At 40.3% G+C, this 72,089-nt stretch overlaps 1 protein-coding gene across 1 annotated transcript; it reads left to right on the forward strand.

Moving 5' to 3' along the window:
- Nucleotides 1–24,676: 24,676 nt before the first annotated feature.
- On the forward strand, nucleotides 24,677–45,887 carry MED30 (mediator complex subunit 30). Its single transcript, XM_059392953.1, has 4 exons — nucleotides 24,677–25,013; nucleotides 33,504–33,662; nucleotides 35,619–35,723; nucleotides 45,501–45,887. Exons 1-4 carry the CDS (start codon nucleotides 24,837–24,839, stop codon nucleotides 45,594–45,596), a joined length of 537 nt encoding a protein of 178 aa, XP_059248936.1. The 5' UTR covers nucleotides 24,677–24,836; the 3' UTR covers nucleotides 45,597–45,887.
- Nucleotides 45,888–72,089: the final 26,202 nt, after the last annotated feature.

Here is a 72,089-nt window from a genome sequence, read left to right on the forward strand (position 1 = left end):
GGATATATGCGGGACCACACCTGATAGGTTCTACAAGTTGTGTAACAAGTCAACATCTTAATGATACTATCAATAATTTTCATATCATAAAAACATCTATTCAAATCTATTTGCAACTTTCATTTAAACTAAATCTACCAAGCCAATCTTTGGTAGCCTACCAAACCCTTTTGTCATTTATTTGACAGAAATTTGTTATCTTTGTCTTAGGAGCTCGAAGATTTTGTTAGAAGTAAAGAAGGGAACAATTTCAAAAAAGGTAAGCTGAGTTTACTTACCTACCTGGCTTTTTACAATTTTTAAAAAATATTTTTAGTAGCTCTTGACTGGCTTTTTATTTTTCATGAAATATAATATACTAGAATATAATGGAATAGAACACACCAGAGTTTCATCATAAGGATGTTTGGCAAAAGCCACATATTGCACTAACTGCAATGAATGGGGATAGAGAGGGATGTGATGAATACATGAGTTGGTTAGGATCGGGTCATTTGATGTTCTGTTCCTGGTATATGACGATTGATTCGAATACCTGGCTTTTTTTTTTTTTTTAAGTAAGTTTGGCTACAAAGATGTGGACATTCCTCAAAAAATTAAAAAATAGAGCTACACTACGACACAGCGATTGCTCTAAAGATACAGATGTAGTGAAAAGAAGGACCATATGTACCCCAATGTTCACAGCAGCAATGTCCACAACAGCCAAACTGTGGAAAGAGCCAAGATGCTCTTCAACAGACGAATGGATAAAGAAGATGTGGTCCATATACACAGTGGAATATTATGCTTCCATCAGAAAGGATGAACACCCAACTTTTGCATCAACATGGATGGGACTGGAGGAGATTATGCTGAGTGAAATAAGTCAAACAGAGAAAGTCAATTATCGTATGGTTTCACTTACTTGTGGAACATCAGAAATAGCATGGAAGACATTAGGAGAAGGGAAAAATAGAGGAGGAGAAATCAGAGTGGGAGATGAACCATGAGAGACTATGGACTCTGGAAAACAAACAGAAGGTTTTAGAAGCAAGGGGAATGAGAGGATGGGTAAGCCTGGTGATGGGTATTAAGGAGGGCATGGATCACATGGAGTTCTGGGTGTTATACGCAGACAAGGAATCATGGAACACTACATCAAAAACTAATGATGTACTGTATGGTGACTAACACAAGACAATTTAAAAAAAAAAAAGATGTTCTTAGTTTTAAGTAGGGACTAACACTATTCTTGTACATGTCATCTATCACATACAACAGCTCCTCAGCAACTGTGTGGTAGAAATTAGTGATCAGACCGTCAAACCTACTTGGATGGGCTTTAAAAAAAAAGAAGTGATGTTCAATTGAGGGTTTCGGAAGGGAGACGGTGGGGGTTAGGTGAGCCTGATGGTGGGTACTAAGGAGGGCACTATTGCATGGAGCACTGGTTATGGTGGATAAACAATGAATCTTGGAACACTGAAAAAATAAAATAAAATTAAAAAAAAAAAAAGAAGTGAAAAAAAAAAAAAAGTCAAGCAAGAATTTAAAAACCAAAAGAACTGATGTTTCCTCCCCCTTCCCTACTGGCTAACATTAGCGTGTGAGAAGGAAGAAACCTACAAAAAAGAGTATCTCAGAAGCTGGCCAAATACACTGATCTAGAGGAAAAAATCTTTTTACATGCAAAAGAGCACTGAGAGTTTAGTTGGATTATTATACTTAAAACTTACAAATTACACCAATGTATAGAGGACTAAAGATATAATAATGCCATGTAGGGACTCCCTGAGACCTGAAAATTATTTCAAGGGTTCTTCTGGGATAACAAGAGTAAGAAAGGCTGCTCTGAGGTCTCCCTCAACCTCCCTCCTTTCTGCCACATATAACTTCCAAATCAGGGCGAACATTTCTAAAAACTAAAATTTTTTTTTAATGACTTGGGAACAATTGTCTTGATTCTTAGCTGAAATAACAAACATCATTCCTTCTTAACTATATTAGAGCTTAGTCTCAGACCCAAACCACTAAATCAAATACTGGGAAGATAAGAAATATGAATGGTTAAAATGGACAGTTCTCTAGTGAAAGAGACCAAAATATACTCAGGAGAAAGATCTTGGAATAAAATTAAAGTCTAAACTTGGAAAAATAATTTTGGAGGGTTGCCATGGCTGATTTAGAGGCAAGCAAATTAAACTTAGTGAAATTCAAATTAATTTCACAGATGGTATCCAATTCTGGCGTGGCTGGCAGGGATCCAGGTTATATTGGAAACATAAAGAAAAAGCAAAAATCTTATTTCAATTTTCTTTGGGGATGTGAGATGCCTGATCTTTATAATTGTGTGTTTATATGTATGTTTGTGTGTGTTTGTGCATATGAGTATATGTGTTTTTGTGTGTATCTAGTCAATATGAGACAAAAATTAACGAAGGGAAAAAAAAGTAACCCAGTCTACTAGATGGGTAGGAAATACATTCTCAGACACATGCCAAGGGAAATACCAAGTAAATATTTATTGGGTCTAGTTTTCAGAACTGCCAGATACATCTTGTTATGACATTGAAAAAAACCTTGTTATGACATTGAAAAAAGCCTTGAACCTTACTCGAGGGGCAGGATTATATACTAGTGGTGTATATATTATAGCTAAAGTCTTGAGCCCATACTTCTTATATAAAAATGTTTAAAAACGCAGTCACTTGAAAAAATAGATAATGTCTTATATTTAATATGCAATATTTTATGTATACACATTTTACTATCTGAGGATATTATTTATCAATAGTTATGTATATGGAGAGTATTCACCTTCTGAAAGGTTCTTGTCCTCTGAGACACTCCATTCTTTTTAGATATTAGCAAGCATGTCCATGTCTGTTATGAGACCTTCTTGGTCACCCAGCATTCTAAAGTTTGGAGGACCCCACCCGATATTATTTCAAACATATAAAAACACATTCATATCACATGTTAAGTATGACTTCCCTAAAATTTTTTGGAATTTTTTAAGTAATTTTTATAAATCTGAGTTTTCTTAAAGATTATTTTGTTCTTATGATTTAAACTTATTGTGTTAACATTTAGGTAGAGTTGGATTGAACTGTGCCTAACTATTTCACATGATATTACATCCTACAGAAACTTATTTATACTTTTATTGATTCTAATTTTCCAGGAATAACTTTTTTTCTCACTTTTAAGCTTACAATTTTTTTTTTTCCAGATCTTAAAAAAAAGCCTTGGGTAAACTCACAGACTAGTCTAGATGCTAAGCCTACTGGAGGCTAATAGATAAAACTGCTGTTTAGATACCGCTAATAATGCAGTCTTCTCATTGTACTTGGTAGAAAACCAAGTTTTGTATTATGACCTATAATGCTCTCTGTGAATTTTTCTATGTCTTCTCTGGTCCCACTTCATGCACTATTCCCTTTTTACTGTGTCCAAGTCATACTGGCAATCTTTTTGTTCTAAAGACCCTTCATGCATTGAAAAGAAAAAGCATAGTAGTTTGAGAAGGGCTTTAGGGTTTTCATCTTTATTCCCATAAGATAAGGAAGACCTGACCAGGCTGTAGGGAGACAGCAAGTAACTTTGGAAACAACGACAATTAGTAAATAAGAAAGGGCCTCTGTCTTTTTTTTTTTTTTTTTTAATCTTTGAACTACTGCCTAGCTTCATACCTGGATAACACATGGTAAGAGACCTGAAATAAACTTTTCTGGAAGGACAGTGGGATGCAGTGGGTGCGTTGATATGCATTGATAGTTCTCTTTTTTAAAAAAGAGAATTTCAGCAAGCTTGAAGGATGTGTTGGAGAACATGGCCATTGATGAGAGGGAAACAGGTAGACTACTGTAGTGGGGTTTCTTATCTCTTATGCTGAAGAGTTTAGACTCCATCTTATACTTCAGAATATTTCCAAAAGAGAAGAGGTGAAATTCTTATCTTGGAAAAGTAACTCTAGTAATACAGTGTAGAATGACTGAAAATAGGGGAAAAAGGAAGTCAAGCGGGCCACTTTGAAGCGTGTTGTTCCAGCCTACACAAAGACAGGATGCACTAGCCTACAGCAGCAGCCATAGATGCGGAAAAGTGGTGACATGATTTGACAGATATGGACGGGGGTTGTTTAAAGAGAGCAAAGAAAGGGTGGCTTCCAAGTTCCTTGCTTACACGATTAGGCAGATGTTAACCACGTGAATCATGGATGGATGGATGAAGGAGAATGAGTTCTGAGTAAACCACAGGACATCGTAGATACAACACACCTGGGCTTTACTTCACAGACAAGAAGAGAAGAAGGAAATAAGGAACAATCACTATTCAGATGGAGACTAGGAAGATCAAGTTCAGTTTCACCAACATTTGCTGAACCTACTATACTCTTGGCACCATAATAAATGTGGTACCATAATGAGTTATGCCTGAGTACTAATACATAGATTATATTTTAAAGAAAACGTAAAAGATCTTATGAATCAGTAAGTCATTAAGTTCAGATTCACCATTCCAAGTATACTATTCCCAGAGTATAAATTCTGGACTTCCAGAATAAACACAACAATCAAGGGGAACATGAAGAAGAAAGTGCACAAAGTCCATGCACACCAAACAACTAGATTTCAATCATACATATCGTTTCCCAGAGTTCGCCTTTTATTGATATTTATTTTCTCTCGATCCAATTAGGGGTTTAGCCTGTAATTTTGGAGCAATTTTACATTTTATGCAGCTGAGCTTCACAGAAACCATTAATAAAATGTAGGAAGGACAATACTCAATGAATCTCTTAGGTATTAACTTGATTACTAGAATTAAGTTGGCTAGCTCCGTTCTGTTTAACATATAATGCTGATGTAACTTCGAACAGCTTGCATTTCACAGCTCGTTAATTAAAGTTTGTCGTTGTTAAAATTGTAATTGCATAATGCCGTGACTGCGGGTCTTTTAAAAATCAAATTATTATTTACCCAAGTGACACTGATTTTTAATGTGTGTGTGTATGTGTGTGTAGGGGTGTGTGTGTGTATGTGTGTGTGCGCACACACTTGTAGGCATGTTTTAACCATACAATACCGAAGACTTTTTGTTCTTCATTAATATGTTTTTGAAAAAATGTATTTGCTATAGCTATTTAATTTTGGTGACAGACTTGTGTGTTCTGTCCCCAGATGTTCCCCTAATTTACTTTTCGTCACTTCTAACAAGCATAGCTATAGGGTTCTTGCTTATCTTAAGTATCACATGTTTTCAAATGTATCTACCTTTTGATCGACTTATCGATTGATCCAGATAGAAAGACAGATAGATAGATAAATCTTCCTTAAAAAGAGTCAACACCTTAAACTATGTGAAGTGGGATAACTATAGAATGGCAGGGGAAGATGAATTCAAACACTTCCCATAGTTTCATGCTTTATCCAAAGCAATTGTGAAAATGTGCACCTTTTCCTATGTTTAGACCTGAAAAATAGTCTTAAAAATGCATTTATTTGGGGTGCCTGCGTGGCTCAGAGGGTTAAAGCCTCTGCCTTCGGCTTAGGTCATGATCCCAGGGTTCTGGGACTGAGTCCTGCATTGAGCTGGGCTCTCTGCTCAGTGGACATCCTGCTTCCCCCCTCTCTGCCTGCCTCTCTGCCTACTTGCGATATCTGTCAGATAAATAAATGACATCTTTTAAAAAAAATTTTTTAAATGCATTTATTTAACTAGCTTTACCTTTACCTTTCTTATTTAGTTGACTTTTCCACTTAGTTGGCTTTTTACAGAAATGTGCTTGTAAGTAAACTTTGCTTCCTTAAGATTCTCTATGAATGCTTGAAACACACCAGTATATATTATCATTTAGAGTCAACCTGATCAAAACTTTGTAGAACTCAAAGGCTTTCATGAAGAAATGCAAGCACATCAATACAGGAATTTCTCAACATTAGAAGAATCTTGTCTATTTTATTCCCCAATATATACCTTGGACATAACAAAAGGCCTGGCTCCTAGAAGGCACTTGAAAACTGTGTTGATTTAAATAAATGAAGGGTGCGTGAGTGAGTGAATGAATGAATGAGTGAGTGAATGAATGAATGAGTGAATGAATGAATGAATGAATGAGCTGCACAAGTGAAACTGACCCCGGATTCAAAACATGAGAGTGGAGGAAGGGAGAGTAGGCAGATGCTGAATTAGACCTATGGAAGGCATGACATTTGGCCAAAATGAAGAGATTAAGTGTTGAGATGTTAAGTAATTTGCCCAGGGCCCTACAGCTAGTGAGTATTTCTTATGTGACTCTGCACATTCTTTCATGGGTGAAGGGACTTAAGAAAAGGCTTGGAACTCTTGCTTTTATGAGAGAGACCTTAGGAGAAAAGTTGGAAAGAGAGGTACGAGGCTGACAATGAAGACTTTCTAGTAGTTAATGGTGTCCTTCTAGCTAGAAATCGCCATAGACCTGGACGGCGGATTCTTACAACGGGGCCAGCAGCTTAGGGATGCACCGAGAAAGGCTGGAGTTTTATTTGCATGGCCCCATCTGCAAGTTGAGAATCATAATTTTGAACCAATGGATGCTTCAAACTCACTCTGCTTTGTCATCAGTGCTTTAATAAAAATGAAGACTAGGAAATAGAAGTCCAAAATCAAATGATTTGGGTTCTATGAACATCTTAAATAGTTCACTTTCTTATCGCCTGAAAGTTACCTAGTTAACCCATGCTGACATGAACTGTAACATTCTGTTCTTATCCCTTTTCTGTCTCAAACTGAAAGCACTGTGTTGGTTTCCTTGACTCTGCGTGTCAGTGCTCAAGTAAAGTGGGACAATGCCCTTAGGTCCCCCACTCAGAGGTACTGCTTCGGGACTCCTTTGTCCTTTCTTATCCACTGGCATTGCAGCCAGTCTTACGTTTGCTTTTCACATCTTGGAGTGTCTTCCAAGGGATCCTGATGCCGTTTGGGTTTTCAGGTTGGATTCCCCATACTTGCGCAAGAGACACGAGTCAGGAGCTTCTCTCAAAGATCAGCTTCTCTTCCCACCAACGATCTCAAAATCTAAGAAATTTGAAAAATATTTCTATATCTCAAAAGACCAATGACTTTTAAACTAGGTTGTCTGATATTTAAGTGGTACTCATCCCCAAAAGTTTTATTTCATCAGCTACCTGCTGACCATCTGTTCTCTTGTGTTTGCACGTTCATCTGTCCTGGGGAAGTAAGAAGTTCTGATGAGTAATGTCTTCAGACAACTGAAATGTATTTCCTAAAGTATTAAAACACTTACTTGAATTACATGTAACTTAATTATTTCTCTACCTTAATAGAAGATATTGAAAATAATTTAATCTTTTGGGCAACTCAGGAGCATGATTTGATATTTCACTACTAGTAATGATATATAAGAGATTTTATTAGATTTGAGTCAGGAAACCTATATTTCCAATCTGGTTCTACCACCTATGGCTCTATAACCTTAGATAAGTTACTTAATTGCTTTGAGGTATCAATTTCTTTACCTGCAAAATGGGTCACAGCCCTGTACAACTCATGATTGTTGTGACAGTTGGAAGAAATAATGTGAAAGACTACAATTCACGATTCCCTATTACTATATGCTTACTTGGTAATATACTATTTATTGATATAATTTGCTTTCATAGAGAGATAGTCCATTTAAAATACTGTGTTTACCAACTGGGATGATACCTTTTTAAATAACCAAGTAACACAACGTAGTGAGCTAAGGACAGAATGATTAGATGGAAACCTTGAGTTCTGGCATCAGTTCTACCAATAAGTAGCTAATAACTTCCTGGCCTTAGTTTTCCCACCTTGAGAAATAAGACACTGAACAAGCTAACCCTTTCCAGCCTTTCTTTTCTTCTCAGTAAAATCCAGAATTTTTATTATGCCCTTATGTCAGATGCCAACATCATTTTAATTTTTTTTTTCATCTTCCCTTACATCAACCAAAAGTTTTGGCAACTGGAAGACAAAGGCCAGATGCACCTGTCTATCTGCGAAGGGTGTCAATCTTCCCTCCTCTTTGCTCTGGAGGAGCTGTCCAGCCTCACATCTAAGAGCAGCCCTTCCTTGGGGTATAACCTCTGTCCCCTTTCTGCTTTTGTCAGCATTTCTCCACATTGTCTCCTGCATCATCACTTCTTCCTCTTCATTGGATCACTTCCAGGAGCACCCAAACAATCATCTGGCAATTTCTCCCATCTTACTAAATTAAAAAAAAAAAAAATGAGACAAAAATTCTTGACCCTGTACCTGTTTCTAGCTACCCCCCGTTTCTCTGCCTCTCTTTTAGGGGGAAATTCTTAAATAGTCTTCTCTACACTCACTGTCTACAGTTCCTCTCTCCCAGTTAACTCTAAAATATTTTTGCAACCAGTCTTTTGGCCCTTTTGCTCTCATAAAACTGTTTTTAATGTGGTCATGACCTCCAGTGACCTCCACATTGTTATTCCTCAACTTACTTGACCTGTTAGCCACAGCTGATGTATTGATTGCTCCCTGCTCTGAAATATTTTTTTAAAGATTTTATTTATTTGAAAGAGAGAAAGTGAGTGAGAGAGAGAGCATGAGTAGGGGGAAGGGGAGGAAGCAGACTCCCTGCTGAGCAGAGAGCCCGATGCAGGGTTCGATCCCAGGACCCTGCGATCATGACCTGAGCTGAAGGCAGACCCTTCACTGATGAGCCACCGAAGTGCCCCCCTGAAATATTTTCTTAATTTGAGTTCCTCCTACCTCACCAACCCATACCTTCCCTATCTTTTATTCCTATTGTCCTTCATCTCCTGGATCTCTTAATTTTATAGCGCTGCAAGGATCCCTTGTAATCTTGACGATATTCATGGTATTAACTATTACCCATATTCTGACAACTCACAATCATGTCTCTAGCCCAACCTGTCCCCTAAACTCTGGATTCACATGTAAAACTATATTCTTATTCTTTTGCAACATACCCTTCTCAAGGCCTGCTCCCCCCCAGTTCAGGACAGCCACATTGTTCCTGGTGCTCTGGTCGCCAGTTGGCATTCATCGTTGACTTCCTCTTTTCTCTCATTCCACTCAGCGAACCCTGTTGGCTCTGTCTTCAAAATGTATCTAGAGTGTGACCACTTCTCTCCTCTTCCCCTGTCACTACCCTGGCCCAATCCTTTAGGATCTTGTCTCTGAATTACTTTCATTGTCTCTACTATTTTGTTCCTTTGATCTTGGTCTCCGAGAGTCCATTCTACTCAGAGAAACCTGTTAAAACAAAAGACCATCTCCCTCCACTGCTCAAGCCAATCCTCCACTCCCATGTCTTCCTCAGAGACAGCACTCCATGTGACGTAGCGACCTCAGTCTCCCTGTCCCCCCAACCCCCTTGCTTGCAGTGAGCTGGCCCCACTAACCTACAGCCTACTTGCAGTGCCTTGAATGTGCCAGGTATCTCCTTTTTCAGGGCCGCCCTACACAGGGCCCTCAAACCATTGCTCTGTAAGAAAGATAACAAACCATCAAAGACTCTCAAGCTGTCTAGCCTGCTGTACTCAGATAACCCAGAGCCGGATCCTGCATCTCTTTCAGGTTTGGGCATGAGGATTATCTACTATGTGAGGTATTCTCTGTCTTATTTAAAACAGCACTATCTCCTTTCTCTGACTTGTTTTTCTCCACAGCCCTTATCACCACTGGCATAGTATATATTTCACATTTCTGTTTGTTATTTTATTAATTTATTAGTCTATCATCTCCCCCCCCACCCCGCCAACTAGAAGACTGAAGTTCATGTGGCCAGCAATGCTTTTCTTCTCTTTTCTTTTCTTTCTTTAGTTCTTTTTTTTTCCTTTCTTTTATTTTTTTAATTTTCTTCACTACTTTAGCCTCAGGACTTAGAACAGTGTCTGGCACATGCTAGCTACTAAATAAATGTTGTCGAAATGAACACTGACTGAGTCATACGGAAAAAAAAAAAGCCCTACCCTTTCCAGAAATAACCAAGTCCAAAGACATAAACAGAACTATAATGTTATAGATAGAAAAGAATTCATGAGTAACACCCCTGTGTTTTTTTAACTCTGAAAGATATTAAGAAATGTTGAGAAACTTCTTAGGAGTGTATAAAACTTCTCCGATTTTAGTATGTACCTCCATTAGTCCTCATCTCTTCTTTTGTGAAGCAGAGCAAGAGAAAAAAATCTTGTAAGTGAAAGCAGACAATTGATCATACAAGACAGAGAACAGGCTGTTAATGAGTTTCAAGTTGTTACAATGTATGTGTTAAGGTACAACCAAAGGTGCTATTAGATCTTTTAAATTCGATATGATTTTGAACTGTCATCGTTATTTCACTGATTCACTTGATCTCACTAAACACTTTCCCAAGGACTCAATTCATTTCAACAAGCATGTATTGAAGGCTTTTGTGAGCAAATACCTGGAGTGTACTTTTTGATAAAGAAGAGAACTATCTAGAGAAATGAGACTGGGCTTCCCTTTGTAATGCAAATAGAATTCTTCTTCAGTCCCCGGTTTTTGTGCAAATCTGGAAACATTCTGCATAGGTGTAATACTTTGGGGAGGGATCATCAGCCTCCTAAGTCAATAAAAGTAAACAGCGCCTATGCCAAAATAATATGGAGAGGCAGAGAGACACTGGCATAGAATTCGAGCCCAAGAAGTAAAGCGATAAAGGAGGACCTGGGTGCCCAGCTCCACAGCTTATGAACTATGTGACAGTGCACGTGGTGTTTAACCTTCCCGAGACCCACATGGTGTTATAAGAAAGTGATGAATCTCTAACTTCTACCCCTGAAATTAATAATAAAACTGTATATTAGCTAACTTGAATTTAAATAAAATACAATAAAATAAAATAATTATGCAGTAGGTAGAGTTCTGCTTCCCAGCAAGATGGTATAACTCCTTCCCAGGCAATCCTCCCACTCATAACAACAACAGACCCTAGAAGAGAATCCAAAGGATTTTGAAGAGTAAACAAAAGCAGGCAGATTCTGCAGGGAAGTAGAAATTTGTAGGAGCAACCAGCAATGGGGGTAAGTTTTGTGTTTTCCTGTGTTTTTTTGCCCCACAGCTGGGCTGCAGCTACAGACCTCTTCTGTGGCACAGGAAGCTATGAGAGAAGCGCTGCCATCTTTCTGGATGGAAGAGCCAAGGGAAGAGCCTGGGCAACCACAGCTGCCCCTGGAAAGTGAGAAGGAAAATCCCAGAAGGAAAAAGTAAAAGGAGTAAACCTCCTAGTTCTTTGTATGAAAACTTAAAAAGGTTCCATTTGCTGTCTTAACCATATACAAGTGACAGATTTAAAACAACACAACAAAAGTGTAAAGAGTTGAACTAAGATTTATCGCACTGCCCACAGAAAATAATAAAATGTTATAACTTATGTCATGCCTGGTTAATAATGTAAAAAAAAAAAAAAGGAAACATCAATAAAATTCCTCAAAGAGTATAATAGAATGCAGAGTCTATGCAACAAAATTTTCAGAATGAGCATGATAGAAAATTACTTAAAATATGAAGAACCAGAAAAATAGACATAAACAGAACTATAATGTTATAGATAGAAAAGAATTCATGAGTAATCCTCAATGACCTAAAATTCTACATCAAATGTAAATATTTAAAAATGATATCAAGCAATGGACTTGAATCCAAAATATATAAAGAACTCTTTATATAGCTTGACAGTTTACAAATGGACAAAAGATTTGACAGATGTTTCACTGAAGACTATATACAAATGAATAATAAGCACATGGAAAAAAGTGTTCATCATTTGTCATCAAGAGAAAAAAATTAAAACAAAGGTATACCTTTAAACACCCTTCAAAACAGCTAGAATCAAAAACACTGGCAATACCAAGTATTGGGAGCAATGCGTCCTCATAAATTGCTGGGAATGTAAACGGTACAAACACTTTGGAGAACAGTTTAGCAGACTTGAAAAGTTAAACATAGACCATCTATAACCCAGTGTCCATCATCTATAATCCTATTCCATATGAAAACATATGTCCACATAAAGGCTTGTTCATAAACGTTCATAGTAATTTGTCATTTGTAAAATTCTAAAACTGGAAATAACCCAAATGTCCATCAGCACTGAATAAACAAGATATGGTATAATCCTACAATGGAATGGTATTCAACAGCCAGAAGGTACTTAATATATGGTAGTAATCTTGAAAGCCATGGAATGACTTCCAAAATTATCATATCAAAAAAAAAAAAGAATTCAGGCAATAAAAGTGTATATATTGTATGTTTGCATTTCTGTAAGTCTCTAAAGTGTAAAAGTCTCTAAAATGTAAATTTGCTTATAATGCTAGAAACAGGTCAGTGGTCCCACGGCACAAGGAATGAAGTGACACGAGAACGACAAGGGGCACAAACATACTTTTGGATGTGCTAGAAATGCTCGGTAGCCTGACTGCAGTCATACTTCAGGAGTATAAAAGTACATGTCGACAGTCATCAAATTGTATACTTTACATATGTATCTTTTATTGTATATAAATTTTATTCTAATAAGGAGGAAAACTAAAATAATAAAGACCACTTGTTTTTTTTTAAAAAGATAGGTGTCTACTCTCAAAGATTTTTATAATCTAGATCTGGAGATGAGTACAGATGAAACAATAAAATCAAAATTAAGGCAGAATAGGACCAAACAGTAGAGCTACGGATGTAATTTTTTGAATTTAATGCTAGTCAATCTAAAATCTAATTTTTAGATGAATAAGCAGGGCCCATTTACCATTTAATGACTTTGTTCACGCAAAGTTAATCCTGAATCTGATTATTAGTACTCAAAGCACAAAGCAAGTATTAGTTGTCTGAGTTTTAATTGAAAAACATTTCAGACCTATGTTTGAAAGGGGACCTTAAAACTTCCCCAGTCCTTACTCCAGAGTTCTGCACCTGAGGGCCTTTACTTCTCAATTATCAGAACAATGAAGATAGAAAGCACAGCTTCTTCTCCTGAAAAGGCATTATTGTTAATAAAAGTAAGTCTACAACTTCAACACACCCTGCATCTAAATCTTTGGGTGAAAGGGACTTTGTTGGGACGCCTGGGTGGCTCAGTTGGTTAAGCAGCTGCCTTCAGCTCAGGTCATCATCCCAGCGTCCTGGGATCGAGTCCCACATCGAGCTCCTTGCTCTGCAGGGAGCCTGCTTCTTCCTCTGACTCTGCCTGCCACTCTGTCTGCCTGTGCTCACTCTCGCTCGCTCTCTCTCTGACAAATAAATAAATAAAATCTTTAAAAAAAAGAAAGAAAGAAAGAAAGAAAGGGACTTTGTTTTAGGTGGTCAAGTATTGACTAAATTTTCCTAACAAGTCTGGTACTACGCGAGGCACTTTGGGGAAGAAGGAGATAGGAGAAAGGCTAGAGCCACTGTCCCTGCCTTCACCAATGCAAACATTAACCCCGCACACATAAAACAACTAAGGAATAACAGATAATATAATAATAAATGTCAAGTGTGCTTGTAGTGGTCAAACTATAAATGCAAAAGATTAGAAAAGAAATAAACAATGAGACAGATAAAGAAGTGGAGGACTTGAGACAGGTATATGGGAATGAGCAGAAATGAGGGAACTGTTTATTACCATTCATTCATTCATTCAATGAACAATGAAAATCTACAATGTCGTAGGCACTGCACTAAGTGCTAAGAACACATTGGTGAACAAAAATGCGCGTAATCCCTACCCGACATATTGCTTCCAGACTAATGGAAAGAGCTATTGTCAAATAAATAAACACACAAATAAAAGCATAATTGAAAAGTATGACTAACGCTAGGAGAGAATGGAACATGAAGTGCTAAGAACAAAACAGGGATAATATTTCAGATGGGAAGGTCCAAGGAAGTGACATTTCACCTGAGACTTAATTGACGGGAAGTGGCCGGGAAATTAACAGAGTTTGAAAACGAGTAGGACGAAGTAGAGCAACTCATACAGAGAGAGGAATCGGTATGAAAACACAGAGGAGGGAAAGAACTTGGTACCTTGGAAAAGCTTCCAGGACAATATGACAATGGGCAGCGCATGGCTGGAGGAGAGGCAAGAGCTGAGAAAAGGCAGGATATGAACAAGACAGGCAGGACCCCTTGGCCATGGTCAAGATTCCAGATTTTATGTGCAAATTTGTAACCAACTGGTGTAAAACAGCATTCCCTCTGAGCTCAAATAAATTAGTGTAGATAGACGGCACCCTAGGTTATATGTTCTGGAAAGGCAAGCTCCCTCCACTCATTCCTCCTAAAACCACTGAGCTTCTCTGTCTCTGCTTCTCTTGGGGTTCACTTCTCTAGCTCCCAACCACCCTGTTCCCTTTGACTGTCACCTGATTCACTCTTTACCTGTTGAAAGTCCCAAGAAAGACTACCTGACTGACACAATTCATTACTTTCAGCTTGTCTGGGCAGAGAGTTTTAGAAAAGGCTGTATGATTCATTGCTGGACAGCTTATGAATTGGTTGCCTTGGGGTCACACGTGCACCCCCAATCCAGTGAGCTGTGACCAGTGATTATATGGTACAGAAGTGATTCCCGGAGACTGTCACGGAAGTAGGAAGAGCAGTTTCCTTTAGGAAGGGCCATAAGCGTGGCAAGAGCTGTGATTGATCTGCTCCCTACAGTGAGAAACAAGGCTGCTCCACTAGAGTAGGAACAAAAAAATGGGAAGCCTTGAAAAGTCAAAGACATGGAAAGTTTTTAACAGCAGTGAAATCATGTGAAGAAATAAACAAAAATTGACATGATAAAAGCAGTTTCAGAGAGACAGAAAGTTTATCTTAATTTTCTGCTTCTTCTCCCATTAGACCAGCCATTGAAATTTAAAGGTCACAGAATATTGCCTTTCTTTTAAACTCTCGGATCAAATGTGATAAGAAATATATACAGAACTCAGAGGGATGAGGATACCACACCGGTCTTCTTATTGATGAAGACAGAACATAGAATATGGCTTAGCTTTGCCTTCCCCTAGAGTTGCCTGCCAGTCCCAGACCTGGTGGGGGCATCGCCTGAGGGAGAAGACAAGGCACCGCTCTGTGGCAGGGCTAACCTAAGACCAAGGGAGAGAAAGAGAGATTTTTGAGTCGGGTCTCATCACACAATCACCTCTCTGACCTTGGGAAGGTGTGAGTGAGAGGTGGGAGCTGTTTGTCATAACCAGTACATTCTGAAAATTTGGCGAGTGGCAAGTAAGTTCTTTCCCTCAACATCATCTCCCTCCTGAACACTTAGGGTTCCTCATCCCCGATTTTTCTGTTTTGTCTTCTGCTAACATACGTGATGCCGTCCTCCCCCTCCTGACCATCATTTGTTATCCCTTTCAAAAATATGCTCAAAATTCAATCTGTGTAGGATGTCCCCCTAAGAGAAATGTCTTGACTTAGCAGACTTTTATTGTTTACCTCAGAATGTGTGTAAATAATTTACAACACAGGTCATTTCCACTTTATATCATCACCCTAACTCAACAAAATCAGTTATAAGATGATGCTCTCTGAAGCAATGACATTTTTTTTTCTAACAGATGGTCTACTCTTTTCGATCAGAGGTTCTCAAGAGGATGAGATGAGAGGAAGGAGAAAATTTTATCAGCATACAAATATATATTTATATATGGCATGAGGCGAGGGGAGGCTAAAGCAGAGGCTAAGGGAACGAGAGAGAATGGATACCGTCTGAAATAGTTTTCCAGGCATCAGCCCATTAGCTACCGAAGCAGGAGATTTTGCATGGCTTGGAGCAGGAGAAGTAGGGGTAATATTGACATTTTTGAACAAGTATCCAATCATTCTAATGTATTAAAAAGTCTGAAGACTACTCTTTAGGGCATTAACAAAGATGCAGAAGATATTTCCACGTAGGGCTCTATGAAAAAGTTTGGAAAAAAAAAAAAAACTTCAAGAGAAGTTTTAGCAGAGTAGGGGATTGGAAATTCTGGCATTGGTTTTATTTGCTTTTTTCTGCCTCGCTTACCACCCATTTTGAAGGGTCAGTAATCACAAAGGTAATGATTGTAAAAATTGTAATAATTTTGATTAGCTGGTTTGATGACTATAAAACCTGAAAAGTTGGAATTTTCTAGCACAATGCAGGTACATCTATTCCTGGGACATGTGTTGTGAGAATCAATCACAAACAATATGCAAATTCCTGTATAGCCAGATTCCTTTCATCGTATACTATGTTTCTTTAATTAAAGTCTCGTGTTTTCATTAATGGTATTTACAGATGTCTCCCAATCCTGGCTAAGTGTTTCTGAATACTGGTCTTTGATGCCTAAATAGTCCAAAACAGTTTACCAGGGACTACAAATTCTCCAGACTTGGGGGAGGAACCGTTCTTAAATGTGAAGTTGTGATTTAATTCATGCATTTCTTAAGTATGGTATTCTAAGTGAGCATTTGTGAAGCAAAGGAAACCTTTACTAATGAACCTTCAGGGACCAGTTAGCGCAGTTTGTTAAATTGGAATACTAATTAGATGTAGGCAATAGTCTAAATCAACCTAAATGCTTGTTAGTTTGACCAATTATAGGTGCCCAATAAGTGTTTGCTTAAATCCAATAATCTGTGTCCAGAGGGAATATCCCTGACATGCATGGCTGAATTGAAAAATATAGGCCATTAGTCATGAATAAATTGTGCATAAACTAGGGCATTTCAACATAGCTCCTGGAAGGCCAAGGTCATGTCAGTAATGGTTTACGCACATCCCATTCCTCTGCGAGGTCCTGTGCAATTATATTTCCAAATGTACCTACGTTATCCTGAAGCATTTGCATGCTTGTGCAATATACTGAAAACTACAAGAGTCTTAGAGGGACAAACCTGGATTATAAGGCAAAGACCACCCAGCTCTTTAAAGACAAAGTAAGACTGGTACCCATGGCACCGACTTGAGAGAAGTCTTTCTTCCATTATGTCCCACTACATCTTTCTGTAGTCTTTATTTCTCCCTTTCCTACCCCAAAAATCCCACACTGCTTTCCACTCAGTGTCTTCTCAAATATTGACTTTTTTTAGGTTCAGACTAACAGCTGTGGCCTATAGCCTTTAATTCAACCACCACAGTGTTCTAACTTCACCAACCCAACCCAGAACGGTTCTCACCTCCCAGATGCCGGAAAACGGAAAGGCCAGTGTTTTCCATGACAGCATGAACAAAGCTAGCTCCAAAGCCACAATTACACAAGAGCCCAGGGCATGGCTGGGGATGGTAGACAGACTAGGTCAGAAGGGACTCCAGTTTGCCTTTGGGGTCTTTTAAAACAGACGTGGTAAATCACTGTGTTAGGAGAACCTACTCCTAGGAGAACCTACTCAGTTGCATGTGACAGAAAACCCCCAAACAGGAGCTTATAGAGCAGCCATGATAACTACACCCCAGCTATTGAAAGAAGGAACTGGAGGGTCTCCTTTCTCCCACAGATTTATTGAAACATAATTAGTTTACAAAAATTGCACATAATTAGTGTCTCCATTTGGTGAGTTTGGACCTGTGTAAACACTCATTTTACCATCACTACAATCAAGGCAATAAGTGTATCGATCACCCCCCAAAAAGCTCCCTTTGTCCCTTTGGGGTTTTTTGTTGGCATGGCGGGGGGGACAAGGGCACTTAACATAAGATCAATCCTCTTGAGGAACCTCGGTGGCACAGTCGTTAAGCGTCTGCCTTTGGCACAGGTCATGGTCCCAGGGATCATGGGACGGAGTCCCGCATTGGGCTCCCTGCTCAGTGGGAAGCCTGTTTCTCCCTCTCCCACTCCCTCTGCTTGTGTACCCTCTCTTGCTGTCTCTCTCTCTCTCATAAAAAATTCTTTAAAAAAATCAATCCTCTTTAAAAATTTCTAGGTGCACAATACCTCACTGCTAACTCTAGGCATTATATTGTACAGCAGATCTCCGGAACTTACCCATCTTGTATAACCCTAACCGTTATCCATTAAACAACTCCCCACATTCCCCCTCCCCCATCCCCAAGAACCAACATTCTATTGTCTATTTCTATACATTTGACTATTCATTCTACTATACATCAGACTATTTTAGATGCGTCATATAAAAAAGAATCATGCAGTATTTGACTCTCTGTGACTTACTTCACTTAGCATAATGTCTTCCAGGTCCCTCACAAATGATAGGATTCCTTGTTTATTAAAGAATGAATACATACACACACCCCACACACATTTTCTTTATCCATTCATCTGTTGATGGATATTTGGGTTATTTCCATATCTTGGTTATTGTGAACAATGTTGTAGTGAACACGGGAGTGTAGATAACTCTTTGAAACCCTGATTTCTTCTTTTTTTAATAGGGTAAATATGGGGGTACTGATTTATATGTTTTAACATGTAAATAAATTGAATCAAACACTTCTAATGACAAATACATAAAGTAAATGAGTGCAGCTACTCAGGTTGACTTCTGGTTAATTACTCCTGCCATCTGGGCCCAGCAGTGAGTCACACCTCTGTAACTCCTTCCAACTATGAGATGTTGTACACTATCAATCCCAGACACAGATTTAAGATTTCAATCCTTTTGGGTGTATGCTCAGAAGTGCTGGATAATATGGTAGTACTATTTTTAATTTTTCGAGGAACCTCCATAACCTTCTCTATGGCAAAATTTTACATTCCCACCAACGGTGCACAAGGGTTCACTTTTATCCACAACCTTGCTAGTGCTAGTTATCTCTTATCTTTTTGACAACAGCCATGCTAACAGGTATGAGAGATATCTCAGCATGCTTTTGAGTTGCATTTCCCTGATGATCAGTGATGCTGAGCATCTTTTCATGTGTCAGTTAGCCATTTGTGTTTTCTTGGGGAAAAAATGTCTATTTAGATCCTCTACCCATATTTTAATGGATTGTTTGTCTTTTTGTTATTGAGTTACATGAGTTCCTTATATATTTTGGACACTAAACCCTTACCTGATACATGGTTTGCAGAAATTTTCTCCCATCCTATAGGTTTCCTCTCCATTTTGTTGATTGTTTCTTTTGCTGTACAGAGGCCTCCCTTATTTTAAAGATAACTGCCCTTTGTCTCATATTACTCATATCTTGGCCCATTGGCTAGAACCTACTGAAGTGGCTTTGCCAACATGCAAAGAAGACCGAGATACACGTTTACTATGGGTGGCTTTCTAAAATAGCAGAAAACCAGATGCTCTTTCGCAAAAAATGAAGGCAGAGCAAAGACCAGCCAAAAATTATGGTCTCTGTTTCACTCTCTCACTATCTATGGGACTTTGGGCAAAAAAATTTCTCTGATGAATATTCTCATTCTTTAAATTAAGGTAATACTTTCTTTGTGTGAATTATTTTGCTTTGCCTCTTGGCAGCATCTGACATGGCTCGCCATGAGGTCCTTCCTGAAACCATCCATACTTCCTGAGACTTCCACGGCGTGACACTGTCTTGATTCTCCTCCAGTCTCCCTGGCTATTCTCCACTGTAGTTGCTATTGTTGCCTCCTCTCCCTCTGTCTCTTAGTGTTCCTATTGGCTCTGTCCTGGGGCAACTTCATGCCTCATTTTCTGCTTTATCCTTCCTTCTCATGGTCCCACATGGTGAAAGAAAGTATAACACACACTCATTGAATATTTACTAGATGCCAGGAACTGTAAGCACTTTATACATAGAATCTACCTTAGTCCTATCAACAACCCCAAAAGTAGATGCTGCAGTTTTTCCCATGTTTTACATGGAAGTTGATGGGATTTATCCACACTTGGATTGTGCTGGGTGTACATTTTAGTACAGGATATCTATTTTTTGAGCTTACAACTACATCCTACCTATCAAAACAAAACAAAACACCATATTCCATGTATATACTCACTTGCTTACTGCACAGCTCTGCTTGGCCACCTTGCAAGCATTTCAAACTCAGGATGGCCCAGAGTAAACTCACAGTTCCTTCAACAATGATTTATTGAGCACTTACTGTGTGTCAGGTGCTGCTCTGGGTGCTGGATCTACCAATATAACCTAAACAGTCTCTGACTTCATGAAATTTACTGTCTAGCTAGGGGGACAAAGAATAAAATGAGCAGCATCTGTTATGATCAGCACTGTAAAGAAAAATGAAGCAGAGTAAGTAGATGGAGAGAGTTGGAGAGGGCCATGTGGTAGGAAGAATAATTGCCCCACAAAGATGTTGACCTCACCCACTAAACTCTAGAAGTGGCAAATATGTTTCACCATATGGGAAAAGGGATTTTGCAGATGTGATTAAGGTTAAGGACCTTTTGATGGGTAGATTATCCAAGATTATGTAAACGGACCTAGTAAAATTGCAGGGGCCATTAAAAGTAAAAGAGGAAGACAGAATCATGAGTCAGAGAAATGTGACAATGACCATGGAAGAAGAGTCAGGAGAGCTTCAAAGTGTGAGAAGGACTCAACCCACTATTGTTGGCCTTGAAGATGGAGGAAAGAGCCAGGACAAGGAATGTAGCAGTCCATAGAGGTTAGAAATGGCCTTTGTTTATAAGAAGCAGAAAATGGGGGCATCAGTCATACATCCACGAAGAACTAAATTCTGACAACTTGAATGAATAGAAAATAGCCTCTCCCCCAGAGTCTCCAGAAAGAAACACAGCCTTGTCAGTACCTTGATGCTAGCCTGGCAAACCTGTGCCTGCTGACCTATAGAACAAGCTAATAAGTGTGTGTGTGTGTGTGTGTGTGTGTGTGTGTGTGTGTGGTTAAGACTTTATTTATTTGACAGAGAGAGCACAGAGGGAGAGGGAGTGGGAGAAACAGGCTCCCTGCAGAGCAGAGAACCCAAAGCGGGGCTCAGTCCCAGGACCCTGAGATCATGAACTGATCTGAAGGTAGAAGCTTAACTGACCGAGCCACCCACACACCCAAATTTGTGTTGTTTTAAGCCACTAAATTCTGGTGATTTGTTATGCAGGCTATTTTAAGTAGAGTGATCAGGGAAAACTGCTCTAAGCAGAGCCCTGCGAGAACCCCGGGCGAGGGGAGGGAGAGCTTACTGGGCCAAAACGAATGACCTGGAGTGAGACGACCTTAGAATATATGAGGAACAGCAAAGAGACCGATGTGTTTGGAATAAAGGGAAAGAAGCAGGAACTGAGACGGCAGGAGAGGCCAGGGTTCAGCACATGTGAAGCTCTGCGGGCCACAGAGATTTGGATTATATTCTAAGCATGATGGGAAGGCGCTTTGGCAGAGGAGGCACACAGGCTGACTTCTACCTTTAAAAAGCCGCCTGTGGGTATTGTCATGACAGTGTACTGATAGAGCAAGAGGAGAAGCAAGGAAGTTCACTGAGGGAGCATTTTTTTTATTGCTATTCAACAATCTAAATAGGAGAAGAAGACAGCTTGGACTCAAGTGGAAGAGGAAAAGGCATGAGAAGTGATCGCATTGAGGATATACATGAAAGTTCGAGTCCACCGTAGTTTCTGATGTCGAGGAAGAAGAGTGGGAAAGAGAAGTCAGAGGAGAAACTGAGCACATGGTGGTGCCAGCTACTGAGATGCAACTAATCACAGAAGAAAGTGGGGGGGGATCATGAGCTTGCCTTTGGACATGTTGGGTTCTGGATGCTAATTAGCTGTTCAAGTCACAATGTCAGATAACTGTTAGGTACCAGCGTCTGAAGACAGGGGAAGGGAGGGAAAACTGGGAAGAAATCAGAGAGGGAGAAAAACCATGAGAGACCCCTAAGTATAAGAAACAAACTGAGAGCTGCTAGAGGGGAGGTGAGTGGGAGGGATGGGGTAACTGGGGTCATTAAGGAGGGCACGTGATGTGATGAGCACTGGGTGTTACACAACTGATAAATGATTGAACACTACATCTGAAACTAATGATGTACAATATATTGGCTAATTGAATTTAAATAATTAAAAAATGAAGTTCAGGGGCAATTTGGGCTAGAGGCATGTGGTATACAGAATAATGCCCTCCACCCTGAAGATGTTGATGTCCTGGTCCTCAGAACCTGTGAGTATCTTATAGTACATGCCAAGGGGGGATTAAAGTAGCTGAACAGCTTATTTTAAAACAAAAAGATATCCTGGACTATCTGCGTGGGTCCAATGTAATCAAAAGTGTTCATAAGGGATGGCTGAGTGGCTCAGTGTGTTAAGCATCTGCCCTCAGCTCAGGTCATAACTTTGGAGTCCTGGGACAGAGCCCCACATCAGGCTCCCTGGTCAGAGGGGAGCCTGCTTTTTCCTCTCCCTCTGCACACCCCTCCCCCCACGCTCTCTGTCACTCTCTTTTTCAAATAAAAAATAAAATCTTAAAAAAAAAAAAAAAAGGCATTCTTAAATAGGATGAGAGGCAGAGGACTCAGAACCAGAGAGAAAGCATCATAATAGATTTGACTGACCAGTACTGGCTTTGAAGAACATGGAATGGACCACAAGACAAGGAATGCTGGAAGTCTCTAGAAGCTGAAAAAGAAAAAGAAACAAATTCCTCCTGATAACCTCCAGAAAGGAACACAGAGCTGATAACGCCTAGATTTTAGCACCATGAGACTCATTTCTGACTTCTGATCTTACAGAACTGTAATAGACTTTGATTTTTTTTTAATATTTCATTTATTTTTCTTACACAGAGAGAGAGAGAGAGACCACAAGGGGAAGTAGCAGAGGGAAAGGGAGAAACAGACTCCTTGCCGAGCAGGGAGCCAGATGTGGGACTGGACCTAGGACCCCTGGCTCACGACCTACGCCGAAGGCAGACACTTAACTGACTGAGCCACTTAGGCACCCTGAGCTTTGATGTTTCAAGTCACTAAGTTCACAGCAGGTAATTTGTTAGAGCAGCAATAGGAAACTAATATAAGTCATAATTTCACTGAAACATTTTTTTTCTGCAGTGTACCCTATTGGTAAACGGCATAAACATCACCCGCCTGTTCAAGGCAGAAACATGTTATCTTTAATTCTTTCCTCACTTTCACATCCCAGTCCAGCCAACATCAAGTTCTCTAGATCCTATGTATAAACATTTACTCAAAGTTACCCACTGTACTATTTCTCTAATACAGCTCATCATCATCAACACCATCTTTCTTTGGGAGGGAAGAAGGAGACAGAACATACCACCACTCTCCATTTAGCAAGCCAGAGTAAGCCTTCCAGACTGAGTACTTCTGGTAATTATCACTCTCTCCTGAAACTCTTCGATGGCTTGCTGTCTCACGCAGTATAAAGCCCAGGCTGTTTGACACGTCTTAGGACATCCTCCAAAGGTTTGCCTTGGTCCCCAGCCTTGGACCAAGGCTTCCTGACACTCAACCTCACACTAAGCTTCAGACCCTAGAAAGCATTTGGAGGCCTCCTCACTTGCCACTGACCTTCCTTGTCCCATGATCACCTCATGGAAAAGGCTCCAGTGTTCAACGTCCTTCCCCATTCACCATCAGGGCCCAACTTACTCCCTTTAGATTGTTCCTGATCTACTAAATTGTTAGCACCTTGGTATGAGACCTTGAACATTTGCTTCAAAATACTCATCATAGTAATGAGTGCTGTGCTCCTCTGAAAACAAGGCTTTGCCTTACTTGTCCACTACTGCTATCTCCACTCCCAGCATACAGCATACAGCATATTTGCCAAATAATATTTGTCAAGTAACAATTGCTCACTCAGGAGCTGAAAATCACTATCTTTAAAATCTCGACAACGGTTCTTGTGTAATTTTTATAACCATTTCTTTTATAAAGTCCTAGTACTAATAGAATGTTCAGATACTTTTTTAAATGCAATCCTTTTGAGTCTATCACCATTTTTCACATTCTGGACTTGCCCCCTATTCCCACTTTGGAAATGGGAAGTAAAAGATAGGTGGGAGAATGAGTTTATTTTAATTTTTCTTACATTTATGTCACTCAACATGGAGCTACTGAGCACCTTTTATATGCCAATCACTAAGCGGGAAGTGAATAAAATACGCAGAGTCTCTTTCTACGGAATTTGCATTCTAGTATGTGTGTAAGGCGAAGGGAAATCAGAAAGTAAACAAACAGAAAACTATATAGAACGTGGACAGTAATAAGTACCAAAGTCAGAAAAGTAGGTAGGCAGGCGGGTGCGTGTGGGTGTGTGTTTGCATTCATTCTACCCATTGGGTGATCGGGAAAACTATTCCAATAAACCGACCCTTAAGCGGCGACCAACAGCAAACGAGGAGTCCCTGTTGGGTCACAGGGAAGCAGGGAAGGCGAGGAATTTCGTTTTTTAAATTTAAATCGCAGCTTTACCAATTCCAAGCTGTATGCAACTAAACAAGTCAAACTAGCCCCTCTGAGTCGGCTTCCTGGCTGTAAAAGGATAATAATAGCGCAGACCTCACAGGCTTGTTACGAGGGCCAGCTCAGCCCGCAGACTAGCACAGCACGAGAGCTCGCTCAGGAATTCCAAGCACAGTCTGAGACTCTTGGAAAGCTCTCCGGGAAAGCCCAACCGCCTCACCGCACGGGCACCGCCCCCTGGTACAAGTGCTGGCGGGGATTGGCTACTCTACTCCTCCGTCCCGCCCCCACGGGGGCGTCCGGTCCAATCGCGGCCAGCTTGGTGCCGAGGTACGTTCCCAGGGGCCGCCAAGTGGGCGGTCCCCGTGACGTTAGGATGACGCGTTACGTCACGGTGGGCGGAAGTCCCGGCCGCTGTTTTGAAATCAGGCCGCCGGAGTCTTAGAAGCTCCTTTCATCGGGGAGGCCGGCGGCAGCCCAGCGCCCGGCGAGACCCCTGACGCTTACTTTCAGGCTGCGCTGGCCGAAGGCCGCAGCGTCGCCATGTCCACCCCTCCGCTGGCGGCGTCGGGGATGGCGCCGGGGCCCTTCGGCGGACCGCAGGCTCAGCAGGCCGCCCGGGAGGTCAACACGGCCTCGCTCTGCCGAATCGGGCAGGAGACGGTGCAGGACATCGTGTACCGCACCATGGAGATCTTCCAGCTCCTCAGGAACATGCAGGTGGGAAGGAAGGCGCGCGTTCCTGGCGGTGCGTGGAGAGAGCGGGATGCTTCTTGCAGTAAAGGGGCGCTGGTTCGGTGGTTCCGTGGGGCCCCTGGGCGTCCGCGGGGCTGTTCTGGGCAAGCCTTCATTATAGGATCGCCCCCATTTGCGTTCCGAAGTGTTCCCCAGTGACGCGCCTGTCCCCACGATTCTGTGATGCCAAGGTGTTTTCCAGAGAGGACTTCTCCAAGACGGAGGCCTCATTCTCTACATTCGCCCGGATTCTCTAGCTCCTAGGCAAACTCTTGTACCTTTCAGGGTCAAGGTGGGTTTCTCACCGTTTAACCTCATTAGACTGCCTTAGCTTTCATCTTGTTCTCAAGCAAAATAGTTTCTGAGGGTCTCAGGATTCCGAAGAATTTAGATTCTGCTAATTTTTTTCTGCTAACATTTTTATTTCGGTATAGATGACATACAATTAAATATATTTACGTAGTTTTGACATATGTATATACTTAGGAATCATCAACCACCACCACCACCCCAAAAAGTTTCCGCGTGCCCCTTGGAAATCTTTACTTCTGGCCCTTCCATCCGCAGACAACTTCCGATTTGCTTTCTGGCACCATAAGTTCGTTTGTACTTTCTAGAGTTTTGTATAAGTAGAATCACACACTATGTAGTTTTTTGTCTTTTGTTTTTTGTTTTGTTTTGTTTTTTGGGTCTGGCTCTTTTGACACAGCATGCATCATTAGTTCATTCCTTTTGATTGCTGAATAGTGTGCCACTGTGTGACTATGTCACAGTTTCTGTAACTGTTCATCTGTCGATAGGCATTTGGGCTGTGTCCCAACTTTGCAGCCATTATAAATAATGCTACGAACGTCTGCCTAACAAATGTTTGTGTGAACACGTTTCATTTCTCTAGAGTGGACAGAAGCCTAGGAGTGGAACTCTTGGGTCATATGGCAAATAACTAACATTTTAAAGAACTTTTCCAAAGTGGTCGCACCATTCTGCATTCCCACCAGCAGTGTTTGAGGGGTCCACTTACTCCTTATCTTGACAACACTTGGTAGCAAATGTCTTTCTGCTTTGCAGATTCCATCTCCCAGTCTGTGGGTTCTCATTCCGTTCACATGGCCTTTTGAAGAAAAGACATTCTAAATTTTGATGGAATTGAATCTATCAATTTGTTCTTCTACAGATTTAACTTTTGGTGTTGTACCTAAAAAATCATTGCCTCACCCAAAGTGACAAACTTCTTCAATTTTTTTCTTCCGGATGTTTATAGTTTTAGCTCTATAATGCGCATTGACTTTATTTTCTTATAGATCCATTTGGATATCCACTTGTTCCAACACCATTTTGCTTATCTTATTACTTATCTTACTACTACATGATATGGATATCCTTCTTGTGTTATGAGGGTTCTGCCAGAGAGAGGTGCAGTGCAGTGACTTGTCCAAAGCTACTCAGTGACGGGATAAATTTGAAACCAGGTCTTCAGATGCTTACAACTCTGATTTCAGTGGGAGCACTGTAAAAGTAATTCGGGTGCGTTCAAATCTTAACCATGTAAATATGCCGTTGTGAAACACAATACAAAGGGGATCCAAAAGAAGATATGAAATCTTTAGCAGTCATTTTTAAAATTAATAGATTAATATCTAAAAATGACTCAAGTAGGATTAAATGATTTTTCAGAATTTAGTAGATATTTATTTTTACCCTGCTATATGCAAAGAACTGAATTAGGACTAGTAGATCTTACCGATAACATTTATCAAGTACTTTCCTTGGGCAGGCACACTGTTTTAAGAATGGTTCTAAAAAGTCTTTTTATCCTCAATTTTACAGCTGAGGAAACGGCTTAAAGAGAGAACTGAAGAGGAAGAAATAAGAGAGAGAGACAAACCATATAGACTGTTGACTCTAGGAAAAAAACTGAGGGTTGCTGAAAGGGAGGTGTGTGGGGGGATGGAGTAACTCAGTTGGTGAGCATTTAGGAGGGCATGTGATGTGATGAGCACTGGGTGTTATAAGCACCTAATGAATCATTGAACGTTATATCAAAAACTAATGATGTATTCTGTCTTGGCTAACTGAATTTAAATGTTTTTTCTATTTAAATTTACCAATACACATATAACTGGTGGTTCTTCCTACTCTCTCTCTCTCTCTTTTTTTTGGTTTAAAGATTTTATTTATTTATTTGACAGAGGTCACAAGTAGGCAGAGAGTCAGACAGAGAAAGAGGGAAGCAGGCTCCCTGCTGAGCAGAGAGCCCGATTCGGAGCTCCACCCCAGGACCCTGGGACTGACCTGAGCCTAAGGCAGAGGCTTTAACCCACTGAGTCACCCAGGCACCCCCTTCCTACTCTCTTTTTAATACTAACTTGCTGTCCAACACTTTGTATGATTAACAGAGATACAATAATATTATAATATTATATATAATATATATTTAATATATATTAAATTCATATATTTGTATATTACACATATATAATATGTATATATTATATATAATATATATAAATTTATAAAAGAATCAAACTCTTTCAACAAAGTATTATCAATAACTTGATTACATGTGCACATATATTCAAAATCAACTTGTAATGGACTATGGTAGTTACTTCTTTGGGCCTCTTAACATTGTGAATTCTGTGGTTTAACTCACATAAGACCATTTGAGGCATGTCTTTATTGGCTGAAAAAAGAACAACAGTGTGAGCCTTCATTCCTTAATACATTTTTAAACTATTAAAAATTTTTAAATAATCTTCTATATTACTCATCCAGAAGGATGAAGTGCCATAAATGCAAACCACTGAGATTATTTCTAAGTGTTTGTTTTAGAGAAAATGGTTCTTTATTTATTAGGTCTCCATGAACCTCTTGAGAATTTGATGAAAAGTAATAGATTCTCTTCTGAGAAGAATGCCCATGTATATATTCTGAGTAAAATTTGAGGGGGGACAATTTTGAGAGTGAATTTTATTCAAGGATTGCTAGGTTCTGGGTTAAGATTCCCTGAATAAGAAAATACTGCTTTGGTTTTGTTATCCTTTAAATCTTAAAAAAAAAAAATTAATATATAATCAGAATTCAGAAATTAACAGAGCAAACATTACAGTGAACTTTATCCCTCCCATCCCTGTCTGCTGGCTGTCTAACCCCTTTCTACAGGCAAAGAATGTTAGTGCTTTTTATTATTTACTATTCTTATGTATCCCTTCAGATATTCTATGCACACTTAAGCAAAAGTACATGTTTGTTCTTTCGTTTTTTTCCCCTCTTTGCACCAATAATAGTGTATTATACACAACACTTTGCACCTTCCTTTTTTTTCATTTTGGTATATTTTGTCGTTCATTCCTATTTGTCCAGAATATATTTCTTTTTCCTTTTAAGGTATATATACAGTAATACACTGAATGGAAATACTGCAATTTATTCAACCAGTTCTCTAGGCATTTGGATTGCTTTTAATCTCTCACTATTAGACTGCAGTGAATAACCTCCTACATAAGTGTGCAACTATACCTGTAGGATAAATTCTTAGAAACAGCTTTGTGCTTCTGTAATTAGGTAAATTTCGATGAACTGTCCTCCATGGGGGATGTACCACCTTCTGCTACCATGTCCTAACCAAGACCAACAACTAGGCTCTGACTAATAGTTATATTTTTGGACCTCGGATCATGTGATAGATGAAAATCTACTTTCCATTTCTTCTAGTTTGAGTGAGTTTGAGCATCTCTTCATATATTAATGAATCATTTATATTTTCTTTTCTGCTAGCTGCTTGTTCATATCTATATAGATAGATAGATCAATCTTTGTAAGATTTGGCTATTTCCATATCAGACAAACTTGCTCTGTGTGATGGAACTTGCAAGTATTTCTTTTCCCCGGTTTGTTGTTTGCCCTTTGGCCCTGCTTATGGAAGTTCTGCCATACATATGTACTTTTTAAGGCAGCTGAATTTATCAGTCTCTGAGGACTGTCATGTTCTCTGTCTAGTAAGGAAGGACTTTTCCCATTCCACAATCAGGAAGATTTCTGGGTTTTGTTTCAAGTTTTACATCTAAAACTTAGATCCATGTGGAATTTATCCTTCTATAAAGTGTGAGGTATGGCCCCAGCCCTACTTTTTTTTAAAAGGGTGAGTAATTAGCTTTCTTTCCTCCATTGATTTCAGATGCTACTTTATACAAACGAATCTATTTCTGGATGCTCTATTCCATTTGGCTGCCTGTCTTTTATGTAGTAACCCCAAACATTCTTACGTGTATTGTGACTCTGTAATGTGTTCACACTTGTTTCCAAAGTTTCCCTGGATGTCCTTATTTATTTTTCCACCTGTACTTTAGAATCAGCTTGATTAGTTCTGAGAAAAACCTGTTAGGGTTTTATTAGGTTGATTGAACCTAGAGAAACTTTATATCAGTGTGATGTTGAGTCTTACTAACCAAGAACACAAATCTCTTTTTTGTGTCCCTGTGAAGTATTTGAAGTTTTCATCTATATTTATATAGATATTTATATAATAATAATTTATGTAATACCTATTCTCCTGAAGCTGTTTCAAAAAATAGAAACAGAAGGGAAACTTCAAACTCTTTTTCTATGAAGCCAGCATTACCCTGATCCCAAAACCAGGCAAAGAGCCATCAAAACAGAGAATTTCAGACTGATATCCCTGGTGAATATGGATGCCAAAATTTCCAACAAGATCCTAGCTAATAGGATCCAACAAGACATTAAAAAGATTATCCACCATGACCAGGTGGGATTTATCCCTGGGATGGAAGGGTGGTTCACCATTCACAAATCAATCAATGTGATAGAACTAATCAATAAGAGAAAAGAACCACATGGTCCGCTGATTGATGCAGAAAAAGCATTTGGCAAAATACAGCATCTGCTCTGATTAAAATTCTTCAAAGTATAGGGATAGAGGGAACATTCCTCAACTTCATAAAATCTATCTGTGAAAAACCCATAGCGAATATCATTCTCAGTGGGAAAACCTGACAGCTTTCCCACTGAGATCAGGAACAGGTCAAGGATGCCCACTCTTTGCCATTATTTTTGAACATAGTACTTCTAGTACTAGGAGTCCTAGCAACAAAGATCAGACAACAAAAAGAAATAAAAGGTATTCAAATTGGCAAAGAAGAAGTTAAACTCTCTCTCTTCACAGATAACATGATACTTTATATGGAAAACCCAAGGACTTGACCCCCAAACTACTAGAACTCATACAGCTATTCAGTAATGTGGCAGGATACAAAATCAATGCACAGTAATCAGTTGCTTTCTTATACACTAACAATGAAAATACAGTAAGGGAAATTAGAGAATAAGTTCCATTTACTGTAGCACCAAGAATTGTAAGATACCTGGAAATAAACCTAACCAAAGAGGTAAAGGATCTGTACTCAAGGAACTACAGAACACTCATGAAAGAAATTGAAGAAGACACAAAAAGATGGAAAAGCATTCCTTGCTTGTGGATCAGAAGAATAAACATTGTTAAAATGTCTGTACTGCCCAGAGCAATCTGTACTTTCAATGCCATCCCAATCAAAATTCCATCAGCATTTTTCAAAGTGGTGGAACAAACAATCCTAAAATTCATGTGGAACCAGAAAAGACCCCTAATTGCTAAGGAAGTGTTGAAAAAGAAAAGAGAAGAGAGAAGAAGAGAAGAAAAGAAAAGAAAAGAAAAAGAAAAAAGAAAAGGCTAGGGGCATCATGTTTCCTGATTTCAAGCTTTACTACAAAGCTGTGATCACCAAGACAGCATGGTACTGGCACAAAAACAGACACATAGCCCAGTGGAACAGAGTAGAGAGTCCAGATATGGACCCTCAACTCCAAGGCCAAATAATCTTCCCGACAAGGCAGGAAAAAATACACAGTGGAAAAAAGACAGTCTCTTCAGTAAATGGGGCTGGGAAAACTGGACAGCTATATATAGAAGAATGAAACTCAACCATTCTCTTACACCATATACAAAGATAAACTCGAAATGGATAAAAGACCTCAATGTGAGACAGGAATCCATCAAAATCCTGGAGGAGAACATAGGCGGTAACCACTTCCACATCAGCCATAGCAACTTCTTTCAAGCCATGTTTCCAAAAGCAAAGGAAACAAGCGAAAATGAACTTTTGGAACTTCATTAAGATCAAATCTTCTGCACAGCAAAGGAAAAAGTCAATAAAACAAAAAGGAAACCCACAGAATGGGAAAAGATATTCAGGAATGACACTACAGACAAGGGGCTGATATCCAAGATCTATATTGTGAAATTTTTAAAATCTACTAGATATTTTATCTTTATTGCTGCTTTTGTAAATGGCATCTTTTTCCTTTCTCATTTTCATTTGTTTCCATATTTAAACACAAAGCTGTTTTCTCTGTATTAAATTTGTAGCATCTCTTGACTACCTTTGTTGTTAATAGCACCTTATCATATCATTTATATCATATCCATAAATAGTGATTGTACTACTTCCTTTTTAATATTTCATCTTTTTCTTTTTTTTCTAATTGCCTTGGCCACTGCCTTCAGAACAGTGTTCACTAGTAGTATTAGTGGTCTTCGTAAACTTCCTGTTCCATTCCTGACTTCAGTGAGGATGCTTTTAATGTTTCCACATTAATTATGGTACTGACTTTTTAACTGAGATAAATGTATTTTTTAGTGCTGAGGGATTTTTACTCAGTATTTTATATTTGTTTTAAGACTGGATATTTAAGACTGGATATTGAATTTTAGCCTTTTGGTGTCAAGGGGTGTGATCATATGTTTACAGATCTTTATTAGGATTCAAGAATAAGATGATTATTGATGAGCTTTTCAGCTAAACATGTATACTGTGGGTTTATATCAGGAGATCTTAGGCACTATTATAACATATTCTGAGAGGTACCTTGTCTCCCTCATGTTCATTACTGTGCTATAGCTTCTAGATCAGGGAATTTGGAAATGATAGAAAAGAAGAAAATAATTATTCAAGCCAATATTCCTGTTATATCTCCTATCAACTATATGTAGGCCTTCCCAGTCTTTATTTCATGTTTACGGTTTATCTACTTCTAATGATAGTGTTTCCTGTTTTCTTTTTTTTCCCAAGTACTCTACAATGCACATTTGTTCACATTCCTACCCCATCTGTTTAAAAAAAAAAAAAAAAAAGAGTAAACTGAAGTTTAGAAAAACAGGCTGATCTTCTAGCTATTGGATAGTAGTTAATGTCTTGGTTTTAAGGCACTTTAATCCTCAAATTAAGAATATGAGTGAATGACATCAGGGAAATACAAATCAAAACCACAATGAGATACCACCTCACAGCAATCAGAATGGCTAAAATTAACAAGTCAGGGAATGACAGATATTGGCAAGGATGTGGAGAAAGGGGAACCCTCCTACACTGTTGGTGGGAATGCAAGCTGGTGCAACTACTCTGGAAAACAGCATGGAGGTTCTTCAAAAAGTTGAAAATAGAGCTACCCTATAAGCCAGCAATTGCACTACTGGGTATTTACCCTAAAGATGCAAACATAGTAATCCGAAGGGGCACATGCACCCGAATGTTTATAGCAGCAATGTCCACAATAGCCAAACTATGGAAAGAACCTAGATGTCCATCAACAGATGAATGGATAAAGAAGATGTGGTATATATATACAATGGAATACTATGCAGCCATTGAAAGAAATGAAATTGCCATTTGTGACGACATGGATGGAACTAGAAGGTATTATGCTTAGCAGAATAAGTCAGAGAAAGACAATTATATGATCTCCCTGATATAAGGAAGTTGAGAGGCAACGTTGGGGGTTTGGTAAAGAAATAAATGAAACAGATGGGATCAGGAGGGAGACAAACCATAAGAGACTCTTAATCTCACAAAACAAACAGAGGGTTGCTGGGGGTAAGGGGGTGGTGGGGTTATGGACATTGGGGAAGGTATGTGCTTTGGTGAGTGCTGTGAAATACAAACCTGGCGATTCACAGACCCGTACCCCTGGGGCTAATAATACATTATATGTTAATAAAAAAATAAAAGCACATACCATCTTCAATGTCCATAACCCCACCATCCTCTCCCTAGCCCCACCCCACCCGGCAACCCTCAGTTTGTTTTCTGAGATTAAGAGTCTCTTATCGTTGGCCATGTGGTGTTATTTTTAAAGTTATAATTACTTCAAAAATTAGAAGGGAAAGTATTTTGACTGGTCAGAGAGTCCTATCATGAAGTTTTTTCTGTGGCTGTCTTACAGCACCGAAACACTACACGAAGGAGCTAACAAATGACTGAGTATTACTCTTAAATCCTTCAAAAATTACTCTTGATTAATTGTAAAGAACAGTTTGCTTTTACGCAGTACTTAAAAAGAATTTCTGCTTTGCTAGCTTTTACTTCTAGAAAATCTTGATTGTCGTTACTTCGTATTTTTCTTGTTTTTGTTTTGCCTGATCAGCTGCCAAATGGTGTCACTTACCATACTGGAACGTATCAAGACCGGCTAGCAAAACTCCAAGACCATCTTCGCCAACTTTCTATTCTCTTCAGGAAGCTGAGACTGGTCTATGACAAATGCAACGAAAACTGTGGAGGGATGGACCCCATCCCAGTGGAGGCAAGTTGTAGTGGGAGAGGAGGGGTGAATGTAAGATGCCAGACAGCTGTAATTTTTTCCTTTTTCTCCTTCTCTTTTCACAATGTTTTCAGATGTTGATGTATATTGGTTATTTACTTTTGATGAGAGAAGAGGAAACTATGATATGTATGCATAGAATTAGTACTGTCTTGTCACATTACTACTTTGTAGATTTGAACGTCCAACCCTGTAGTGAATTTTTGTTGTAGGGAGGAAAGAGAGGTCTATGGCAGTTTTTTTTATTGCTGCCAGGGTCTAATTAATTAAATCAGTGCATGATTTTTTTTTTTTTTTTTTTACTAAGAGTTTTAATAGCATTGAAAATACTCTTAAAATGGTTTTCAAGGAAGTTCTCTACAGATGAAATACTATGTTTTCATCATTATTAGACTAGCTTAGTGGAATCACTTTTGTTTGAAAATATATTTCTTAAATTTAATCTTGGGTTTACCGACATGTTTTAGTTCACTAGATATATGATATTTTTAATAGATGGCCCTTTCCTGTTGACAAGTTCTGTCTCTGCCCACAAAAGTAGCAGGAAAGGTTTGGATGTTCTCTCACTACATATGGAGGACAATTTCATGTGCCAAGTGCTTCTGTTCTGTGTGATCAGCATGTGAGGGATGTACAGAGGAAAGAATAAACTGCAAAATGGCCTGAAAAGTGGTCAAAGATATAGGAGAAAGATAAAAAATGTGGGCGACATTATCAGATGCTGGAGAGGATGCAAGGAAAAAAGGAATGAAAATTGTCCAGTAGATTTTACTAGAGGAAAATTATTGATACAGAAGAGCAGAGTTTTGTTGAAATGTTTGTTAGCAACAAGAAGTTAGGTTGCAGTGGGTTGAAGATTACACAGCAAGGAACTGGAGCTAACAAGTGGATATCCCGTCTTTCAAAAAGCTTTCATAAAGAGAGGAAAACAGTAGATGGAAGGAGGGTTGGTGTCAAGGGTTTTGGGGAAAAGAAAGGCAAAAACAGGGGAAAAGGAGAAAAAAGTGTAAATGAGAGACCAGACATGTTTAGATTATACAGGAAGAAAACCATGGGGAGACATTGGGAGCAAGAAGATAAATATTTAAGACAGGAGGATGAAGAAATCAGAACACGGGAATGGAGATTAATCATCTTCAGGAGGGAGGATAGCTCTGTATTGACAGGAAGAAAGTGTGGTTGTGGTCTGGACAAGTTTATATTAGTCCCAAGAATTTGAAGAGGTTTGGCCAGATGACTCCTGCTTGTACTATTTGTTTACCTCTGGCCTGTTCCTGCATTGTCAATTTAAGATGGTAGAGACCAAATGATTCCTGAAATCTATCTAACATTTATGAGGGGCTTCCAATAAACCTTATCATAAACCATACATGTAATTCTGCTAGGTGTTCCATTGCTATATAAATTTTTTTCTCCTACAAAAAACTGTCTCCCAACTAAAAGAAGTTAAGACCTCTTAACTTAGAAATTTGCATGAACACTGAGGTTCTGGATAGCAAAGTAAGTGACATTTATATAAGGCACATCTGTGAAGTTCTTTTCTTTCTAGTATAGATGAAAAGAAAAGCCTGTTCTATCAAGGGACTGTAAGTTTTTTAGGGGCAAGTATCACATCTCATCATTTTTGCTGTATCTCACCCAGTATCTGAAAATTAAATATTTGCTGATTAAATGGGGAGGATATTATTTAACTGCATGTAACAACTAATGTTAAAAGATCTATTTTGCAAAAGAAACTTGAAAATAATGTACAGTAGGTACTGAAATGATAAACTTGTAATGCTGTTATTTTAGGCCATCACCTGAATTACAGTATATTTATGTACTACTAAAAGAAAAGGATAAAAATTAACCTTAATCAGAGAGACTTTGTATACTAGTGTAATTGGAAACTTTGCATCATGTTTCTGACTTTTAAGTCCTGTCTGTCACTCCCAGCAACTAATTCCATATGTGGAAGAAGATGGCTCAAAGAATGATGATCGGGCCGGCCCACCTCGTTTTGCAAGTGAAGAGAGGCGAGAAATTGCTGAAGTAAATAAAGTGAGTTATTAGCCTGTGTATTTTATATTTCAGAATTATGGATAAAAATTACTAGGGAGCCTGTGTAATTCAAAGACATAGTTTGGATTCTAGAATTACACGAAGTTGTTTCTGTGGCAAATGTAACCTATTTAGAACTAAAAAGGTAAGCAGAAATGATGCTTGAATAATCAAAAGAGAGATCGTAGAATCATGCCATAAACCTCTTAGCAAAGCTTCAGAGGCACTCAGACACAACTCATTTACTTTTTTCTTTTCTAGGCAGAATTCTAGCTTTCTAGCTTAAAGCATATTTGGAGCAGCAAATGATAAAAATTTACAAATAGAAAGTATGAGTATCTCAACACCTGAATAATAAATTGAGAGTTATCAAAGCATTAGCCAACACCACCCTCCATCTTGCAAAAGTTCCTAACTTGAATGTATTTATTATAAATATTTTTGGAAATTTAGTAGATAATATTCAGATAGTTCTCGTGAAACAAAGAGATACAAGGAAAGTTATCAGTTCATTCTATGGAAGTATGGCCCACGCTTACCAAAACCTAACAAAGAGCACAATAAATTAAACTACCAGTCTCACTAACTCACTTACAAATACACACCCCTCTGCCACTGCTTTGATCCTGAAATTTTTTTTTTCTTCAAGATTTTTTTTTCAAGATTTTATTTATTTATTTGACAGACAGAGATCACAAGTAGGCAGAGAGGCAGGCAGAGAGGCTCCCTGCTGAGCAGAGAGCTCGATGGGGGGCCCGATTCCAGGACCCTGGGATCATGTCCCCAGCCGAAGGCAGAGGCTTTAACCCACTGAGCCACCCAGGCACCCCGATCCTGATATTCTTAATTCTAGTTAATAGAATTCATCAGGGTATTAAAAATTAATCCGTCGCAGCTGACAAGGGTTTTTGGAGGTAGATGAGGATAATTTAGTTTACGTGTATAATACATAATGTCAGTAGATTAAATTGGAAAAAAATTTTTTTCTCAGATCTAGAAGACATTTGATAGAATTCAACTGTTACTGATTCAAAGAACACTTAAAACTATTAGTCTTTAAAGAAACTTACTTCAGATAAATGGGGAACATTTTCATACAGGTGAAATAAAGAACTAGTTCTATTAAAAATGGGCCTAAAATAAGATGCCTTACACCACTGTTTATTATTACTTTAGAAGCTATAGTCAGAAGAAAAAGACAGGAAATGGAAACAAACTTTGGGAAACAGGGGTTATAGTATTATACACAAGCTTGTTAAGTTTATACATAATATTAGAACTCAGGCTGGTTTAAGCTCAAAGAAAGTTTATTAACTAGAATCATTTAGAATTTGACAAAAAGGCTTGATCTGAGTGATACTATTTTCTTTATAATGCGGTAAACCAATTAGATTATAAGATGCTATTCACAATTGCAGCAACAGATATTAAATAGGAATCATCAATGATTATGTGAACTTATTATGATACATAAAAGAACCTTTGAATAATTAAAAGAACACATAAAGTTCTTGTGTGGGCAATAAATATTCAAAAAATGCCAGTCTTGAGTCTGAATTCTCTTGAACGTACACAAAATAATAAGATTTTAATGCAATACCAATGAAAAAACAAAATCCAAACTGGAATTTTTATGAGTGTGAAACATACTAAAATATCAAAGAAAATGCTCATGAGAGTAATAAAACAGAACCCTTTGCTTCAAAAATTAAAACATGTGGAGCATATTATAAAAAGCAATAATTGTGAAATAATGATATAAGAATAGACAGATTAGTAAAATAATAACGAGACGAATAGTCTTCCTCTTGCATATGAGAATTTATTATGTCCGAAGAGAAACTGTGTGGAAAATTTGTCTTTAAAAATGAAACTCTGGGAGGATATTATCAAGCTTTTATATTATACCCTATGTCAAAATTAATTCAGAGTTGAAAATAGACCTGAAAAACAAAATACTGGAAAATTAAGAGAAAAAATGTATATCAAAACACAGGAGAAAGGAAAAAGCTGGATTTTAGAAAATTTTCATTTTTTTCGTAAAAGGAAAAAGTACAAATTCGACTACTTCAAGCAAATTTGACAGTAGTGAATGAGCATAAAGAACTTACAGTAAGAAATTTGTAGGGAATGAGGAGGGGATTGGGAACTTTTATGTCTTGAAGAATAAATGGTGTTCAGTCGTCTAGAGAATGAGGCATTCTTTTAAGAGTTACAGGTTTCTGTTGATAATCTATGCATTAATTCACAATAGATGTGCTCTGTTATTTTTTCTCTATAATAAAGATATTTTGTATAAGATACAGTGAAATATGTATATAAATAAAACTGTTATAGTGGCAATTTTGATTTCAGAGCATGTGACATAGTTCTCTATCATAGAAGATTTTATGCTATTTTAGGGGAAAAAGTCTGTGTAAATTAAGAAAGATAAAATTTTTCTAAAAGGTGAAATAAATATTTCACCTTTTATTTCTCTGAGTTGAAATAAATATTTCACCTTTTATTTCTCTGAGTTTTTCTTTTTTTTCCAGTTTGATGTCTTAGAAATAACTCACTATTTTCTTTAAAAGATCTTTCATAGAATCAGAATAGAACAATACTTTGAGAATGTATAATCAAAAAAAAAAAATCCCATTAGCTATTGATTTAGAATTTTGTGAAGGGTAAAACTGGACATAAGGGAAAGGTATAATTGATTCAAAGGATAAGGTGTATAAAAAAATTTCTTTCCCCACTTGAGGATTTTGCTTTCTTTCAGCCTCTCTCTCCTGGACCCACCTATATACTTTCCTTTCCCCCCGTCTTTTCAATACAGTCATATCATAATTGGGGTTCAATAAATATTCTGTTTGTATTATTAAGGCACATAAATATTGTTTATTACTTAGCCACATAGTAAACTAGGGTCACATTTCCTTGAACAATTTTTTGTCCTCCTGGAGTTAATAATTTCTGTAATTTTTTAAAAAAATTTTTGGTTCTCTATGCATCTGGGATAGCATCTCAGCACTTTCTTCTAATTTTTCCACAGAGTCAAAATTATCAGGCAGTTTAGTCTCCCTAGAGTCTTCCATCTTCTCACTAGGTCTGATTAAATGCTCTCTAGGTGTGCTGTTCAGCACTGTGCTGGGGATTCCTTCACCCCTTCTGTTGGCTTCACTGTTTCCTAGGCCTCATATCTTCTCTTCCTTGGTTTGCTGCTTTATTGGTAAAGGACATAAATCAGTGCCTTCTTCAGAAGGAATGTACGGACTTAAGTTGTAGTCCTCCCATAGCTGTCCAGTTGATAGTTTGGCTGGCTATAAAATTCTATGTTGCAGATTAATTTCCCTCAGAAGTTTGAAGGTGTTCTTCCATAATCTTCTCAAATAGGGTTTGGCAAACTTTAAAGGACCAAATAATAAATAGTTTAGGCTTTGTGGGACAAATGTGATCTTTGCTGTGATGTAAAAACCATCCTCAGCTCACAGGCCTTACAGAAACAGGTCATGTGCCATAGACTGCAAGCCCTATCTACTTCATTTTGTTGTCTTTCCAGATGGAGGCTCTAAAAGATCTGATGAACTCTAATGCTTCATCGTGAGCCATTTATATTTAAGAATAAGACACTAGAAAGTGCTAATAATAATAGGCTTTGTGAGTAGACTTAATCATGTTGAGTTTCGGAAGCAAGTTGGCTTTTTTGGGGAGGGGGACCCCCAAATATCATTTTCTGAGGGTTTTTGGTTCTTTTCTTTTTAAAGGCTGTTTGGTTTCTTCAGTAAAGAATCTTCCAGTGCCCTACACAGAGAGATATGTTCTTGTCTTCTTGCCTTCTGCTATGCTGGGGGCACTGAATCCACAGCCATTGTGGTTAGTGTCACAGGAAACAAACCTTTCCTAATCCTTAGAGGTGAGGCAGGGCTCAGGGAGAGAGCACTCAGTCACCTGTTCATGAGGAGTAGGAGTGAGCACCTGGCGCTCTTGCTCGTCCCTGGAGCGCTTTCTGCTGTTCCTCCAGTTTTTATACCCAGGCCTCAGCTGGTGCTGCTGCCATGGCACCCGTCTTGTCTCCATGGAGGAGCAGCCCTGTTCTCAGCGGTGCTGTCCCTGAATCCACCTGGGCTGTCGTGTCCCCCAAGTCATCTACCACTGCACTCCCCTTCTACTTTTCCTCTTAAACTACCACCTCGCATCTGCTACTGTCTCCTTTCTGATCATTTTTCTCCACATAGGATTATAGGTTTTTCCATTTCTCTCCTGCCGTTTTATTAGGGTTTTGAGAAAAAGAAGAGATAAACACATGTATTTAGTCCACAGTGTTTATCAGCAGTAAGTTGATATCAATACACAGAATACATAGACAATATTTCTGAAGATTTGTCTATTTACGGAATTAAAGCCCATATTCAGATTTTGTGTTCCCATTTATACTTCAGGCATTTAAGGACTCTTTCTTTGATTAAATCATTTGAATCTACTGATTTTGCTGTTACAAGTGCTTCTAAGTTGGGGGTAAAATTTGTTTTAGTTAACATATTGAATTGAAGGTTATTACAAAGAAGAAAGAATCTATTTAGATGTTTTAATTGAACAGACTTAAAGCTTAGCCCTATATTTCTACAGGATTTTTTTCTTTTTTCAGAGAATTTAGGGGGAAAGTATCTTGAGTGGCAGGGGAAGTCCTCATTTGATGGCTTCATAGCTTCCTCTTACTTCCTAGGAACTGTTAATATATTTTGAAACAGGACTAAAAAATTATATAGTAAACAAGAGGGTTTTTTTTTTAAAAAAAAAAAAAAAAAAAAGGGAGGGGGAAGACTAAGATTTGGTTAACACAAACTGAAATCCAAAAAATAAAGAAGACAGAAGAGATTAAATAGCTAAAAACCATGCAAAGTGGATTTTTTTAACCTAAAGATGTTTTTAACTCATTTCTTAAATAAAACATTGGAAATGTGAATTGAACGTGACACATATTTTGACTCTTAATAAAGTTATGTAAATTATTGCTACTAACATTATTTATTCTTTTCTTCCAACTTTGTACTTCCCTTCTAGAAGATTAAAATATATAATTAGAAATTTTTATAGCACTGAGTAAGGTCATGACCAATGGATATATTTTTCTGCCTTGATGGCTCACATACCTGAATGTTTCTCTGAAGTATGTTTTCTTAATAACTACCTGCAGATGGTAAAATGTTGTCCTAATCTATTTAATCACACAGATGCTACTAAAAAAAAAAGTTTAAATTCTTTGATTTAATTTTCAACTACTTAATAATATCTGTATTCATAAAGTTAAATTTTTATATTCCTTTTGTCTATTTTTATCAATTCTCTTCCCTGTTACGCAGATTTTTAAAATTATTAGGTGGAGGTAGAACTTTAAGGTTCACAGCAATCTGAGCTAGTAATACACATCAAAGTAATTTGATACAGAATATTAAAATGAATAATTTTTAAAGGTAGCCATATATATATATATATATATTAATACCAACAGACCATATTTAACTGGAAAACAAAGAACAAGCTTAAAAATGATTGCTAGGGGCATTTTTTTCCCTTGTTTGTTTTTTCTCTTCTGGGATTTAGAAAGCTTTTGATTTGGCTCTTGGGGTTTTTTTAATTGAATATTGAAGTATTCATATATTTGAGTACCTGCTCTGTGCCAACTATCATTGTAAGTGTGGGAGTTTCTGCCATGAATCAGTCAGATGTGTTGTCTGCCACTGTGCACATTTCACACGAATGGGTAAGTGTCTTCTCTGGGGATAGAAGACCCAGAAGACTCTCAAGCAGAGAGTACCCATTTGTTGTGATAGATATTTACCCAAAAAAAACCTCCCCCAAAAAGACACTGGAATTTAAATAAAAACTTTAAAAAAACTCGGACCATTTTTTTAATACATTGATATTTGCTTATTTTAAATGATTAAGTTGCTTTATGGACCTGTATAACAGGAAAAAAAATGGTATTCTTGGCATTCAATTAAAAATACTCAAAAATGTATTACAATGTATACGTTATTTTTATTCTAAAAAAGCTACATAAAATAAGTAGCTTTAGGTACCCCTCAGTTAACTTTTATTCATTTTCAAAATATCATTACATCTTTGTGTACTTAAAATTGTATAGAACAACACATGTGTAGTGTGTTTACTATTTAAGATATGGTCTGACTTCTAACAACATACATACCACCAATACTTACCACAGGCCATGATATTTGGAGGCATAAAATTTTGTCATCAGTATTTGATAGAAATCATGAGATTATAGGATGTCCTAGTTCCAATAGTCAGATTTTTGGCTAATTTAAATACTTCTCATTTTCTCTTCAAACATTCTGGAATCTATAAACCCTAATACTCAAAAAGACTAAACACTTGTTTGAGACTGTATGTATGTTTGAAGGGGATCAGAATGAGTTCTGTTTTGCTTAAACTCTTTTGTTGATGGAAAAATGAAAGAGGTATGTGGGTATTTTGTACAGAGCTGACATATAATTGAGTCCATGCACTTAGAAATTAAAGTATTTTTGACCAACGGTCACAGCCTTTATATGAATATTAAATTACATGGCATGGTAACATAAATATATTTTTTAAGTGTCTGCTCTACTTACACATTCACCTGTTAATGTAACAAATTAGGCACAGCTGATGGATTTTGATAATAGCAGCTGTCAACCTCTGTTAAAATCAATCAGGGGCAAGACTGTATATATTAAATCCTGTATCATGTCATGAAAATTTATTTACAATTTAACCACTAATAAGCATAACTGTCAGCTTTGCTGTTGACAGTGTCATGATGTGTTTTGGCTCTAGGTATCTTACTTGTATGCTAATTTTTTAATTTAAAACTTTGTGGCATCTTTGAGAAAAACTTTCCAAGTGCTGCAAAATACATATTTTTTTTAATTACTATTACCTAGAGTTGAATATTACCTTGAAAATACCCGACATTTTTTTATTTCTCTTAATTCTTTTAAGAATAAGGCTAATTTTTTAAAACAAGTATATTAGAATTTGTATTTCCAAATGAGTATTACTTTAAAAGCAATCCTATTGGTTAAATGACCCATTTATGCTAGTGATACATCCATAATTGAAACCACTGGACCAGTTTTGATATTGACTTTAAAGTATATTTTTAACTACCCAAAAATATAATTTTATTGCTTCTAATAATTTATACCGAAAATGTGACCATTGAGCTTATTTCACTAGATTTGGCCTTTGAATGGTTTTCAGTTTTTTAAACTTAAATCAGTCCTTCTTCTTTTCCATGGACACAGATTTTTTCACCACCGAAATGATTCAGGAGAATCTCTCCTGACAAACGTGTGTTTGTCCAGTTAACCTTTCTCATTCAAGATTAAATCATATTTTTTCTTTGAGAATTTTAATGGGTTCCTATTGCCCACTACCAAGCTCAAGTTTCTCCCCCTTCCACTATTGCTGACCACCAGTTTTTCTAGGCCCTGTGTTTGCTGACCCTACCAGCAAGAGGCAGTGTTTCTCTCTTTGGGTTACACAGCATCGGCATTACCAGGTTAGACAATCTGGTCATGTGGGCTTTCTCTTCCTCCTCCTCGATGCAGACTTTCTTCAAGACAGGGACTGTTCCTCATTCATTTTCTTCTCCTCACAATGCCTAACCCAGAGCCTGGGACATAATATACCCTCAGTGTAGAACAGAAAGTGTTACAGGCTTAGAAATCCATTCCAAACAAAAGCTGTGAAACCTAAAAGTTTAAGCGTATTCAAAGTATGTCAAAAGAATTCAAATAAGACTTTTTTTTTTAAATCTCATATTGTCTCTTCCTTTTATTCTTACTCAGTAGCTCTTTTCCATTCTCCCTAAAAAGTTGGGTTTGACAAGGGAGGTCGCAGGAGCTACAGTCTCTCTCTCACAGCTAGTGGGGCGAGTGATGGCTCAGTGTGATGGGCAGCGGACTCTGAACCGTGTTGACGCCAGTAATTAGTTCACTCAACTTATGTGTCTGCATAACTGACTGTCCTCTTAGGTCTGGGTGTACAGAAAGTAGAACCGGCAGGGGCCCCGTAAGTTATATGTGATGCCATCTCATGAGAAAACCGAGGAGGAATTTTAGAGGCAAAGTTAGAACTGGGACTGAGGTTTCCAGCCTCCCAGGAAACCATAGAGCATCTCCACCCTTCTAGCCCTCTCTGTGTGGGTACCCTTGCCTGCTGGCAGAAGGATCCATCTCTGGTTCTCTAGGATGCAGAGGACCTCATGGGCTTGGTACTGGCCATCTGGTCATCCCTCATCTCACCCAGCTATGAGGGTCCATTTGATTACATTCTATACACAGTGACTTCAGTAACTGCCACATACTTCTGACAGCAGAGCCCAGAAGATGGGCCATCTGAAGGCTGAACAAGGAGACTAAGTCACTAAAATTCCAACGGTATCTTCCTCCCCTAAACAGTGTTAAAGGGAGCTTCATGAAACAGTATACTGTGCATATGCCTGTTGTTTTATCTGTGTTGTACTAGTTCCCTTCTCAAATAGGAATTAAATTTAATACTGAACATTACAACTTATGTAAATTGTTTTTCTGTTTTCCATTAAGAGTTTCTTGGTCCTCCCTTTCAGCTACTTCCTTTTACTTGTCTAACTCTAGATAAAATAGGAGTAACTTACTTCATCTTAGTTGGCTCTTTAATGAAATCAAAATGAAGATTCTTAGGCCTCTCTATAATGAACATATATACTACTTTATCTGGAGGTATTTTAATATAGTATCTTTAGAATTATCTAATTAACGATATTATTTCCTAATGTAATATTTCTAAAAGGTTAGTGAATATTATTATTCTAATAACTAGTAAGTACTCCAACCAGAAGTTCTCTGGTTTGTTTTACCTAAGCAGACATTTGCCACATAGGATTTGAAGGAAGGATGCTTAAAGAGAAGTTTATAAACCGCGGTCTAGTAGCAGCTCAGATACAGAGACACGGAGCTGTGGGCCTTCAGGGAATCCAGCATGTCTCAGTTGTGAACAAGACTATGTGCAAGACTGTGCCGCTGGGTCTGTAGTTTTCGGAGTCAGAAGTGGATCACACTTCATGCTGTGGCCAGTGACTTCTGCCACATCTTTGAAAGCCCAGTTGCATCAGGAATTTTCTTTTCATTCAACTTTATTTCCTATACTGACAGGTTTTTTTTTTGTTTTTTGTTTTTTGTTTTTTACATTCAGTATCTATGAGGAACATTCATTGAATGCTTCCTTATATGCCAGGTCCAGTTCTCACAGTTCTGTCATTCAAATTTTTTAATCCTCTTAGCAACTCTTGTGAGATAGTTTCAGTTATTATCCCTTTTCTGGTGTGGAAACTGAGGCACAGAGAGGTTATGTAATTTGGCCAACGTCACACATTTAGTTACTGATGCAGAGGAGTATAAACACAGAGAATCTGACTCTAGAGATTACACTCTTGACCATTATGTCACACTGCATCTTGGAAAACCTCTATCTTGGGTTTTGTAACAATGAAATGTTTAGCTTACTTTCTTTTGATGGTGGGAGTGGAAGCAGAAAGGAAGGGTCAGGCGCTGGAGCCAGAGGCCTCTGTGGGCTGAATTAGAATTCAGCATGTTTTTCAGAGAGGGTTTCTGGCCAGAAGAGGATCGAGACCTTCCACGTTAATTTCTGTCTGGATCATTAAAGTTCTAACTTATGACATTTTAATCTTCATAACTTCATGGTCTATAATTCACGAAACATTTTTGATAAATTCTTTTGTTTCTACAGAAACTCAAACAGAAGAATCAACAGCTGAAGCAAATTATGGATCAATTACGAAATCTCATCTGGGATATAAATGCCATGTTGGCAATGAGGAACTAAACTGATATTTAAATTTCCTGCTTTACTCGTTATGCCATTCCCCACCCCCAAGTGTTTTTCCCTTTGAAGAAGATTATTTATCTGCTTCTATTCCACTCACTAGAATTAAAGTTCCTATTTTTACATTGTAATTTTACATTAAAGTATTCATTGGCAGTTTTTTTTAAGCTATTGATTCTATGAAAGATTATTATAATAAACTTTGATAGGGCTTATGTTTTTGGTTAATCTTCATGAATTGAACTTTTTAAGCAAAGTAATTAAGTTTTGTAAATAAATTTTTCAATTTGATCAACGGTTGTTTTGCTCATTTTATTACCCTTTTAAGAGACTTAAAGGTTTAAACATTTTTGCAAATGAAAATATCAAGTACAGTCTATCTGTGGTTCAAACTAATTAAAATTAAACATGTAAGTCTCCATTTCAGCTCAGTTTTTTTAAAATATAGAGTCCAGAACAGGGTAGAATGAGAAATTAGTTAACCTGTATATTTCTATAAATAGATGAAAATTACTTTTACCATGTGCTTCATGTGTTGGGTCTTAACTACAATGAACTGTCTCTAACAGGACAGAACAAAACCATTCGAGTCTGGCATGAACTGAAATCACAGCTGTGTGCTTCTGTGCTCCCAGCTTTAGCCCAAGAAGCAACACCCAACCTGATTCTTCAGGTACACCCTACACTAATTTTTAGTGTCTTTTGGAAACAGTAAATTTTTAAGAGTTTTAAACGCGATAGCACTTAATGACAAGTGCTTTTGTAGACAGGTAATTGGTCTATCCCACACCCTTCATTGGTCTGCCTATAGGAGCTAGTCTCTCCCATCATAATGCATCCTCACATAAGGGATTCAGATTATCAGAATGATCCAGAAGCCTCTAGCTCTCTTGCCTGGCTCTGACTCAACCATATATACTGCTATTGAACTTCTCCTGTATAAGGACACAGTTTCTTGGGAAGGTTACACAAGCACCTGGAAGGAAACTAGCTTTCTCTGGGGAGGGGACCCTGGGTGGTTGAGGATGAGTGTAAAGAAGATGCTTGCTTTTTCACCGTATGCCCTTTGGCACCTTTGAAATGTATGTCTTGTGAATACTGCCTATTCAAAAAAGACGTGAAATTTCATTTTTAGGTTATAGAGATTCCCACTTATACCAGGTGGCAGAGGCATAAGAGAGTAAGCCTAACCGTGTGCATGGGCATCATCAGACCCTCTAGCTTACATCCGTCAAAGCGGTTCTGAGTAAGCCCAGTGTTAGTCAGCTGAGGAGGTAACTGCCCACACTGGGACGCACTGCCATTTCAAGCAAAGGTAAAAGCACACGAAGCTAGGACGAGGACAAGAATTGGGACCGATCATTCAGTCTACCTCAGACATCTGCTGTATCTAAGGGTATTCTATTTTATTTAGCCTAAGGCCAACTGAACATGCAAGGTTGTTACAGATGTTCATTACTAGTACATTCTTTGCATGGGAGCGTGCTGGTTACTGTTGCAAATTTGGTGCTTGGGTACTGACTCAGAAAGCAGTTAGAAAAACTGTTGTAACCAGATGGTTTTTTGTCCTTTTAACTGTCACACTCAATGCCTTAGGTCATTCAAGGTGCCAGAAACTCAATTCTTGGAGGGAACGTGGAAACTGCATCATTTGGGCCTCGGTTCTATGCAGCGTATCTCCACTTTGGGGCAGTACTCAGTGCAGCTAGCTCAGCTACGCTCAGCTACAGGGCTGTGGCCCCAAATTCTGAGAGTGCACTTTCAGCCCTCAGAACTGAGGCTGGTGTACCCAATCACTCCCAAGTCTGCTTGGGACCAATGATGACTGCCTTGGGGGTTATTAAACACTAGACCCCACTAACCCTGAGAGTTCCAGCTTTTCCTTGAGGGAGAGCAAGCCAGTAAGTAGACTGAAGAGCCAGAAAGCCACAATTCCATTGTGACATGTGGCCCTGGGCAAGTTAATCTCCGTTTTCTGGTCTGTAAAAGGATACACGGCATTTTCATCTGTGTTAGAATTTCAGTTGCAAATGTTAGAAACCCAATTCAAATGGGCTTAAGCCAAAGGGGATTTATTAGTTCCTGCAGCAAAGAAAGGATGCCAGAGGAGAGCTCACAGGATCCGAGAAACTGCAGGAACTTGGGCCGTGGGAACTAGAACCAAGGTTCGACGCCCAGGATTCTCAGCGCCTCCTCTCCTCTCTGCTGGCTCTCTGCTCTGTTCTCGCTACTGCAGATAGGCTCTCTCCAAGTAGTGGGAAAGAGGCTTTCCTCCTTGACATCTTTTCTGTATCCCGACCCCCAAGGCTGGGCCACTTCTCCCACTAGACGGAGAATTCTAACGGACCTGATTAACACAGCTTGGAGCCTTATAACCAGCCTTTGGACCAGCTGTTGCATACAGGGATACTAAGATTAGACTAACCCAGGTTAGGAGCACGTCTCTGCAGCCAGGAACTGGGTGTGAGATTCATGACAGTTATCGAGCAGGTAACAAATATTAGGGAAAAAAGGCACCAATCAGGAAAATTTGCCAGAAACACAAACAACGGCAAACACAGTCCACTGATTCTCACTCTTCCTTAGTTATCCTACTACCTTAAATAATGAGTTATTCAACTCTCAAAAAACCCAAGAAGAGTCTATAGAAAACCAGATGCATTATTCACTACCATGGGAAAACGATTAAAATGTTTTCTGAATGTGTGGACTTCTGTGTTGGCATCTTTCTCTGCAGCTGTTGTAATTAGTGACGGTATGATCGTGTCAGGTATTGGTTAGCCTCACCTGGGTAAAAGCACAGATAGAAAGAACAAAGAAAATAAGATAAAAAGAAAACTCCAGCATCCCGGTAATAAAATGATCTTTGAAATGATTTGGAAACCTAAGGCCCTGATCATTCAAACAGTAGATCCCTTGGCACCATTACAAGCCAAAATGTGTTAACTTGACATTTTGACGTAGTTCCAGTGTGAGTAATTCGTTTTATTTCCTTAAATTCCCAAGGAAGTTTAAGCCAGATAGAGGAGTCTTTCGGCCTTAAACTAAAATGTGTGCTTGTCCTACAGCTCATAGAGTTTGTTATTCTGAGTGTTCTTAAATCTGTCCAATGTAACTAGGTGCCTTAAAATTTTTTCTATTCCTAGAAGACATTTGTGGACCAAGGACTGATTTTTTTTTTAAGCACAAATTGAAAGATATTCACCAGATGATTTACACTTTTTTTTTCCAAAAATTCTTACGGTTGTCAATTTGTATCTGCATCCCCCAACTAGACTATTTAGACATTTACAAAGAAAATGGGAACCTGTATTTTCTCAGTACTTTGAGGTCTTATTCTTCTATGACACAGGGACATAAGACCACCAAAGGGCACACTCCTTGTTGGAACTACCACAACCTGTTTCAACCTACTTAGCTGTCTTTCTGTGGCACGATCGCTTCTCTAGTTTTGTGTGCACAAAATCACATGGCTGCACTGTTTAAAATGCAGATTCGGGGACTGACCACAAATGTACTGAATCAGAATGTCCCAGGTAAGGTCTAAAATTCTGCATATTAAACAAACTTTCCAGGTGGTCTACCACTGACTCTAGAAAAATATTGTTCTATGCAGTCCAGTGATAGTCGTTAGGAGTATTTTTATATGAAAAAACTGTTCAAAAATAGCTATATTAAGGTAAAACAAAATGTCTAATGCATTATTAAGACTTCTAGCCTTTTTGAGTATTTAAAACTAATACTCTATTATCAGCAATTCTCAACCTTGGTTGCACATTAGAATCAACTGGGGAAATATTAAAGTCTCCTGTGTCAAGGCCACACCCCAAAATCAAATCAGAATTCTGTGATGAGATTCAAGGATCAATGTGTTGTAAAGCTTCCCAGGTGACCCTGTGTGCTGTCAAGGTGAGAACCGTTGTGAGAAGTTGATTCATATGTACCATATGTGGAAAGGATCTTGAGCGATTTGATTTTTCTACCAATAAACATTTGGAGCAAAGTACTTCCAGAGGTCAAAATCCTAAAACTCACCTATACTCAAAGGTATTTTCGCAAGGCTACCTGGATGTCAGAGGCAAAGAACCCTGACTCTCATCGTCCATAAGCACACTGCCACTCAGAGAAGAACTGGGGAATGCCATCCAGTCAACAGCTTTGATGCAAAGGGAAAGATGGGAACTGATGCATGGCCTTCCACCCTCATAGTTCATAATACTTCCAAGACCTTGACCAGATGGAGTGAAGTCCAGAGGAAGGCAACGTGTCTCTCTATTCCCTGTTCAATGCTGAGAATGGCCATATCTTCTTTTAGATTGTTAAAAATAACCAACCTGGGTGTATAACTTACTCAACTAACGTCATTCATTGATCACATCCAGACTCCAGACACCAGGGTAGGAGCTGGGTGTACCAAGACGGAAAGGACCCTTCACTCAAAGCTATGGACTATAAGCTAGAAGAGAGCTGTTCATGTGAACAAACTCTGTTAGTCAGGGTCTTCTGTACATTCGCAAGATGGACAATCGCCAACCAAACTAAAGAACCAACAAACTCCGAGGAACCCTTATTCCACTGAGACTTGCATTGTCCTGATGCCTGTAAAGCAGATTACAGGGCTCAAGTCAGAGAGCTCCTTCCCATGGGATATCACACAAACATGATAGGTATGGGGTTAAAAAGTTCTATTGTTGTGTAGGCCCAGAACTGTTTAACATTCTAACTTAGCATGAAGATACAAGAAGGGAACGCTATAAAAATGTTCAACTCCGGAAGATGAGAATGTAGCACAGATTTAATTGCAATAAGGTAAGGGAAATAGTTTTCAAAACAGCTTTCAGAAGGGGAAGAAAAGTCATTTGTGAAAGCTCAGTACTTAAAATCTACAGATGGCACAGCTAACAAATAAATCAATTAAAGAATGCAAAGTGTGAACAGAAACATAAATGTGAATTAAAACCATACAAACTTGAAGTTATGTATGAAGTAAGTATTTTAACCACTGGCACTAAAGTTTTAAATTGAATTCTCTGATGAAACAGGAAACTGGTATAATTGCCTCAGTAAAGGTTGATTTGAGAATTACAGCTGGTGGGAAAAAAAAATAAATGTGTTTCTGGGTTTTGAATAGACAGTAAAACCATGACAGATGAACAGAAAGGTCTTGCCAAGGAACCAACAATAGTCCAGGTGAGAAATAACTAAGGCATAAAGCAGTCATAGCAGTAGACCTTGAATTAAGTAGGAGCAAGTTGCTTTCCTATGATGCTCAACTTGATGGATTCCTACACCTTGTTTTTTCTTGCCCATCCATTCAAGGCTCTAGCAATACAGTCCATTGGCCTGGAAAGGTCAAAGAGGTCACTTCCTAGAGCTGCCAGCTTCTTTTATGAGCATCTGATTTTTATTATTTTTTTTTTTTTTGGTGGGGTGGGCAGGGGAGGACCTCTGTAGGATTTTTGTACAGGTACTGGGTTACATATTTACTTGTTTACAACACTGTATGGGGGCATTTTGCAAGGGAGGGAACAGGAGTAGAGAGGGAAAGGTCTTAGGCTCTCAGATGGCAGAGAATAGGATCACCTCAGGTCTCAGAGAATTCTCACCCTCTTCCATGACTAAGTCCTGAAGAGTGGGGGAAAGTGTGGGGACTGGAGACAAACTGCCTACATCCCACCTCTGCTGCTTACCAGCTGCTCCCCAGAGCAAACTGTTCAGCTCACTCAAGACTTGGCTTTCTCCTCTGTAAAAGGGACAAATTGTATGTTTGCATATAGATTTTTTTTTAAAGATATTTATTTGAGAGAGAGAGCACAAGAGCAAGACAGTCACTGAGAGAACAAGTGGGGGGAGGGGCAGAGGGAGAGACAGATTCCCTGCAGAGCAGGGAGCCCAATGTGGGACTCTATCCCAGGACACTGGGATCATGACCTGAGACAAAGGCAGACATTAACCGACTGAGCCACGCAGGCCCCCTCATATCCATTTTTTGTTTTTTAAGATTTATTTACTTACTTGAGAGAGAGATCTGGGGAGGGGCAGGGAGAGAGGGAGAGAGAGTCTGAAGCAGAGTGCGAGCTGAGCGCGGAGCCCCGCTCAGGGCTCCACCCCACAACCCTGAGATCATGACCTGAGCCGAAACCAACAATCTGAAACTTAACCGGTCTGACACTTAACCGACGGCACCACCCAGGTGCCCCATACAGATTTTATTTCTAAACAGCTCTGAAAACAGGAAAGTTAATGTTTCTAGGAGCTAAATACCATCTAGCATGACCTCACCTAACAAACAACTCGATATTTTGCAAGGATGAGATGAGAGGGGCTTATTACTGTTCAGGGCTGAGCCCCCACAGGGAAGAGATGGGGATCTGCCCCCACCAGGAAGAGACAGGGGTCTGTGCCCCACAGGGAAGAGACAGGATCTGCACCCAATGGGAAGAGATGGGATCTGCCCCATGGGGAAGAGACGGGGACTCCGCAGATGTCACATTTCATTATCTCTACTTGGACTTCCGTCCAAAGGAAAGATTTTGAAAAATAAATTCATCATCATTTCTTTCTCCAGAAGCCACCGTCCCTCTAACTGCCTTCAGCAAAGCAGCACTAAAGGTTCCTCGCATTCACAGTGGGATGTCAAAAACTCAATTAGAGGCATCCCCACAGCCGTTGTCTGTCGGCAAGGCCCCAACTCCTCACCCTACCCCAAGCTTTCCTGATCACATCTGTGGCATTCTATCACCTTTGCCCTGTCAGCCTCCAGTTTCCAAGTTTATCTTTTATTCCAAATGTGTTTTCTAAATGCTAACCTCCTCCAGACGCTCCCAGGTAATGACAACGGCTGCCGTTCAGGATGCTCTGCGCTTAGCCTATTAATCTCACTGTTGGCAAACCCAACGCTGGCTTGCCTCTTCCGCAGCCTCATGCCCTGTCCTCTCCCTCTGTCTGGTGACACCGTTAAACACACTTTGAGATTCAACTGCAAACCCCTTCTTTCCGTACGGATTTCCAACATCTCCGAGCTCTGGGGGCTCACAGCCGGATCGTACCCTGCCTTCTGCTCATATGTTCCATTTTCCTGTGTGTGCCCCGTGTGTCCAGAGAGATGGAAGCTCCCTGGGGTCAGGATTAATTCTCCCTCTTCCCCGACCCAGCACAATGCTACAACCGTCACAAATAATCAGTTAGAAGAGGCTGAGTTTGCTGGAGTCAAAATCCATTGCTGTTCACAAGTTCCCACAGCGAGGAAATGATCTTACATTGCCTCCCACAATTTTTTGGTTTTGGTTTTTTTTTTTTTTTATCACACTTGGTAAAAGAAATAATTCTTTTGAGGTCAAAGTAATTTATATATGAATATATATGCATATAATATATATTCATTGAAAAGTTCAAACTCGTTTACTGAGAGACAGTATTTATGAACAGATAGTCCAGAGGGTAATACTTGACGTATATTAAGACAGGAAATCATTAAAACAATCATAGAAGATAAAAACTATTATTCTCTTTCTAGAGATCGGGAGGCTTAATACCTGCTAGAAACAGGGTGAAGACTGAACGCATGAATGCATTTTTCCTCGGGGACGATATCCCAGACGATCCACCCAGGTGAGAAACGTCGTGTGCCATGCCCTGTACTACTGGGACTAACCCATGTTGCCCCAGTAACTTCATAAAATAACAACTATTATTGCTCCCACTATAGAGACAGGGAGACAGGGGCCCGGACAGGTGAACTCACTGTCCCTGGGGCGCTCAGCCACAAGGCAGCTGCACTGGGTTCAAATCTCACCCAGCGTGGCTCCAGGTCCGCACTCTTGACCAGAAGGCCTGTGGCACAGCTGGGCTACGCAATCATCTCAGTGCCCCGGGAGACTTAAACTGCTCAGACCTCAAACTCCTCCTGGCAATCAGCTGAACCGTTACCCAAGGGGGAAAACAATATTAAATGTGATAATATCTATACATCGCTGACCTAGGTCTGCTTCATCCCAGCGCTTGCTAAGGCTGCCACCATCCACCCTTCCAGTGTTGCGGGTCGACCAGCACCACTTAAGAATTTCGGCTCCCTACAACATGAAAACAGCATCTCGCTTGCCTTCTTAGGGTCTTTTCACACAGAAGGATTTAATACCTTTTTCTTATTTTCTCCTCCTGCAGTGTTTTAAAGGCCTCTTTGAACAAGGTGGGTCATGGAAAAAGAACATAATATCTGAGAAAAAGAGAGCTAACATCATCTTCCCTTGTATTTTCTGCCCCTAGAAACCCTTTGTACTTCCTTTCATCTGTTTTCCTTGTCTCTGGTTACATTCTTGCTCAGAAGCCACCAGGCAAACTCGAGGCATTTCACCATAAGGGGATCCAAGTGCATCCAGCAAATCAAAGCTCTACTTCGGCGGCCAAGGAGAGCCCTTCATGAAGTGAGGCCTGTTAGGTACAAATCCATCAAGGCCTCTGCTCCCAGAACTCGCAGCACATCTGACACACTCTCAGGTTTGGTTACAGAGCACAAAAGCTAGCTGAGAAGGTGCTTGACTCTGCGCTAGGGGGTGGTGGACTGGCTTCTTCAGCCAAGGCCATGCTTTTTGTAGGATGCTGTTCCCACAGCAGCTCCTTGGAAGAGATGGGAGAGCTGACCAGCGGTGGGGCTTGTAAGCCACACGCTTTCAAGCAAATGCAGTGTGTTCAAACATCAGCAGGAAGGAGAGAGTTCTGGCAGAACAGTTCCCAGCACATAGTAGGCCCTGGAGAATATTTGTTGAATTAATGGCAATTCATCAGGGATTATAAAGAATTTATGAAAACAGTACATAAGAGATGTGGATTTCTCTGCCTTGTGATTTTTTGCGGGGGGGGGGGCCTTGGTAGCCTTAATTTTATTTTGAAGTACAGCTGATTTCATGCATGCATAGGACGTGATCACAGAGCTGTTGATCCTATTGGGTGAATTATTTGGCACTGTGGATTTTTTTTTTAATTTTCTATTTCTTTTCAGCGTAACAATATTCATTGTTTTTGTACCACACAGTGCTCCATGCAATCTGTGCCCTCTCTAATACCCACCACCTGATTCCCCCAACCTCCCCCCCCCCCCCCGCCCCTTCAAAACCCTCAGGTTGTTTTTCAGAGTCCATATGCCTTGTGATATTTATCTACTGCTTCATTACCCATTGCCGCCTCCTCCCAGGCACTACAAGGAGGTAGGTTTCGCTAAAACCCTCATTTGACGCATCACAAAATGGAGGTGAAAGAACTTGACCTGGGGACATAGAGCTGGTAACTGACAGAAGATTCACATTCAGGTCATCATCGTGTAAGACGAATGCTCTGAAGAACCACACGCCACTTCGGAAGGAGTTATTCCGCTTGACCAGGTACTTTCCAGAATGTTCTGGAAAGCGAGAATTGAGTCTCTGACTCCAGGAGTCGACGCCACTTGTGAAAGCTACCTTTAGTGTAATATTTGGGTTCTGGATTTAGGGAGATGTCACAATCATATGACTTCTATCTGCATGGCAAATGTGGGTGCACGTAACAGGATTCCCTTGCCCAACTCAGCACCAGCCTCTGCCAGACCAGCTGCCACTTTTACCAAAGAGATGGGCCTCTGTGTCTTAGAGCAGAATGGACTGCAGATAGAGGAAAACGCAGAAAAGAGGGAAATATAAGAAGTTGTTCCTTCAACCCCTCTTGAAAATCTCCCAGTGAGGATGGGCCATTCTGCAGACTTTCTTGAGAAGAAAGACACAGGAGTACTTTACTCAGAGACATTAGGAGCAAAACTTGGGCTGCTTTCTTCCCCTCTGGAACTGGAGGAGACCGACACTTTCTGAATTCCACTTGAGGACAGAGAGAAGGCTGCAGAGCCATTGTTGGCCTGACAATGGGAGATGATTTTCATAGACAAGTTGATTGCTTTCTAAGAAGGAGAAAAATAAAGCCAATTTCAGCAACCACCCAAGAGTCTGCAGGAGCAGCCACTGCTGAAGGGACAAAGAGAGAGGAAACAAAGGAGAGGCAGCTTTACCAGCAAGTGCATTTCCCCCATCTGGGAGGAAAATGGGTTTCACAATATTTTCGTATTAGATCAATGAGCATTCTGTGCAAGGTCCTAGTAAAGCCTGTGGCCTGCAGAAGCTTACAAAATCTTGGAAAATGTTACCAGGAAAATCTGATATGGGGAGGCTTAAACCAGTCTGGACAGATGTAGAGGGAGTTCTTAAATGGAGAGCTAGTGTAAGTAAACAGATTATTTTCTGAGCCTTTAAACTCTGCTGTGATAAACCTTCTTCTCCAGAGAAAGAGGAGATAGTCTGCTCCCCAGCAAAGCACTGAGAAAGATGTGAGAAAAAAATATATATATATATATATATATATATATATATATATATATATATATATATAAATGTAGGCTATTATAACAACAAACAAATGCATATTTTTACACACAATACATATTTTACACACAAGAGATTTATAAATCAAGGACTAACATAAAACAATAGGAAGCAAAAAATCATTGTACTGTTCATTCTATACATTAGAAGCCTCATCAAGTACCCGTGGCAATACTCACATTCAGCTAAGAGCAGAGGTTCCCACTCCCAGTTTTTCTCGGCACTTAACGAGAATGTACTGAGTACCTACCGGGAGGCAGCATGATGTCAGGTGACCTGTGCAGACCCAATTACTTAATTATCCCAGACTCTCCTAGGTGGCGCTAGCCTCACTTTTTAGATAAGAAAGTTGAGGTTCAGAGAGATTATGTAACTTGTGTATCATTCAGAATGCTTTGAACCTCAAGTAACAGAATACCGAACAATGACTTCAACAAAAAAACACTTTCAGTTATCTCCAGAGCACAACGTCCAGAAGTCTGGGCCCCAGGGTTGGGTCAGGAGCTTAATGATGACATCAAGGAACCTGGCTATAACAAAGAATCCAATTAAAAATGGGCAGAGGACTTGAATAGACATGTCTCCAAAGAAGACATCCAGATGGCCAACAGACACATGAAAAGAAGGCTCGATATCACTAGTCATGAGGGAAATGCAAATCAAAACCACTAGAAGATATTACTTCACACCTGTCAGAATGGCTAAAATCAACAACACAGGAAAAAACAGGTGTTGGCAAGGATGTGGAGAAAGGGGAACCCTCTTGGACCCTTGGTGGGAATGCAAGCTGGTACAGCCACTCTGGAGAACAGTGTGGAGGTTCCTCAAAAAATTGAAAATAGAGCTACCCTATGACCCAGTATCATGCTACTGGGTATTTACCCTAAGAATACAAAAGTACTAATTTGAAAGGACGCATGCACCTTATGTTTATATAACAGCATTATTTACTACATCAAATTACGGAAACATCCCAAATGTCCAGCAACTGATGAATGAGTAAAGATGATGTGATGTACATACACAATGGAATATTACCCAGCCATAAAAAAGAACGAGTCTTACCATTTGCAACAACATGGATGGACTGAGAGCGTGTAATGGTAAGTGAAATAAGTCAGAAAAAGACAAATACCATACGATTTCACTCTTATGTGGAACTTAAGAATCAAAACAAATGAACAAAGGAAAAAAAAGAGAGAGACAAAGCAAAAACAGACTCCTAATTATGGAGAACAGACTAATGGTTACCGGAGGGGAAGTGAGGGGAATGGGTGACACAGGTGAAGGCGATTCAGAGCGCACGTATCGTGACAAGCTCTGTGTAATACATGGAATTGCTGAATCACTGTATTGTTCATCTGAATCTAAGATAACCCTGTACATTAACTATCCTGGAACAAAAATAAAAATAAAAATAGGCCCAGGTTCCATCCATTTTTCCACCCCTCCATTCCTGCTGTGTTGTCTTCGTCTTTGGGCTTCCTGTCTCACGACTTCATGACAGCTGTTGCCATTGCAGGCATCACGTGTTCACGCTGCCAACACCACACACAAAACAGAGGGGCTGGGACAGGTCTGGCGGCAGCACCCCTTTTATCACGAAAGAAGATTTTACTCAGAAGTCTCTACCACACTTCCCTTGAAATCTCATTTGGCAGAAATGGGTCACGTACCACCTGCAGCCATAAGGGACACAGGACAAGGGGATACATGGCATTTGGCTCTGCCAGGAAGGAGAACGGCTGTCCGGCCAAGGCCAACTGCGGCCGGCACACTTAACGAAGGTTTGAGCTCGACAGCGCTAACTCCCACGTCAAAACCCATGTACCTCTCACCTCCCAAACATGCAGGGAGTGAGGGTTGCCCTTCCTCCGGTAGCTGTAGCCCACAGCTTCAATACCAGCGCTGTGTTCATTAAGAAGCAAGATAAGGCTAGCAGGAAGACTTCTGGCAGCCGTATGAATGAATGAATGAAGACTCTTTCTTTAAAGCTTAGGAAATCTTACTCCATTTCCTGACAGTTTCTTTGAATTTGAGTTCTCCAGGGATCCAAGAAGACCTCGCCTTGGGCTGCACAAAGTCACCTAGGCTTTGTCCAACCTGCCCTGGCTCGACTCAGACTTCTCACTAGGTCAAGGCACGTGTCAGGCTTTTAGATGTACTTCAGTGCTGTGCCCACTACAATGAAAAATGTTTCTCCAACTCCATTCTGCCGTTGGGTTTGTTGGTTTCTCCCTGAGTGTCCAGATGTGTTCTTCTACCACACATATGCCCGTGTCTCGTACATCATTTATCAGTTGCACACTGAAAATTATACGCAATAATTATAAAATAGTATTGTAATTTTAGCAGCATATTGACTTGTATGAACATATCCATATATAAGCAATGTGGCTTTAACATTTTTATTTTATTTTCATTTGCACGGTTATCAAGCCCCAAGAAACAAAGCATCGTGTATAGACTTTCTGTGTAGATAAACACAAGCGTACACACATCACCAACCTGGGTACTGAAGGATGAAGTAAAAGCAAAAAGAAAGGGCGTAATCCTTATTCTTAAAAGTTGAAAGGTAAGAAGAAGCAAAAAGGTCAAACATCCACAGAAAATGCAGAAAAAACTTGGGTTTAAATTCTGGCTCTACCACCGACTCACGCCTTGGCATTAGCCGTGTTCTATCATCTCATGGTGCCCCAATTTCTCACTTGAGAGTGGGGATGAGAATATCCACTCTTCCTGACTGGTGGAGGACTTGGAGAAAAAGCAGATAAAATATCCAGCACAAGGCTTAACATCCAGAAACGCTCAAGAACACTCTATTGTTCAGACAGTGGAAGGAGCTACTTACTTATTCAATAACAAGTCTGGTTTTCTTGACCCCCCAAATCAGTCCTAACCCTTCCGTGATGTTTTAGGAACCTTAAAGTGGTACAGCTAAAAGAGGGACATAAGGCAGAACTCCCTTCTTTTAATGGATATCCCTGGTCCTCCAAAGTCCTTTATGGCCTCTCTGGGCAATCAAGGTAATCATGTTGGTAATCATCTCTAGTAAAGTAGATTTAGTAAAGTAGATCTAGTAAAGTAGAGTCAGTCTTTGCTTAAAGATGCCCATTTTCAGACACCCACCCAGGCAGGGGACTGCTCTTCGGTGCTGGTCTCTAGGAAGAGAGGTCTTCTTTTCTACTCCAACCACTCCATTCCAGAAGAAGAACACTGTGGAACTGGACATTCTGAGAAGCCCAGCCCAGGTCTATAAACTGTGCACTACACTGGGATTTGGATTGAATTTCTACTTGGTTAAAAAACAACAATTGTTCATGGTCCTTCGCATCTTCCCATTCAGTGAGGACACGCTGGTGCGTGAAACTGGCACAAGTCCGTGCACCATGGAACTAGCAAAACACCATGAGCAGGAGCACTTTGCCCCAGAGAACCTTGTGCAGAGAACTTGTCTAAGTCAGGGGGGCTCACTCATTGGCATAACGCCATCCTACATTTCAATCCTACTGGTGTTTCCAAAACATTCTAAATCTCTGGCAATAGATCAAGCACGTTTCTGTTTAAGCTGTCCTCAGCAGACATGGAGAGCAATTGGTTACCAGCTAATATCAGCTCATTCAGACGCTAGAGCTCTACAATGTTAATATACATAAAAATGGTCAGGGGTGTCTGCTAAAAGTGCCTTTTCATGGCTTCCCTCCCTGGGTTGATACTTCATAGATTTGTAATCATCCCTGAGATTCTGCATTTGAAAAACATACTGTAAGTCATTTGAAGACAGGTTGTCTTTAGACAACACCTGGAAAATCACTCAGTTCTGGGGTGCATCCCCAGGGAAGCAGGGCACCACATCCACCTGGGGATTCTGTGCAATCCCACCACTGCTCACCCCCAAAGCCCAGTGTCTTCCTGGACAAATAAAACTCCTTTAATCAAACACCTCCAATCTGAACCCAGTTACAGATCACTGAATTGCAAAGCTTACCGTAGCCCACCTGTTTGGATAGTCATGCATGGTTAGGCAGGGTGTTTTTTGAACCCTTGGATTCAGCCCTGGAAAATCAAGATCCCATTGGAAAGCTGCAGGCTGCCAGCCTTCCACAGATATCAACTCCAACTGAAATCAGCAATGTATTCTCAGAGCCTTTGGTTCAGGTCTCCTAAGCACATCATTATTTTCTAATGGATTTGGGAAATTACATGTTCTCTAATAATAACCCATGAAAGGAACACACAAATAGAAATGTGGAGAGGGAAACTGACTTGCCATGGACCCTTGTAAGGAGTTGGTGACTAAGTAAACTCAGCTGTTATTAGCTGATAGAATTAGATTCAGTCTACTGACCCTCCCTGCATAAAAATCGGGAAATTTTCCACTCCGATGTATATTCTGGGCTTCTAAGAAAGTCAGAAGGTCTGGCAACACTGGGCCCATGTTTCCATGTGGCAATAGTCCAGGTGAAGGGACAGGAGCTGGCTTAGAAAGAGGCATGAATTTTCTGGCTCGCAGGGCTCTCATCCTTCCGCAGTTGTTTCCCCCACGGGCCTCGTCCCTGTCAGTATGCGACTTGGCAACTTCGGCTAAATTTTTCTTCCTCCCCTGCTTCTTCTTCACAAAGGGCCCACAGTGTAAGGTCCTCAGAAATTTTCCTTCTTGCTTTTTGTTGCAAAGTGGCTTACACCCATCTCACACTTCACAATTACTGGATTTTTTTTTTTTTTTTTTTTTTTTTTTTTTTTGGTATCCACAAATATTTAAGTCAGAGGTAGAGGAAGGCTGCAACAGAACTCCTCAAACTTTAATGTGCGTATGAATCACCTGGGATCCTATTAAAATACCGAGTCTGAGTCAGTAGGTGTGGGGTGGGTCGGATTCTGTATTTCTAACCGACTCCCAGGTGCCACCTGCGCTGCGGGCTGCACACGCCACATTCGGAAAAGCAAAGGTGAAAGTTTCTGCCCCAACAACTTTCTTCTCAGGTTCTACTGGAGACAGACCTCAAAGCAACATTGCCCACATGTGAGAGTTTATTAGCCAAAGAATGAGACGGTCATTCAACCTGCTCTAGAAACTAGAGGGGGTCCCAGATCTTTGCCCTCTCCATGGTTGTCACCATACCTATGCATAAACCAACAGTGACAGCGTTCTGGGAGAGGATAGTCAGTTAACCTCAGAGGATGAAATCAGATGATCCCAGAATCGACTGCCACACAAAGGACGGTTCCAGAATCAAACTCCAGGCACTGCTGTGAAAGGTACAGAATGCCGGGTTCCCCAGATTGTTACGCTCGATGCAAGTACAATTAGGGTTTCTATAATACATATACTATTTCTAGAACCCACATATTTTGAATACCAGCAAATGCACCACCACCAATGCAAACCCATTTATAACAATATCCGAGCCTCTGGTATCACTGGCGATAAAGGGGGCTGGATGGTCGCAGGAACCATCCGTGGCCGTGAACCAACACCACGACGTAGGTCCCCTTCAGGTGAAACTCGAAGCACCTATTTTTATGATACTGCCTTTGGCAACACACATTAAATTACAGACTACGTAACCCATGCCCAACAAGAAATCGCTCCAAATTGGTTTCTGCCCATAAGCTGAAGAAGGAAGGATTCGTTCTGCATTGGAGAGAGATCGATGTGAAGGAGGCATAAGGAAACAGCTCCTCTGGTGCAGAACCTTTCCACTGCTGCTTCCCATGGAGGAACCAAGGGTTGCCTGAGCCAAAGCCCTTGTATCCTGCACACCTTGTCTTTTCCAATTTAGTTTTATCTGGGCCCTCTTTTTCCCCACCACGTTTTCAGCACAATATATTCTCATGTCACCTCATGAGAAACAGAAACAGAAAATAAGAAGCCAGAGCAATCTAAAGATGGCGGAACCAATGGGTTTCTAACCTCAGCCCTGAAACCCTTTTTAAGACCTAACATCGCCCGGAAAGCAATCGCATAGCTGGTGTAAGTAAGAGAGCCGTTCTGCACGAGACATAATTATGAGCAATCCTGAAACACAACATGTCCCCATGCTTCCCATCCCTTGATGCCTTTGTCCTCCCGTGGCTTCCAAAGGACACCATCAATAACACTGACCTGATCTGAAGTCACTCTTCTCGTTTGGAGTTAAGGCAGCTGAGTGCACGAAGGGATAAGCCATTTGCCCAAGTTCCCATGGTGAGATGGGGCAGAACTCACTCGCTCTCTGTCACGGGTCATGGAACACAGGCTTCAGACGCGTGAGGCACACTCTTCTCCTCCGACCGATGGAGCTCGGCCGTGCTCAGGGCAATAAACAAGACAGGGTCCCAGTCCTGTTGGCCATCTCCCTACACCTCTCCCAGAAGAGCTCTCGAGCCTCTCACTGCGGGTGTTGGTCAGTTGACCTTTCTGGGTTTCAGATGCAACTCCCCCGTTCCAGATGACAACTTCCCTCTTCTTCAGGTGTTACCTAAAACCATAAAAAGGATTTTCTATTCTCATCCATGCTCTCTGCATTTCAAAACATACCACCGGCCAGACCCACAGCAGCTTGTCATGGGGAGGAAGAGGGCATTTTCCGACAAAGTGAATGCTTTGTATTCACATTAGCTGACGCTGTATCAGCCGGTTCATCCCGTCTCCTAAGAGCTACCATGTTGTTCTCAGTCTCAACTTCCCACTGCATTTTACAACTCCCAGCCTTTCTTATAGCCTGGGAGGACCTCATGCACACAAAAGAAAGCCTTCCAGAAGCCCGCATTCACGTTTTAGGGCTAACCAGACTAGAGGTTTCGAGCAAGCCTAAACTCCCCCCATCACAAGATGAGAAAGCACTCTGGAAGATGATTGCGTCTTTATGCTCTTTACACCATCGTCGTGGTGTGTCCCCCTTAAGGGCCGCCTATGGCCCTTCTCACTCTTCTCTTCCTCCTCACCCTCCCCCCTCTTCGCCATGCCTGCGCTCCCTTGCCCCCATCTCCATACACCTCCCTTCTGGGCAAGGGCTTATTAAAAAGTGTGCTTGGGGCACCTGGGTGGCTCAGTGGGTTAAAGCCTCTGCCTTCGGCTCAGGTCATGATCCCAGGGTCCTGGGTGATAATAAGGGAAAAGGAAGACATGAATAAGAAGGAAAAAATCTTAAGAGGAAGAAGAAAAGAGAAGGAAAGAATGAAAGAAAATAAGAAAACTATCGCCAATAACATTAATATGAATAAATAACACTGATTACAGAATTTTTGCATCGGGCACTACTGTGTATTTATACAAATGTATTCCCATTGAGCTCTTACAAGCGCTCTCTTTTTCTCCCTTTATGGAAATCTAGGTCCATCCAAGCCTAAGAAGCCAAAAAAAAAAAAAAAAAAAGAGCCAGGATTCAGTGCCAAGATCCAGACACGGGCAGTCTGGCTCCAGAGTCAAGGCTCTGCAGCCCCGTGTGTCACAACTCAGAATGAGGACAGAGAAGTACCCATGTGTTAGGGTTACACCCATTGGTGGTGCAGAGATTCAAAGGTCCACAGATGTCCAGATCCGTGGGTTCCTCCACATCGAGGGCACCGGATGACGAGGTGTCTGAGATGTTAAAGACAGAGCTGTTTTGTCATCAACAATGCAGAGGACCTTTTTCCAGCAGGCAGATCAATGAGGAGGGAAAGGCTACGGCCTGGTCTGTGAGACACTTGCCTGTTTGAGGAGGCCTGTGCTAATTTGTTTCCTCTGCAAAATCACTTCATAAGCTCTGGAGGTTGTTTCGTCTCAACGGCGGTCTTGCTGTTGCAGAACTGCAGTCACCTGCGAGTCACACATGGACTACTACTGTGGGCCATTTCTAGGACGTTTTTAACACTGGCTGGCATGGCTTTCCTGGGCCAAACACTGGGCTCCTGCCTCCTTTTTCCATTACCCAGCCGTGAACACGAATTAATTTTTATATCCACAGCTTCTCAATGATTTTCTAAGGCAGAAGCCAAACTAATGTCTGCTCCTTCTCAATTCTCTGTGTCACAATTCCTCCTCCTTCTCCATGCCCACAGCTGAGAAGAGCTGATGGACAGCTATGCTACTGTGCTTTATTTTCTTTAATATTTGGCTTATTTATTTGACAGAGAGTGTGTGAGAGAGCACAAGCAGAGGGAGGAGCAGAGGCAGAGGGAGAAGCAGGCTCCCCACTGTGCAGGGAGCCCAGTGTGAGGCTCGATCCCAGGACTCTGCGATCATGACCTGAACCGAAGGCGGATGCTTCAGCGACTGAGCCACCCAGGGGACCCCTCACTGTGCTTTAAAGGAGACTCCTAATGTGCAGGAAAAAAACCTTTCATTTCAAATTTGAATGAATATAAAACACAAAGAGGAGGTCCTCCTCCTCTTCACAGGGTCCTTTTCAGCACTGACGGACCAGTCCTTTGAGAACATTTAGGAGCCCAACATTCTGGCCTTCATCTTGGACGAAATAATACCCTTAAAACATAAATGAGAAGAGAAACTTCTCACCTCAGAATACAAGTGAAGCTTCCCTGCTGTCAAAAAATCCTACATGCTCTGCTTCCTTGTCCTACACTTTCTCTTGTTCTCGCTGCGGTGGCCACCCTGGCCCCCTTGCCGGACCCTTAGGTGTCCGCCTCAGGGCTTTTGCACTTGCCAGCCTCTGCTTGGAATTCTGCTACCCGAGACATCTGCCAGCCCTGTTGAGAACGTTTTCTCCTTCTTAACCTGATTTTTTTTCTTCACACTACCTCTCAGCATTTTAGGCTAGTTTCTTTTGTGGCCTCTCTTGTCCTCTAGAATGTAAAATCCGTGAGGTATGCACAGTCAAGGTTGTCCGTGTTAATAAAACAACCACAAAACACGACCGTACCCTCAGGAGCTACAACTCCCTTGGCGCGCAGAAGTATTTGCTGCTTGAATGGATGCTGCGCTCAGAGGCGGGGGAGGAACACCTGCCTTTGTAGGAAAAGCACAAAATCTCCAGAATCAGGTTCTCATAAGTTTATGGGTCTAACCCTGTCCCTGGGATGTTTATGCCGACTCTCCCATGAAAGAGTCTTTTCCTTCATCAGTGCCCAGTCCGGCAGCAAATGCTCTTACTGAACCCTGATTCCTCTTCTACTAGACTGCTGCCGCCTTCTCCCAGAGGGGCTGCTCCCTCTCATCCTTGACAAAAGAAGACTTTTACCAAACAGGACATGGTTCTCACATGCTTAGTGACTGCCTAGGGCCTCATAGCTACAGGCCCAGGGCCAGTTCTCACTTCCCACTTCCTAACCCTCCTGGGCTGATCTCAATCTGCCTTCGTCCTGGGGCTCCCATGTGCCCTGAACAGGAGAATTCCAGCAATTTAGGGGACCAGTCCGGAAGGAGTCCAAGAGGCTTGGCAACATATTTAGTATCTCGTTTCAAGTGCAATGCCAAGTTTAGAACTCACTGTCTTAAGTTCGGAATCGAATGGGAGCACTTGAGTGGTACCTGAAACACAGACCTACACTCCTCTTGCCGTCTCTCTCTCTCTACCTCAGTTCTGCTTTATACCACAGCTGCCCACATTATAGGACATTTTGGGAGCAGGCTTTCGAGGCTGACAGCCTTGTGTTCAAATTCCAGTTCTGACAGTACTATTTGTGTCCGTTGGAAATTGGACAACTCAGAATCCTTCTTAGGAGCGAACATTTATTGGGGGGTTACCTCGGATCTGTGTCAAACCTTACAGGTTTTAACTCTTGGCCCAACCCTTCCAATTCTGAGGTCAGTACCATACTTAACCATGTTTCACACATAGAAGAACACCAAGGCTAAAAGACTTTAGGTAACTTACCTAACAAAAAATGCCAAGGCAAGGAGCTGAACTGCTTTGCTACATTATCAACATCATCATCACCATCGGTAATAACTGTCCCTTGTGATTTGAAGAGATGCTGGTCTGCAGGTCCAGTCTGTCTTGCTCTCCTCCTCAAATGCCTCTTTGAGAATCAGCTGCTCTCCCTTTGTTTAGAGGAGCCAGATCATGTCCCCCCTGTAGAACTGGCAAAAACAGCCACAAGCCCTGGAAGACTGGGCCTCCCATTCCATCAACTTCTTTTCAATAGGACACAGTGTGACATCACGGGCAAAGGCTTTCTCAGAGACTCCTACTTTCTCCAGGACATGGTCTCAGAAAAGGCTGATCTAACCTCTGCAGGCCTCAATATTCTCAATTATTAAAGAAGGCTCTGGAGGAAAGTCTCAAAAATGTTCATAAATGAATAAAAGGATTACGTTTACGTTTACTCTCCCACATCCAATGATTCCGTAATCAACATCCACCAGCTGTTGGCAGGGATCTGCTGACCCCCTTCTTCTAGCACAGAAGTCCTCATTCAGACCCGTGCCACTTTGCTTCTATCAGATACTAAGATCTAGTAGTCCCAACACCCAGCTGCCTCCTTACGTGAACTGTCACTTCAGTCTTATGTCCTTGTTGATCTCTCAAATACGGACGCCGTGACCATCACTAAGAATGATGGCTCACACTGTTGAGCCGTACATTGTTCTAATACCTTCCATTTAATTAAGAACGCCTTTAATCCTCACAACCACCCCGTGAGGGGGATACTAGGACTCACATCCAGCAGTCAAAGAAGGGATCGTCATCCCGAATCATCTGAACTCTTCTGCAAGGTTTTCTCCGCCACCTTCAGCGGCTGGCCTCAGCATCCGTGAGGACCTTCGGAATCAGCAGGAGGAGCAGGGTCCACCCAGACCTCACAGAGAGAAAAGCACAGGGAGGTCTCTTCCTAGGGTCCCTGCAGGAAGAAGCTGCTGAGCTGCTGCTTGTGGCTCACGTGTCCTTCCAGCACCAACAGTGGCAGCAGCTGCTTCTCGCCAGCCCAGCATAAATCTAGATGCTACAGAACACTGCCAGCCTCCCTCCTGTTGCACAAGAATCTTCTCTCCCCAAGGAGATGCCTTGAGACGGAAACGTCCTTCTGTTCTAGGATGGGAACACAAGACGCGGCTGTCTCGATGTTCTTGACCTTCTTATCCCCCAAACACCTGAAGGAAGCCAGATGCATCCGGCCCCACCTCAGAGAGGACACGTTGATTGGTCATTAGGATGCGCTGGACGTCCTGATGGCAGAGGAGGTGTCTTTCTGGACGTCAACAAAGATGAGCAAATGCACCAAGAGGGAGCTGGGTGCTTCTCTGCTCTTTAACCAGCTCTGTCATTCTGTCACTGGGGCATGAATTTTTAGGCTTGGTGATAGAGAAGGGGCTGCATGTCACCATCCATTCAAAGAGCCCTGGGGCTTTAGTCTCAGTGAGCTTTGCCTAATGAGGCTGCAAGATGACCTACCCTTCATGTTCACCCCCTCAAGACTTAGCCCGTGTTGCTGTTTTCCAGCCAGTAAAGGCGACTCCCACAGTTCCATTATTTTTGCAACAAGAAGGGTCGGAAATTTCTCAAAAGTGACATAAATTCACCTTTAACTTTGTTCAAAGGGATTGATTTTTCTTTCCTTAAAAGAAAAAAAAAGGCTGTTTTCAGTGATTTGGAAGTTTCTTAATCTCAGCAGTCTCCAATTCAAGCTGAGAGAGTTCACGCGTCTGGTCCTCGAGTTCGACAGCTGTCAATACGCCGCCTACTTAATAAAGCAGCGGGTCCGTTCCTTGCAAGTCGTACAGACCTCAGACTTTGGGGAAGGAGTCTCCTCCTGTTACCCCACACCTCAGTGCCAGAGACCTGTGTCTTAGCTCTAGAAATCAAGGAGCAGCAGTAACTCCTAGCTTTTAGATTTACCCCTTCTTCTGATCTCCCCTAGACTCATTCTTAGAGGTTGATATCTACTAAAATGTCAATGGGCCAGGGGAGGTTGGTATTTAAAGAAAGTCCTCAAAAACACATCAATAAACAAAGGAATTCTTTCCTGATGCCCGAAAATCTATTCATAATTTGTTTGCTTTGTTTGGATTTAGTTCGATAAATCTTTGACATTCATAGGGATATAAACAAAGATCTTCAAGAATTTCTAAATGTGAAAAAGTCATTATAATATATTCTTTGCCTCCTGTCCCAATAAAATTCAGTGAAGTATACCTGAATACTGTAAGTGACATCTTCAGATGCTTTTTTCTAAAATACAGTATATCTTACTTTTTATTTTTTCATAGAAACCAGTCAACTGCATAGACCATTCAGTACCTTTCTAAAAATTTTATCAATGCTCTTTATTGTTTAATTAATTTTGATTTTTATCAAAGCAATATATAAGCATTGTTTAAAAGTCAAATAGTAGTAAAAGGTTTATAAAAGAAAACTTCTGCTTCCTAGTAACAACCACTTTTGACTTTTAATCATATTCTCTAGAATATATCTCCATAATTTCATAATGTACTAATTCCATTTTTTCATGTATCAATTTGAGACACTCACTACTTACATTCTGGCAGATAAAAGTTAGCTTTCCTCCTTCGCACAGAAACTGACCCACACAGTCTCATGCACATGCCTATCCTTTAATGATATTTCTCTCCACAATTTTTTTTAAAGATTTTATTTATTTATTTGACAGACAGAGATCACAAGTAGGCAGAGAGGCAGGCAGAGAGAGAGGGGGGAAGTAGGCTCCCTGCTGAGCAGAGAGCCCGATGCAGGGCTCCATCCCAGGACCCTGAGACCATGACCTGAGCTGAAGGCAGAGGCTTTAACCCACTGAGCCACCCAGGTGCCCCTGTCCACACTTTTCTGATGAAGTCATATTGTGTTTATGTTTTATGACTAAGCAAGATTTATTTTTTTGTATTACCTGGAGTTTACAGTTGTCTTGTTTTTTTTCCATGTGATTAATTTTCTTAGGCGTCAGTCATTAACTCTTCCCTATGTCTCTGGCAAATATACTCTCCCTCCCTGCCCAAAACACACACACTCTCTCTCTTTCTCCCTCTCTCTCACACACACACAGACCCACACACACACACTATTCTCCACATGGTCAAATGCATTCAATAATCTATCAGCTCAAACTCTTTTCTGGATCCCTCATCCTCCTGCTCAAATCTGAGCAGGTTCTTTTTAGGCCAGCTCACTACCTGTTCCAGGACTTTTCTTTATCTCATCTTTGTACTAATGGCCTGTTCCTTGGTTTCATGTCTTGCTTTTTTGTTGCTGTTGTTGTTGTTGTTTTGGTTTTTGTTTTGTTTTGTTTTGTTTTAGCTCCTTATCTTGTTTCTCAAGAGCACACCTTCTAGCACTTTCCTAAGAAATAGGGCCTGAGAGGTAAATATTTGAGTCCTTGTATATATGAAAATTTTTTTAATGCTATGTTCCCACTTGACCAGGATCTGGCACTTTCTGAAATTTGAAGTTAAAGACATATCCCTCAGAATTTTCACAATGCCTGTTGTTGTCTTCTGGGCTAGCTTCTGGTATTTCTCCTGAGAAATTCAGTTCCATTCTGATTTGAGGATCTTTTCTGTATCCAAAACTGTCCTTTTCAGTATCCCCATATCAGAAATTTTATCATAATGTATTTGATGTGAGTTTTCTTTTTCTCATTGTGCTGGGCATGCCACAAAACACTTCAATCTAGAAACTCATTTTCTTCAGTTCTAGGCATCTTTTTTATTACTTCTTCAGTAATCTGACTCCTACTTTTTTTCTTTTCTTTAAAAATGCCTACATCCTGGATTTTTTAAATGTTACATTGAATTTTTAATTTTCTTCCATTTTTTCTTGAGTTTTCTTTTTATTATCTTTTTGTTCTGTCTTCTGGAATGTTACCTCAACTTTATTTTTAAATTTCTGAATTGAATTTTTATTTTAGCAGTCACATTTTTTTTTTTTAATTTCCAAGAACCCTTTTTTATTTTTTAACTGCTGCTGTTCCCAGAGCAGGAACACATATCCTTGTATCTCCCTGTGGGAAATCTGTAAGCATTTTCTTCAGCAGTTTGCACTCCTTTGCCCACTCGTGTCATTCTCATCTCAGTTCCTTTATTAGTCTCAGTCTTTCATGTCAAAGATTTTTGCCAAATGTCAGGCTGTATATGGATGAGGCACTACAATTTCAATTGTGTGTGAGTGGGTGGGGCTTGATGACTGACGGGATTTACCATAATGTGACTGAGCCCTGAGCTGGCTTTTTCATTGCAGGGTCTCCTGCATTACAGGTACCGGTATCTGTTAAGTCTTTTCTGTAGAGCTGCTCAGTTCCTCCACTGAAAGCTCCTTGCATTTCTTACTGGTGGTTGTGTATGCATCTGTGGAGATGCTAGGATCGGAGGGAAAGGAAGCTGACGGTCCCTTCGTTCTGCAGGCTTTCGTGTAGCTCCTCCTTCCTCGTTTCCAGGCTCACCTTCGCCTTCCTACTTTCTTCTGTTATGCTTGGTTCAGTTCTGTTTTGCTTAGTGCTAGTCCTGTAGTTAAGTTTCTTTAAAGAATAAACTTCTAGCATGTGTGTGCGTGCGTGTGCATGTGTGTGTGTGCGCGCACATGCGTGCGTGTGTGTGTCAAGGGCTAGTGAGTGAGAAAATATCTGGCTGTAAGAGTTGAGGGGAAAGGACCTGGGAATCCAGACACATAGCGCAACATTTTCTATCAATCCATCTGCCTTTCGTTCCTGTGCCTTTCGCCCACTTGCCCAGATCCTGAGTGTCTACATCAGGCAGTACCAGCATCTGTGGGCACAGCATAGAACTTCCTCAGCTTTGTAAGTCAGTTACTACTCCTTGATCCATGGACCATTTTTCAAAATCTGTTACTATCCTCTGCCTCCTCCTGCCCCTTCCTTAGTTCTCCTGGTTCAGATTTGTTTCTGCTTTCTAAATTGCTTTCCTCAATTTTAGAAACATTTCAAACATGAGAGATGATACACACCCACACGTAATCCTCCACATTTAACCCAAAGTCCTCCTGACTTCTGTGGCCATTCCCTGTCCAGAAAATGGTATGCAGTACAGGATTTTTTGTTTTTAACAAAGAAAACAAGTCATGACTCTTCCTTTAGAGTTGTATTCTTCTACAGCAATCATATCCACTGTGACAGGATGCGTGCGGAGCTGGCCATTAAGTTCTCATTAGATAAAGAACTCAAACCCTGCAGGAAAACTTCAGATTTGTGCCTCACCCAAAGGACAGATAATCAAATCAAGAATTTTAGGGGTGTCATGAGTGGTTAACACCTCCAAGGTGAATCATGCCCAAATACCATTCTATCAGTCCAGTTCAGATGTGGAGACGGGTAGGGGACCACGGACACATAAATACGTGTTTCCTCTAAGTCAAGTGAGGAAGCAATTGATAATCTGTGTGAAATGGTCTCTAAAATACAAGTGTGCGTGTGGAGGTTCGGCAAGCCTGTGAAGGACTTGTAACACATAAGGACACACACACACGCACACATGCGCACACGCACGCATTTGCCGTAGGTCCTAATAAGTAAAGAGCATCTGGGTACACAGGAAGCTGTTTTTGGTCCCCAATACTTCGGAGAGGGAGATGCTTTAAAAGACGAGGTGCTTATTATCTATCCTGGGACTGTCAGTTCTGTCTCCCTGCCTGGTAACCTTGCCTTCAGGCATCCTTCCCGACTGTTGTTCACCTGGAATGTGTCCTTGCCAAAGGAGACTACATTTGCTTTCTACACCCTTCTTCCTCTGCCAAACAGGGACGCAGCTGCAATCAATAACAAGCTGCTTCCAACTTCTGAGGCCGTGCAGGCTTCCAGATGATGAGGGGCTTCAAAACCCAAGTCCCATAAAGAAAATTTAGAGCCCTCACATTGCTCACCCATCAGAGGCCCCCACCTCTTCTGACTCTCTCTCTCTCTCTCTCTGGCTGCTTCTCAGAATAAATGGGCACACCTTGAGTCAAGGGACCTGGGGCGTGGTGGCAGCAAAATGCGGAGGGGACTCCATCACTGTCAATAGGATGCTGAGGAAAATCCCCTTGACTTCTGCTTAAAAGTATCATAATCCTGTCGTGATGAATCTTACCTATTTATTCTAATGCATATTCTTTTCTCTTTTAAAAACAATTAGAATAAGTTATTTTTATTTGCAGTTATTAGAGTGGGAGATAATAGACCTGGTCCAGGGGTGAAGTTGAGGGGAGCTTTTAAGTAGACACCAAGA

The sequence above is a fragment of the Mustela nigripes genome, chromosome 3 (assembly GCF_022355385.1).
Source record: "Mustela nigripes isolate SB6536 chromosome 3, MUSNIG.SB6536, whole genome shotgun sequence".
NCBI lineage: Eukaryota > Metazoa > Chordata > Mammalia > Carnivora > Mustelidae > Mustela > Mustela nigripes.

Excerpts from the sequence above, each read along its gene's own strand:
- MED30 (XM_059392953.1), top strand. The coding sequence starts at position 24,837 with ATGTCCACCCCTCCGCTGGCGGCGTCGGGGATGGCGCCGGGGCCCTTC. Across the intron at positions 25,014-33,503 it reads AGCTCCTCAGGAACATGCAG|CTGCCAAATGGTGTCACTTA; the intron begins GTGGGAAGGAAG and ends TTGCCTGATCAG. Across the intron at positions 33,663-35,618 it reads TGGACCCCATCCCAGTGGAG|CAACTAATTCCATATGTGGA; the intron begins GCAAGTTGTAGT and ends TGTCACTCCCAG.